Here is a 71,658-nt window from a genome sequence, read left to right as displayed (position 1 = left end):
GATGACCCCCCCCCACATCCCCCCCACCCCCCACATCCCCCCACCCCCCCCACATCCCCCCCCCCCCCCCCACATTCCCCCCCCCCCCCCCACATTCCCCCCCCCCCATCGCTTTGCTGATGATCGAGAGTAGGCCGATGGGGCGGTACTTGGCCCGGTTGGATTTAGCCTGCATTTTGTGTACGGGACATGCCTGCGTAATTTTCCACATTGCCGGGTAGATGCCAGTGTTGTAGCTGCACTGGAACAGCTTGGCCAGGGGTGAAAGTAACTCTGGACCTCAAATCGTCAGAACTACTTGCTCTCGAATCAGAGCTTAATTGAGAAAATAGCAAATAAGATATATTCGCTTGCAAGTAGTTGAAAGATTCGTCATCTGTTCAACAAGCAAACCTCATTGCAACCAATTATATTCTGGAAGGTTCTGTCACCATGGTTACTGCAAACAGAATCTGCGAATTAGCTTTGTGGCAAGCATCCATACTGTGCAACCCCACAGAGTCAATGAGCATCTACAATAATCACTGAGGTTCCACAATGATCATTGAGGAGTTATATTATGAATACCGAGGATTCATAAAAGTCACTGAGGAACTACAATCATCTCTGAGGAGCAATGATCAGCGAGGAATCACAGTAATCACTGAGAATCGTAGAAGCCCAACAGTACAGGAAGCGATCATTCAGACCATCACTTCTGCAACGACCCACTGAAAGAGCACTCCACCCAAACCCACGCGCCCGCCCTAACCTAACCTTTGGACACTTAGGGTCAATTTAGCGTGACCAATCCACCTAACCTACACATCTTCAGACTGTGGGAGGAAACCGGAGCACCCGGAGGAAACCCACGCAGACACGGGGAGAACATGCAAACTTCCCAAGACGGTCACCCGAGGTCGGGATCGAACTCGGGTCCCTGGAGCTGTGAGGCAGCAGTGCTAACCACCGTGCCGCCCTGCAGTAATCTATCACTGAGATTGGATTCATTGAAGTGCCCTAATTGCACTGGGACCCCCGGGGTTGCGGGATGTAGGTGTGTAGATTGGAGCTGGGAAGGCAAAGAAACATACAAAGATTGTTGCTTAACGTTCGCTCTCACACAGCGGCCACCAGGCACAGTCAGTAACGCACGCTGGAAAAATATATTCCTTTCCCCTCAGCACGTGAGGCAAACGTTGAAATCTCAAGTTACCAAGAAGGGTAATTAAATTGGAACCAGTGGGACCTCGGAAGACTGTTTAATCTAAAATCTAAAGCCACCTGCCCTCCCCATGGGAAGCCACAGTTTTTATTGAGAGTACCTCATTGTCCATTCTACAAGCAAGCACAAAGCGAGCTGAGGAGCACAAGCCGAATCTTTTTGTTCAGCCACTGCTCTGCAGGGTGTTAGCATGCCAATGGGAGCTGGCTCCTGTTTCACCCGGGCATTGTTTGAGTTCCACGACTGAATATCTTGCGGCTGAAAGGATCTCTCTGTTGGCCTGAAAGCAATCGGGAGCCAGAGAGGGGAGGGTGTGCCTGCCTCCCTTGCTATCGAGCAGCGGCGCCCATTGTTTCCAGAGCTACAGATGGCAGACGGACAGGGAATGAATTCAGTAATCTGTGTGTGTGTGCGAGCGAGAGAGAGAAAGAGACATAGGAAGAGAGAATGAGATTAAAGGATTGAATTTTGTGACCTTAGTATTTTTTTTTTTAAGAGGGGGAGGGAAGTGCAGCTCGACTTCCAGGTCTGTGACCTGGAGGCGGGAACGATGCATTTTCCGGAACAATCTTTCAGGTGGAAGGCGGGAAAGCATCAAGGGTTGAGGAACTTTGGTCACTTCGATAAATGGGAGACGTTGGGACTGTAGAGGGCAGTTGGCAGTTTTCATTGTGGCTGCAGTATGATTACTGCCGTATAGAATCTTAGTTAGGCCACACTTGGAGTATAGTGTTCAATTCTGGTCGCCACACTACCAGAAGGGTGTGGAGGCTTTAGAGAGGGTGCAGAAGAGATTTACCAGGATGTTGCCGGGTATGGAGGGCATTAGCTATGAGGAGCGGTTGAATAAACTCGGTTTGTTCTCACTGGAACGAAGGAGGTTGAGGGGCGACCTGATAGAGGTCTACAAAATTATGAGGGGCATAGACAGAGTGGATAGTCAGAGGCTTTTCCCCAGGGTAGAGGGGTCAATTACTAGGGGGCATATGTTTAAGGTTTTTACACAGAGGGTAGTGGGAGCCTGGAACTCGCTGCCGGAGGAGGTGAAAATTAAATGAAATGAAAATCGCTTATTGTCACAAGTAGGCTTCAAATGAAGTTACTGTGAAAAGCCCCTAGTCGCCACATTCCGGCACCTGTTCAGGGACATCTGGTGGAAGCAGGGACGATAGTGACATTTAAGGGGCATCTTGACAAATACATAGGATGGGAATAGAGGGATACGGACCCAGGAAGTGTAGAAGATTTTAGTTTAGACGGGCAGCATGGTCGACACAGGCTTAGAGGGCCGAAGGGCCTGTTCGTGTGCTGTACTTTTCTTTGTTCTTTGTTATTTCTGGACGACACGACACTCAAGAGGAAGGAATTAAACAAATGCACAAAAAGGTTGGAGCCCCCAGAAGACAGATCTTCACCCCAAGCGCTCTCTCCATCGTTCTGAGGTTGAATCCTTCGGTCCGTAGGCTCTAGGCATGGGACTTGGTTCTTAGGCTGGCGTCATACTATGGTATCTCCTTAACTTGTTAGTATCAGTTCTAACCAGGCTAGGGCAGCACGGTGGTTAGCACTGCTGCCTCACAGCGCCAGGGACCTGGGTTCGATTCCGTCCTCGGGTGACTGTGTGGAGTTTGCACTTTCTCCCCCTTGTCTGCGTGGGTTTCCTCTGGGTGCTCCGGTGTCCTCCCACAGTCTAAAGACGTGCAGGTTAAGTAGATTGGCAACGCTAAACTGTCCCTTACTTGCGTTGTAGAGCAGGTGTAAGGGAAAGGGTAGGGGAGTGGACCTAGGTAGAGTGCTTTGGAGGGTCGGTGCAGAGACTCAATGGGCTGAATGGCCTCCTTCTTGTGCACTGTAGAGACTCTATGAACTCGGTAAACTACAGAGTAGACATGCAGCACTTCGGCATGGTTCCAATCTCTCTCTTGAGTGAGCCTTTAAAACACAACTGGCTGATGTCAGTGGCACGTCGTTTAAGTCATATATTAGCATATCCCGTCAGTTAACCCTTATGCATCCATGAAAGTAGTCCCAATGAGAGACCACAGCGAGGGCAAGTCTCGGCCTAGCCAGGAGGCCTATTGCTTCCCCATTTAAACATTTGCATTGCCTCAAACTGTTACACCTCACTGACCTCCCACTGCAATTGTTTCCCAGGAGTTGATGCATCCCGGACATTGTGTGTCACATTTGCCTCCAGAACATTACATTTTTTTCAGGAAAATGGCTATTAGTTTCCTCATTAGCGGTTTCAATTGCGCTTCCGCCACCGCCCCGCGCATTCATGACCCCACCCTCAGCCTGCACGAGGCAAAAGCTGGAGGCTGAGTTCAGACAGAGCACCTGGGAGGGGGAAAGTTACCTGAACACTGTTGATAAAATTTTAAAGAAGGCATTCTGCCTCCGATGCCTGTCCTTCCGGCAGTGGCCACAGCCTCCCCTGTGGCAGCACTGAGCGTAAGAGCGCCAGCCTCTGATTGGCCAGCAGTTGTCGGTAGGCGAGACCTCTGCCCCCGGGGAGAAATGACGCAGCCAATTCATAGGGTAAGCTCCCTCAAATAGCACCATGATAATGATCAAATAAGTTTTATTATAGCAAAGGCAAAATACCGCAGATGATGGAAACCCAAAATAAAAACAGAAGGTTGCCACTCAAGTGGATAGAGCCGTGAAGAAGGCCTATAGTCTGTTAGCGTTTATTAACTGGGGGCTTGAGTTTAAGAGCTGCAACTGTACAGGACCCTGATGAGACCACATTTGGAGTATTGCGTGCAGTTCTGGTCACCTCATTATAGGAAGGATGTGGAAGCATTGGAAAGGGTGCAAAGGAGATTTACCAGGATGCTGCCTGGTTTGGAGGGTAGGTCTTATGAGGAAAGGTTGAGGGAGCTAGGGCTTTTCTCATTTGAGTGAAGGAGGATGAGAGACGACTTAATAGAGGTTTATAAGATGATGAGGGGGATAGATAGAGTGGACATTCAGAGACTATTTCCTCGGGTGGATGTAGCTGTTACAAGGGGGCATAACTATAAGGTTCGGGGTGGGAGATATAGGAGGGATGTCAGAGGTAGGTTCTTTACTCAGAGAGTGGTTCGGGTGTGGAATGGACTGCCTGCTGTGATAGTGGAGTCGGACACTTTAGGAACTTTCAAGCGGTTATTAGATACATGGAGCACACCAGAATGACAGGGAGTGGGATAGCTTGATCTTGGTTTCGGACAAAGCTAGGCACAACATCGAAGGCTGAAGGGCCTGTTCTGTGCTGTACTGTTCTATGTTCTGTGTTCTAAAAATCTGGAAAGACTCCGGTATTGTTACAGGTTGGGGTTTAGGATGTTGGTTGAGGGATAAATCCTGGCCAGGGCTACGTGGCGAACTCCCGTCCTCTTCTTTGAACTTCTGACCTCTGAGCTTTGATCTTTGAACTTATCCCATGGATCTTCAGATCGGGCCTGAGTGTAAAGTTTCATCCGAAAGGTGAGTACCTCAGACAGTGCAGCACCCCCTCGGTACCGCACTGGGGCGTGTCGGCCTGGATTTGGGGCTAAAATCCCAAGAGTGAAACGAGAACCTGCGATCTTCTGACTAAAGAGACAAAGGTATTAACAACTGGGCCGTGGCTGGTAACTAAGGCGACCAGGGAGCCAGTACAGCGTCATTAAACAAAAAAGTGGCTCTCTTTCCATTTTCTCTGAATGCTTATGATTTCAAAACAATATCTGGCATGGAGAAAAGAAATCTGTTAGACTGACGGTCAGTAAACATCCAATCATGTGATGAACACTCGACACAGGGTTACAAAGGATACACAATACATAAAGAGGCCCAACCAGTCCATGCTGGGGTTTATGCGTCACTTGAGTCTCCTCCCATCGTTCCTCATCTAAGTCTATCATCTATCAGAGGACATTGGTAGGATGTTGAATGAATACTTCACATCTGTCTTCACCCAGAAGAATGAGGAGGTAGGTGTGGAACTCACGGAGAGAGACTGTGATGCGCTTGAGCAAATTGGCACAGGGAGTGACAAGGTATTGAAGGTGTTGGCAGGCTTTAAAATGGACAGATCTCCAGGACCAGATGAATTGTGTCCCAGGATGCTGTGGGAGGCTGTGAGGAGATTGCAGGGGTTCTGACCCAAATTTTTAATTCCTCTCTGGCCACGGGGGAGGGGCCAGAGGACTGGGGAACAGCTAATGTGGTCCACTATTCTAAGAAAGGTTGTAGAGAAACAGGGAACTATAGACCAGCGAGTCTCACGTCAGTGGTGGGGAAACTATTGGAGAAAATTCTGAAGGAGAAGGCCTGGCACTGGGAAGCTCCGAGGAACAAAGGGACCTTGGGAGTGTTTGTCCATAGATCGCTGAAAGCGGATGGGCAGTTTAATAGGGTGGTGAAAAAGGGCATACGAGACACTTGCATTTATCAATCGAAGCAAAAGCAGGGAGGTCACGTTGGAGCTGTCTCGAACTTTGGTGAGGCCACAGCTGGAGCACTGTGTGCAATTCTGGCCACCACATTATAGGAAGGATGTGACTGCACTGGAGGGGGTGCAGAGGAGATTCACCCAGGATGTTGCCTGGGATGGAACATTTAAGTTATGAAGAGAGGTTGGATAGACTTGGGTTGTTTTCGCGGGAGCAGAGAAGACTGAGGGGCGACCTGATCGAGGTGAACAAGATTATGAGGGGCGTGGGCAGGGTGGAGAGGGAGCAGCTGTTCCCCTTAGGTGAAGGGTCAGTCACGAGGGGTCACAAGTTCAAGGTGAAGGGCGGGAGGTTTAGGGGGGATTTGAGGAAAAACCTTTTTACCCAGAGGGTGGTGATGGTCTGGAACGCGCTGCCTGGGCGGGGGTAGAGGCGGGTTACCTCATATCCTTTAAAAAGTACCTGGATGAGCACTTGGCACGTCAGAACATTCAAGGCTATGGCCCATGTGCTGGCAAATGAGGTTAGGTGGGTATATCAGGTGCATTTTGTGCGTCAGTACAGACTCAAAGGGCTGAAGGGCCTCTTCTGCACTTCTTCTGTGATTCTGTCATCTTGACCATTATTTCCTTTCCCATTTTCGAGCCACTTCCTGTGGGATCGGGTTCCACCTCATTACTCTTGGAATTTCCCATTGCATTACTTGGTGGGGCCACCTTCCAAAAAAGAGGGAATGTAACCATTGCCCGAGACAATCAATGGCATTCCCATTGCTGAATCCCGCACCATCAGTATCGACCCGAAACTGAACTGGACCAGCCACGTTAATACTGTGGCTACCAGAACAGATCAGAAGCTGGGACACCTGCGGCGAGGAACACCCCTCCTGACTCCCCAAAACATGTCCACCATCTACAAGGCACAAGTCTGGAGTGTGATGGAATATTCTCCACTTCCCTGGATGAGTGCAGCTCCAACAACACCCAAGAAGCTCAACACTATCCAGGGCAAAGCAGCCCCGCTTGATTGCTCCCCCTTCCACAAACGTTCAAACCCTCCACCACCGACAGCCGTGTGTACCATCTACAAGATGCACCGCAGTAAGTCACCAAGATTCCTTAGGCAGCAACTTCCAAACCCACTACCTCTGCCATCTAGGAGGACGAGGGTAGCAGATACCCGGGACCCCCACCATCTGGATGCTCCCCTCCAAATCACGCGCCATCCTGACTTGGAAAAAAATCGGCCGTTCCTTCACTGTCGCTGGGGCAAAATCCTGGAACACCCTCTCTAACAGCACATTGGGTGGACCTACACCACAGGGACTGCAGCGGTCAAGAAGGCAGCTCGCCACCACCTTCTAGAGGGAAACTAGGGATGGGCAATAAATGTTGGCCTAAACAGCGAGGCCCACAACCAGTAAGTGAATTTTTAAAGATGGATGGGCTTCTAGTTTATGCCGTTCAAGGGGAAACATTCACTCTTCTGAAAACCTTACAGTATTTTATATTATATCACCACTCAGCCTTTTCAGTTTGGTGTCCGAGCGACATGGGATGGTAAAGCACCCAAGGACTAAGGCAAACCAACTGGGAGCAGAGTGGTTGTGGTCAAGTGGTCCCTCGAAGAGACCTCCCAAGGAGACGCGTGACCCCAGAGTTAGCTAGTCAAGGTGGGTGACCTTATACTCTCGGGCAACCCAGCCCACTTTGTCAGAGAACCGGATAATTCGCCTGATTGCAAATATACACATTTAGCGAAATGAAACGTCAGCGATTCACAAGTCTGACACACACACACACTTAACAAACCCACTTGAGTTATGGAAGCTGTGTTTTATTTTGTTTCAGGAAGATACAGCTCGAAACGAATTACATTTTTAAATTGCGGTGAGCTACCGGGTGGCAATCCCGGTTTCTGTCAGGCCGAGGCCCCTTGGGCCTTGCGCAGGCCTCAAAAATGCGAACCTTAATTTCAGCACTTTCCAAAAGAAACACGCTCTGAAAATTTCCCAAAGTAATTAATCCTTTGAGGCAGAACTTTTGTCTCAACACATCCGAGACTAGCTGGGGTTCCTACGTGGCTGGAATCAATAATGATCATCAACACAAACACACAGTAATTAGTCCTTTTGTTTCGGAAGACCTCAAACAAGCACTGCAGCCACCAACTGCCAAGATTCTGAATGTTCTGACGCTTGAAGATTCCAGGAATATGACAATGAAGTGTTCTTTGTACTTTCCGAATTCTGCGTTATATCGTTCAGCAAGGAAAAGCAGATATTTTTACACTTTGCGTCTTTTTTTCCGAAGGAGATGTTCAACTGTGACTTCGAAAGAGCTGTTAAATACATTGGAGTGAGCTTTTGATGGTCTATCTGACCCTCAATGGTTTTAACCAGGGGTTTCGATATAAGCCAGCGCCCAGCGCACGGGTTACAGCAATTCGCTAATGATTTAGGCTTTGCTTTCACATCACCAAAAGTTCAATGCTGTCATAAACACACATTCGGCTCTAAAAAGCACCAGTGAACCAAAAGAGTGAGGGGATGGGTATTAGGATTTGAGGCCTTGGCCTTAGAATGAGGTTTGACGAGGTTCAAAAGTCTTTACTTGTTTTCCCTGCCACCATTTTACCTCATCTCACTCCTGCTCCTGCTCCTGTTTTGTCTGTTGCCTTTCCCCCCTTTTAATCTCTCACTCCTCTCTTATTTTCCAGTTTTCGGTACCTCCACTTACCTCCTCCTCTCGCTTTTTTTCCAATCCCCAATCCCCCCCAGTGCCTCTCTTCTCGGCTCCCCGTTCACCTGTTGACAGTTACTACTCTCGTTCCCTGTTTCTCATCCTCGCTTTCTCCCTCCCTCGCGCACTTGCATCTCTGTGCCGTATCCCGTGTCCTTCGCTACAGTCCAACAGGAAACATTTGCTCAAAACCTGTGGCCGTGTAAATTTTATAAATGTGTTCCTCAGAATGATGACAGCAATGCGGTCCCGTTAAAGTTGTTTCTTGCTCCAGCCTGTGGCCTTGTGTCATGGAGTATCTGTACTTTGCCAAGATCTCTAATCATGCATCATCCCTGCCAGGCTCACTGAGACCCCCCCAACACCCACCCATTGGCAGCTACGCTGGGATGACCCCCCCCCCACCATTGGCAGACACAGAGAACCCCCAAACCCAGCCATTGCCAGATACACTGAGACCCCCCCACACACCCACCCATTGGCAGCTACGCTGGGATGACCCCCCCCCACCATTGGCAGACACAGAGAACCCCCAAACCCAGCCATTGCCAGATACACTGAGACCCCCCCACACACCTACCCAGTACCAGACACAGAGAACTCCCCACACCCACCCATTGCCAGACACAATGACACCCCACCACACCACCCATTGCCAGACACAGTGAGACCCCCATCCCACCACCCATTGCCAGATACATTAAGACCCCCCCAAACCCACCCATTGGCAGACACAATGAGCCCCCCCCACAACACCTATTGCCAGACACAATGAGACCCCCCCCCCCATCCCACTCATTGGGCAGACCCAAAGTCACCCCCCCCCCTAAATCCGGAATAACTCACAGCAGAGATCGTGACCACCAGCAAAGTGGAGACATCTCAACTTCCTTCAGCGGGTTGCGGTCCAATCTCTTGTGACTGAGACCGTTACAGCGACACGACTGAAGTTAATTCCTTCCCCATGAGTAACTTGCTGTCAGATTATATCACACTGAAATGCTGCCGTGGAAAACACGTGAGAACGTGGAGTGATTATCTGATTATTTTGTGTCGCTGTTGACAGCAGTGACATCACCAGCAGTCATCCTGACATCTGAATAGGGTCAGCCTCAAAGAACAGAGCACAGCCCCTCACTCCCACCCCCTCACACCCACCCCCTCACACACACCCCCTCACACACACCCCCTCACACACACCCCCTCACACACACACCCTCTCTCCCAACCCCCTCACACCCACCCCCTCACACACACCCCCTCACACCCACCCCCTCACACCCACCCCCTCACACACACACCCTCTCTCCCAACCCCCTCACACACACCCCCTCACACACACCCCCTCACACCCACCCCCTCACACCCACCCCCTCACACACACACCCTCTCTCCCAACCCCCTCACACCCACCCCCTCACACCCACCCCCTCACACACACACCCTCTCTCCCAACCCCCTCGCTCCCAACCCCCTCTCTCCCAACCCCCTCTCTCCCAACCCCCTCACACCCACCCCCTCACACACACCCCCTCACACCCACCCCCTCACACCCACCCCCTCACACCCACCCCCTCACACCCACCCCCTCACACACACACCCTCACACACACACCCTCGCTCCCAACCCCCTCACACACACACCCTCTCTCCCAGCCCCTCACACCCACCCCCTCACACCCACCCCCTCACACCCACCCCCTCACACCCACCCCCTCACACCCACACCCTCACACACACACCCTCACACACACCCCCTCACACCCACCCCCTCACACCCACCCCCTCACACACACCCCCTCACACCCACCCCCTCACACACACACCCTCTCTCCCACCCCCTCACACCCACCCCCTCACACACACCCTCTCTCCCACCCCCTCACACCCACCCCCTCACACACACACCCTCTCTCCCACCCCCTCACACCCACCCCCTCACACACACCCTCACACCCACCCCCTCACACACACACCCTCTCTCCCAGCCCCTCACACCCACCCCCTCACACACACACCCTCTCTCCCACCCCCTCACACCCACCCCCTCACACACACACCCTCTCTCCCACCCCCTCACACCCACCCCCTCACACACACCCTCTCTCCCACCCCCTCACACCCACCCCCTCACACACACACCCTCTCTCCCACCCCCTCACACCCACCCCCTCACACCCACCCCCTCACACCCACCCCCTCTCTCCCACCCCCTCTCTCCCACCCCCTCACACCCACCCCCTCACACCCACCCCCTCTCTCCCACCCCCTCACACCCACCCCCTCACACCCACCCCCTCACACCCACCCCCTCACACACACCCCCTCACACACACCCCCTCACACCCACCCCCTCACACCCACCCCCTCACACACACACCCTCACACACACACCCTCGCTCCCAACCCCCTCACACACACACCCTCACACACACCCCCTCACACCCACCCCCTCACACCCACCCCCTCACACACACCCCCTCACACCCACCCCCTCACACCCACCCCCTCACACACACCCCCTCACACACACACCCTCACACACACACCCTCACACACACACCCTCGCTCCCAACCCCCTCACACCCACCCCCTCACACACACCCCCTCACACACACCCCCTCACACCCACCCCCTCACACCCACCCCCTCACACCCACCCCCTCACACACACACCCTCACACACACACCCTCGCTCCCAACCCCCTCACACACACACCCTCGCTCCCAACCCCCTCACACACACACCCTCGCTCCCAACCCCCTCACTCCCAACCCCCTCACACCCACCCCCCTCTCTCCCACCCCCTCACACACACACCCTCGCTCCCAACCCCCTCACTCCCAACCCCCTCACACCCACCCCCCTCTCTCCCACCCCTTCACACACACACCCTCGCTCCCAACCCCCTCACACACACACCCTCGCTCCCAACCCCCTCACTCCCAACCCCCTCACACCCACCCCCCTCTCTCCCACCCCCTCACACACACACCCTCGCTCCCAACCACCTCACTCCCAACCCCCTCACACCCACCCCCCTCTCTCCCACCCCTTCACACACACACCCTCGCTCCCAACCCCCTCGCTCCCAACCCCCTCGCTCCCAACCCCCTCGCTCCCAACCCCCTCGCTCCCAACCCCCTCGCTCCCAACCCCCTCGCTCCCACCCCCTCACACACACCCTCACTCCCAACCCCCTCACACACACCCTCACTCCCATTCCCTCACTCCCACACCCTCTCTCCCAGCCCCTCACACCCACCCCCTCACACCCACCCCCCTCTCTCCCAGCCCCTCGCTCCCATTCCCTCGCTCCCAGCCCCTCACACACACACCCCCTCACACACACACCCCCTCACACACACACCCTCATACACATCCTCACACACACACCCTCACACACACCCTCACACACACCCCTCCTCACACACCCTCACACACACAGCCCCTCACACACCCCCTCACACACACACCCTCGCTCCCAACCCCCTCGCTCCCAACCCCCTCACTCCCACCCCCTCACACACATCCTCACTCCCATTCCCTCTCTCCCACACCCTCTCTCCCAGCCCCTCACACCCACCCCCTCACACACACACACCCTCGCTCCCAGCCCCTCACACCCACCCCCTCACACCCAACCCCCTCTCTCCCAACCCCCTCTCTCCCAGCCCCTCGCTCCCATTCCCTCACACACACACACCCTCACACACACACCCTCACACACACACCCTCATACACATCCTCACACACACACCCTCACACACACCCTCACACACACCCCTCCTCACACACCCAGCCCCTCACACACCCAGCCCCTCACACACACACCCTCACACAGCCTCTCACACACCCTCTCACACACAGCCCCTCACACACCCTCACACACACACAGCCCCTCACACACCCTCACACACACAGCCCCTCACACACACCCTCACACACAGCCCCTCTCACACACCCTCACACACACAGCCCCTCACACCCTCACAAACACACCCACACCCTCACTCCGAACCCCCTCACTCCAAACCCCCTCACTCCAAACCCCCTCACTCCAAACCCCCTCACTCCCAACCCCCTCACTCCCAACCCCCTCACTCCCAACCCCCTCACTCCCAACCCCCTCACTCCGAACCCCCTCACTCCGAACCCCCTCACTCCGAACCCCCTCACTCCGAACCCCCTCACTCCGAACCCCCTCACTCCGAACCCCCTCACTCCGAACCCCCTCACTCCGAACCCCCTCACTCCGAACCCCCTCACTCCGAACCCCCTCACTCCGAACCCCCTCACTCCGACCCCCCTCACTCCGACCCCCCTCACTCCGACCCCCCTCACTCCGACCCCCCTCACTCCGAACCCCCTCACTCCGAACCCCCTCACTCCGACCCCCCTCACTCCGACCCCCCTCACTCCGACCCCCCTCACTCCGACCCCCCTCACTCCGACCCCCCTCACTCCGACCCCCCTCACTCCGACCCCCCTCACTCCGACCCCCCTCACTCCGACCCCCCTCACTCCGACCCCCCTCACTCCGACCCCCCTCACTCCGACCCCCCTCACTCCGACCCCCCTCACTCTGACCCCCCTCACTCCGACCCCCCTCACTCCGACCCCCCTCACTCCGACCCCCCTCACTCCGACCCCCCTCACTCCGACCCCCCTCACTCCGACCCCCCTCACTCCAACTCCCCTCACTCCAACTCCCCTCACTCCGACCCCCCTCACACCCACCCCTCGCTCCGACTCCCGCCTGGAACCCATTCCTAGTTATTTGTTATTCTCCATGTTCGGTGTCCCGACATAGCTGACTGCTGTACCAGTGCAATGGGATTTGGAAGGGTCATGGGGGGGGCGGGGGGGGGGGGGGGAATGGGGGCCATCTCATAAGCCCTAACATGATCCTACTTCCCATGGATTGGGTTAACTGCACATTGACCATTTAATGGTGGATGGACCCTCGAGAGAGCTGCGATGTCACAGAGCGATCGGCACTGGGCTCACAACACCCTTCATTGGCGTTAACTCTTGAATTTTCCACCGTTAGCTGGTTAACCCTTGATGGGGCAACCGCCCAGGACAAGACCAGGGTGGGGGGAGGGCAGCTTCCAGGGCGAGATTCGATAGGTCTAATATCTTAATGGAAGAGATTCCCAATCTTGAAGTCCACCCGACGAGAGCCACCAATCTGTTGGTGCCGACTAAAGATTGCGGAGCATCAAGGGTTGCACAACTGTTTCATTGCCGAGTTAAGGGCACTTGTTTCTGCCCCGGGTGTGAGTTGCTGGCCAGTGAGGGCTCGCATGTACTGCCCTTGCAAAACGGAGAAACCCCAAACAGCAACTGAGGGAGCAATTTTGAAAAAACATTTGTTCTTGGGATATTGGCGTCGCCGGCTGGGCCAACATTCGTTGCCCATCCCTAATTGCCCTTGAACTGAGTGGCGTGCCGGGCCATTTCAGTGGGGGACAGATTAGAGTTAAACGCATCTAATAATAATCTTTATTAGCGTCACAAGTAGGCTTACATTAACACTGCAATGAAGTTACTGTGTGGGTCTGGAGTCACATGTAGGCCAGGCCGGGTAAGGACGGCAGATTTCCTTCCCTGAAGGACATTAGTGAACCAGATGGGTTATTACAACAATCGGCAATGGTTTCAGGGTCATTGTTAGACTTTTAGTTCCATATTTTAATTGAATTCAAATTTCGGCATCTGCCGTGGTGAGCTTCGAACCCGGGACCCCAGAGCGTCACCCTGGGTCTCTGGGTTACTCGTCCAGTGACATTACCCACTATGCAGCCACCTCCCCAAAATTCAGTGGAGACACCCAGTCCATTCCCCGCCAGTTAGCAAAGTGACAGGGTTAGATTCTCATGAAACAAAACTAAGGCCCTTTTTAGCGCTGCCTGTAGGTGTGGTGGAGGTAGGTTCAATCGAGGCATTCAAGAGGACATCGGTTGGTTATTTGAATAGAAGCAATGTGCAAGGGTACAGGGAAAAGGCCGGGGAAAGGCGCTATCCCAGGAGGTGCAGAAAAACACCGGTAAAAAGGGGGAGTTGAGATTACTGGTCTGAACTGGGATTTTCCTTCCGTTTGGAGAGCCAGTGGCGTCTCGATGGACCAAATGGCCTCCTTTGGCGCCGTAACAATTCTGTGGCATACTGGGCATCTCACTTTACAACCAATGAAGCACTTTCTTTTATTTGGCGCGTGGCCAACTCCTGTCTCGTAAGAAATGTGGCAACTGATCTGTACACAGCAATGTGATAATGACCAGAGAATCTGTTTTTTTTCTGTGATGTTGATGGAGGGTTGATATTCCGCCCCCACCCTCACCCCCCGTGCTTCTTTGAAGCAGTGTCGCGGGAACCATAAACGTTCAACCGAATGGTCAGAAGAGACTTCAGTTCAGCGATCCACCCAGGAACCAGCAGCTCCGGGTGCTGAAACCTCGTCCTCGAGCCGGACTTGCACCCAGAGCCCTCCTGGCCCAGAGGCGGGAGAATGCCACACCCTGAACCACCGCCTGACTATTGGCCAGACCTGCCATGCTCCCAGCTGAAGTGAAGGGGGGGGGGGGGCGCTAGAGCAGGAGGCCTCACCAGGAGAGCCGGGTCCCAAAGGGGAGAAACATATTTTTGTTCTATTCTTTGTTGTGACGTGGGTGTCACTGGCGACCCCTAATTGCCCTCGAGCCCAGAGGCCACTTCAGGGGGCAGGTAAGCATTGCTGTGTGTCGCGGGGGGGGGGCTGGGTCACACGAAGGCCAGACAGAGTAAAGATGGCAGATTTCCTTCCCGAAACGGCATGAGCGAACCAGACGAGTTTTCAGCGACATTTCTCGATAGCTCGTGGTCACCGTCCGAGAGATCAGCTTTTTTGTAATTTCTGATCTTTTGGGACTAAAATTAAATTTCACCAGCTGCGGAGGTGGGATCCAAATCCACACCAGCAGAGAGGTAACCCGGGTCTCTGGATTGCTAGTGACAAAATACAAATTTCTTTACCCGTCAGTCTGGCCTCAATAAAAGTCGAGATGGATTTGCAGGTACAGCATTAGTTATTTTATTTGGCTTGCAAGCCTGATTCATTTCACAGAAGCATAGGACACATCCAGTCTCCTACACCCCGGAAAGCGAATGAACAAAGAGACAAAGGGATTTCTGCAAATCAATTCAAATGGTATCAAGTTTCACATACACGATTCCCATAGGTCATCCTATACCCCTCCTGACCTGGTCATACATTCTGATTGGCTCACTTCTCATCCCTTCCTCTGGCCCCCTTATTACCCAGCATCCTTTTCTCCTCCTTTGGTGGACACACCTCCTCCTTGCTTTGCCATGCGGTCTGAAATCCTTTGTCTGTGAACTCACCAGAATGAGACTGGCCTATCTCTACATTACAGTAACTAATATCTCTAAAGTAACTATTTTATATCACATTCGTCACTAGTCCAGTCACATAACTATGACACAATGCTGTCCTCGCACACTGGGAAGGATAAACGAAAGAGAGCGATTCAAACAGCAGATCTCACCATCAGGACTCGTCCCTTCAATAATTAGCGTCAGAAATGTACTCAATCTACTTTTTATCTGAAAAGTGAATCTTCTTTTTCCGAGGACGGTGAATATTAGAAGCAGTGCGAGGCGCAGGGCACACTCCCACCAGCCTATTCCCATGGTGGCAACATTAGCAATCAACAACTGACCACAAATGCTAAAGGGAAAGGGCTCTCCCGATTGCACCAGCCCTCTACAGAAGCCAAAAGCGGCCCCGAGGCCCCACGCCCCACCCTGCCCGTCCAAACTCCGGAGACCGGGGAAGGAAACTGGAAAGACCATCTCTCAGCGGTTTCCTGACGTGCGTCCGCTCCACTAGAAGACGTGGACGTGTGTAGAGGTCGGGCGATGCTCCCCTCGGTTCAACAGTCCGGCTCCGCGTTTCAGAACGAAACAAGTAGGAAGACGACCACCTCTTGGCGTGCGGCTGAAACCCTGGAACGGTTTCGGGAAAACGGGGCCCTTGTTGGCGGGGGGAGGGGGGGGTGACAGGAAGGTGGGTCGGGAATCGTAAAACGGAATAGAAAAGAACCGTCGAGGCCACGAGGGACAGTGAAGTCATTCTGAACTTTCGATACATCTTCAAATGCCTTAAATATTAAATATGCGTCTTGTTTATCCCTTTCGTTACCTCGCATTGTCGTTTTGCCTCTGCAAACGCGGGCATAAGGTCACACATCCTGTTGACCTTGGGGTGACCTCGCTGTGACCCGGGCACTCAAAGGCCCGCAGAGCGTCTCTTGCCTCACTGCAGCATGATGTCATTCAGGTTCTCCTGCAATACCGTGTCCTTGACCGCATGGAAGACAAAGCGGATATTTTCCGTGTCGATGGCGGTGGTGAAATGGTGGAAGAGGGGACGGCTGCGGTCCCTCCTCTTGCCGTTGAAGCACCTCAGGAGGTACTTCTGGACGTCCCCCAGGTGGTGCGGCCGGCCCTCGAAGTCGGGGAAGTGCTTGCCGATACTGACCGTCTTCACCTTGGCCTCCAGCAGGTCCGTCTTGTTGAGGAAGAGGATGATGGAGACCCTGGCGAAGAGCTTGTTGTTCACGATGGTCTCGAAGATGTTCATCGACTCCACCAGGCGGTTTGTCCGCCGGTCCTCCATCAGGACCTGGTCGAACTCGCTGGATGACACCATGAAGAGGATGGAGGTGATGCCCTCAAAGCACAGGAACCACTTTTGCCTCTGGGAGCGCTGCCCGCCCACATCCATCATCCTGAACGGGATGCCCTTGATGATAAAGTCATACTCTACGATACCCTTGGTTGCCCTCCGGGCCAGGAGGACATCTTGCTTGGTCGGAAGATAATTCTGGAAGGAAAAACAGACACACGTGATCAACCTGAGGGAGATTCACATCTTGCAAACAACACAGAACAAGGCCATTCAGCCCAACGGATCTCTCCTGGTGTTCCCGTTCCAAACAAGCCTCTTCCCATCACTCCTCAGCTACCTGCATACCCTTCTCCCTCACGTACGTATCCAGCTTCTCCGTAAATAAATTCATAGTATTCACCTCAGCTACGTCTTGTGGTAGTAAGCTGCACATTGTAATCTCTCCGAGTGAAAAAGTGGCTCATGTTATAAATGTGGGTTATTGCAGCGGTGTGTAATGTCTGTTTAAGAAGAGTCACGTGACATGCGTGACGTCATCGGATGCCCAGTGCCAAACCTTGTACAGCGAAGACGTCGTCAATAAACCTCTGTTAATCTTGCACCGGACTCACGCACCTCTGCAATTCTATTTCTTTTGTGCCGTTAGTCTAACGATCCAACAACATTGGGAGTTTCTCCCTGGCTCTGTCGGCAGGTTCCCCACTGCTATCTAACCACACTTGGAACATTTTTTGGGGCCCTGGGAAGTTTATCTCTGGGCTAGCCCACACTTCAAATTATTTTCACCACTGGGGAGCTGATTTCTCAGTGAGTTTGAGAGTCCCCCACATGTCCCACCCAAGAACAATATCACCCCCCAAACACATGGGCATTACCCCTCCACCCCCTTCCAGGAGAGGACACTCTGCAATGAACCCGCTGAGGGCCCCCTTTTCATGCCCCCCTTTGGGCCCCTCCCCTCTTCCAGGACCCTCACCCTTCACCCCCCCCAACCTCCAGATGCCCCTTCATACCTGCCCTTCACCCCACACACCCTTCGCACCCTGCCTAATCATTCCTTTCATGGGCATGCAGCCCCCCCCCCTCAGGCCCTGGCTCCCCAAGGTGGCAGTGCCAAGGTGCCAGATTGGCAGTGCCAAGGTGTCCGACTGCCAGGGGGAGAACCAGGGTGCACCCTTGCCCTGGACCTCCAATGGGCCTGGGAGACCCCCGGGTGCAATGCAGCCTGGTCCATTTTTATGTGGACCAGTACTAATCAGCGCCTACGTGACCTCTTCCTGGGGAGCCCGGTTAGAACACGGGAGGCCGTTAGATTGGGCTTCCATCTCGCTAATGCGATGTAGATTGCCCTTAATGTGCCTCAATTAGCTTCACACTGCGGCTAGGTGGGATCCAGATCCCATCAACCGGACCAGGCCGTTTAGATCGCAAACCGCTCGGCACCCGGTGACGACCCCGATTTGGGCCCCTCTTGCAATCTAGCCGGCCCGCACAGATCCTCACCGAGCGCAGCGTGGCTGTTAAATCGCGCCCATCGTGTTTAGTTTTAGTAAGACGATGTAGTTAATGCCAGGAGCTGAAGCAGTCAGGTGTTAAGCTTACAGCTTTGAAAGCCAGTTAAAGATTTGGCAGTGGACAGGACAGGAGCAATTCTATCAAGGCTGGCAGGTTAAAGAGTAGTTTTAACTGAGACAGGCAAGAATCTGCAGGCTGATTCCTGACCGGCTTTCCCTCTCCCCAATCAGCCATTTCAAAGGATCTCCATGAAGCAAGTATGCCTTGATCTGCGAACTGTATATAAAAATGGACTTTGCCCCGAGATGGGTTTTGCTTGAGTGGAGAAAAAAATATATCAGTCAGGAGTTATTGTTTCATTGTATGGTTAAGCATTGTTTAATAGGTAATTGTAAGCTATGTTCTGCGTGATGCTAACGTTAGTAATAAAGTTTGTTTTAATATTCCTACGCCCTATTTGCGCGTGGAATCACCCCTGGAGCGAAATATCCTTTACTCACAGTCTTACAAATTAAATAAAATATTGGGGATTCAGTCCGGTATCTTCGCAACCGTTGGGCCCTGGTCCGGGATCGTAACGCCATAATGCAGAGATCAGGGGCGAAATTCTCCGGTATCGGCGTGATGTCCGCCGACCGGCGCTAAAAACGGCGCAAATCAGTCCGGCATCGCGCCGCCCCAAAGGTGCGGAATCCTCCGCATCTTGGGGGGCCGAGCCCTAACCTTGAGGGGCTAGGCCCGCGCCGGACTGATTTCCGCACCGCCAGCTGGCGGCAAAGGCCTTTGGTGCCCCGCCAGCTGGCGCGGAAATGACATTGCCGGGCGGCGCATGCGCGGGAGCGTTAGCGGCTGCTCACGGCATCCCCGTGCATGCGCTGTGGAGGGAGTCTCTTCCGCCTCCGCCATGGTGGAGACCGTGGCGAAGGCGGGAGGAAAAGAGTGCCCCCACAGCACAGGCCTGCCCGCGGATGGGTGGGCTCCGATCGCGGGCCAGGCCACCGTGGGGGCACCCCCCGGGGCCAGATCGCCCCGCGCCCCCCCCCAGGACCCCGGAGCCCGCCCGCGCCGCCTTGTCCCGCCGGTAAGAGAGGTAGTTTAATCCACGCCGGCGGGACAGGCATTCTAGCTGCGGGACTTCGGCCCATCCGGGCCGGAGAATCGCGGCGGGGGCGGGGGGGGGGGGGGGCCGCCAACCGGCCCGGCGCGATTCCCGCCCCCGCCGAATCTCCAGTGCCGGCGAATTCGGCAACCGGCGGGGGCGGGATTCACGCCAGCCCCCGGCGATTCTCCGACCCGGCGGGTGTCAGAGAATCTCGCCCCAAAACTGTGCACAGTCACTCCAGTGTAACAGACTCAAGAGTGAACGGAGTTCTAATGGGAAGACACCATCAGCTTTGAAAATCGAGAGGGACCGGTCCGAATGTCAGAAGGTTTGGTAAGCGGAGTAGCACAGATGGAAGAAAACTGGCAAAAGGGAAAGAGAGATGAGCAGATTGTTTTTTCTCCCCCCATACACAGTGAATTAAACATAGAAAAATAGGGGCAGTAGGAGGCCATTCGGCCCTTCGAGCCTGCTCCGCTTTTCAATAAGGTCATGGCTGGTCATTCAACTCAGTAACCTGTTCCTGCTTTCCCCCCCCCCCCCCCCCCCCCCCCCACATCCTTTGATCCCTTTAGCCCCAAGAGCTCTATCTACTCCTTCTGATAGTTAATGCATTGAGTAACGTGTGAGGGAAGCAGTTCAAAGGTAACCTAAAAGAGAATTGGATCAATACATGAGGAGGAAATACTTCAAGGGCCATGAGGAAAATTTAGGGCAATAAGATTGGCACCTCACGTGAATACAGTCGCTCCCTCCACCAGTGGCAGCCGTGTGTACCATCTACAAGATGCACTGCAGCAACTCAGCGGGCGTTCCTTAGGCAGCACCTTCCAAACCATGACCACTACCATCTAGAAGGACAAGACCTGCAGATACCAGGGAACCCCAACACCTGGAGGTTCCCCTCCAAGTCACTCGCCACTCTGACTTGGAAAGGATACGGCCGTTCCTTCACTGTCGCTGGCTCAAAATCCTGGAACGCCCTCCCTAACAGCACAGTGGGCGTACCTACACAAGGACTGCAGCGGTTCGAGAAGGCGGCTCACCACCACCTTCTCAAGGGCAATTAGTGATGGGAAATAAATGCTGGGCCTGGACAGCGACACCCACATCAAATGAATGAATTAAAAATACTTGGAGAAGAGGTACAATGGTTTTCCTCAGTGTTATTTTGCTTCTGTGAATCTGAACTTGGGTACAGGAAACTCCTGAGGTGTGACAGAGATTATAGTTTTGAACTGGAACAGAGTCAGTGGAGTAAGGGGTAGTGATCAGTCCACATTACGACCCCCAGAACAACCGCAAGGGGGAAATATCACTGGTCTGCCGAATCCAGGAAAAACTGGACAGGAAAGTTCAGAGGAGTGGTAGTCATAGTAACAGGAACAAAGAGAGAGAGAGAGACAAAAAGACCGCAATGGAGACAGAGAGGCATGAGATCAGTGAAGAGTCAGCTGTACTTTAGTTGGTCATTAACATTCTTCCTCAGAGGCTCGACACCCGTGCAAGATACAGAGATCGAGACACAGCATGAGAGAGAGACAGAGACAGCGCGAGAGCGAGAGAGCGTGAAAGAGAGAGAGAGCATGAGAGAGAGAGAGCGCGAGAGAGAGAGAGCGCAATAGAGAGAGCGCGCGAAAGAGAGAGAGAGCGTGAGAGAGGGTGAGAGAAAGAGGGCGAGAGGGCAAGAGAGAGAGAGGGTGACAGAGAGATGGCGAGAGAGCATGAGAGAGAGCGCGAGAGAGAGAGCGCGAGAGAGAGCGCGAGAGAGAGCGCGAGAGAGAGCGCGAGAGAGAGCGCGAGAGAGAGAACACGAGAGAGAGAACACGAGAGAGAGCACGCGAGAGAGTGAGAGAGAGTGCGAGAGAGAGTGAGCGCAATAGAGAGAGCACATGAAAGAGAGAGAGCGCGTGAGAGAGGGTGAAAGAAAGAGGGCAAGAGGGCAAGAGAGAGAGGGGTGAGAGAGAGATGGCGAGAGAGGGCGAGAGAGCATGAGAGAGAGCGCGAGAGAGAGAGCATGAGAGAGAGCGCGAGAGAGAGCGCGAGAGAGAGCGCGAGAGAGAGCGCGAGAGAGAGCGCGAGAGAGAGAGCGCGAGAGAGAGCGCGAAAGAGAGCGCGAAAGAGAGCGCGAAAGAGAGAGAGCGCAATAGAGAGAGCGCGCGAAAGAGAGTGGGCGAGAGAGAGGGCGAGAGAGAGAGAGCACGAGAGAGAGAGCACGAGAGAGAGAGCACGAGAGAGAGAGCGCGAGAGCGCGAGAGAGAGAGCACGAGAGAGAGAGCACGAGAGAGAGAGCACGAGAGAGAGTGCGAGAGAGAGAGCACGAGAGAGCGCGCGAGAGAGAGCGTGAGAGAGAGGGCGCGAGAGAGAGAGCGCGAGAGAGAGAGCACGAGAGAGCGCGAGAGAGCGCGAGAGAGAGAGCGCAGAGAGAGCGCGAGAGAGAGAGCACGAGAGAGCGCGAGAGAGAGGGTGCGAGAGAGAGGGCGAGAGAGAGAGGGCGAGAGAGAGGGCGAGAGAGAGAGGGCGAGAGAGAGAGGGCGAGAGAGAGAGGGCGAGAGCGCGAGAGAGAGAGCACGAGAGAGCGCGAGAGAGAGGGCGCGAGAGAGAGGGCGCGAGAGAGAGGGCGAGAGAGAGAGAGGGCGAGAGAGAGAGAGGGCGAGAGAGAGAGAGGGCGAGAGAGAGAGAGGGCGAGAGAGAGAGGGCGAGAGAGAGAGGGCGAGAGAGAGAGGGCGAGAGTGAGAGGGTGAGAGAGAGGGCGAGAGAGAGAGGGCGAGAGAGAGAGGGCGAGAGAGAGAGGGCGAGAGAGAAAGGGCGAGAGAGAGCGAGAGAAAGGGCGAGAGAGAGCGCAAGAGAGAAAGAATGCAAGACACACAGAATTTACAGTGCAGAAGGAGGCCATTCGACCCATTGAGCCTGCACCGGCCCTTGGAAAGAGCACCCCACTTAAGCCCACATCTCCGCCCCATACCTGTAACCCAGCAACCCCATCCAACCCCTTTGGTCACTACGGAGCAATTTAACACGGCCAATCCACCCTAACCTGCACATCTTTGGACTGTGGGAGGAAACCGGAGCACCCGGAGGAAACCCACGCAGACACAGGGAGAACGTGCAGACTCCGCGCAGACAGCGACCCAGCCGGGAATCGAACCTGGGACCCTGGAGCTGTGAGGGGGCAGTGCTAACCACCGTGTAGTTAACAAAACTGCCTGAAACCCACATGAATCAAATGCAATAAATATTAACTGGGCAGACGGGGTTATCCACATTTAGAAGCCTTGTTTGTAGTTAATTCAGTGCATTACAGCAGGACAGGAGTTACACAGCTCCCTACCGCCGCCACCTGGTGAAGGTGGCACGGTGCAGCAGCACAGCTCTATTCAATGACTGGGATTGGCACACAGTCAAACCAGCCATCGAGCAGCTGCGAATGCAAAGAGCCTGCAAGTCAGTTTGCCAAAACACAACTGCAACCCCCACCCTGAAGGCCTCAGCACTAAAAGCCACTGGACAGGAACAAAACATAATGCAGAAGTAAAGTTGGCCATTAACTCAAGCGGCTGGATGTTCAATGGGGCGGCAAGCAATCCACAGAATCCCTACAGCGCAGAAGGAAGGCCATTCGGCCCCTCGGGTCTGCACCGACCCTCCAGAAGAGCACCCTACCTAGGACCACCCTTCCCCCCCCCCCCCACCACCACCCCCACCCAGCCCCTCCAAAATCCACGGAGACAGTCACCCGAGGCCGGAATTGAACCCAGGTCCCCGGCGTTATAAGGCAGTAGTGCAAACCGATGTGCACAGTTACGTTAATCTGTGGTGAGGTGGTATCCAGAAAAGTTCCAGGCACCTCACGTTCGGAAGGTTCTATTGGCCATGAAGGGAATGATTGCTGATTCAGCAGGTTGTAACACCCATTGGTGATTCATGGTGACACCACATAGAATTGTGGAATCCCTACAGTGTGGAAAGAGGCCATTCGGCCCGTCGACTCTGCACGAACCCTCCGAAAGAGCGCGCTAACCAGGCCCAATCCCCCACCCTATCCCCGTAACCCCACCGAGAGGTAATTTAGCGTGGCCAACCCACCTAATCTTTGGACTGTGGGAGGAAACCCATGCAGACACGGGGAGAACATGCAAACTCCACACGGACAGTCACCCAAGGTTGGAACCGAACCCGGGTTTCAGGCGCTGTGAGGCAGTTTAATGACTCAGATTCCACTGAATTATGGAGCAGCGAGGCCCCACAGTTAACCACTGTGCCACCGCGCCACCCGCATCTCGAACTAGTCTACAGTTTTGGCCTCCTTATTTAAGAAACAATATAAATGCGTTACAAGCAGTTCAGAGATGGCTGGGGTTAACTTGCAAGTAACGATTTGTGGTAAATGGAGGAATTTGATATATTGCATTATATGTATTTAGTGCAGTAAGGGTTAAAAGCCTGGGTTAGTGTGAGTGAGTGCTGCAGTCACGTGTTTAGAAATCCTGGTTTGAAAGGCAGTCGACATTTTAAAGGCAGAGGCGTAATTAAAGCATCTTAAAAGTTTGGGCTAGTGGACTTTTTATATTAAGAGGGTTCACTGGGGAGTTGATAATTAGAGAGACTGTGTTCATCCAAGTAAGATAATGTAGATAATGGGAGGAGCTGGGGGCTGAGGCAGTCAAGTGTTGAGTTTCTGGGGAAACAGTTTAGTTTGGATCTGTCTATGAACAGATTAGCATCTTCTCTCCAGACAGTGAGTTGAAGTACAGGACAGAAGCACTATCTCAGGCTGGCAGCTTAAACAGTAAGTTGAGGCAGGCAAGAATCTTCAGCTGGTGCCTCAAGAACATTGCTTTCTCAAAGTGGTTTGCCCAAGACATCTCTTTACAGCAAGTATGCCTGGGTCTGCTAACTGTATTTGAAAGTGGATTTTGACCTGAGAGGAGTGTTGCTTGAGTGGAGATAAAGATAGTGGTTCAGATTGTTTCATTGTATCGTTAAGCATTGTTTAACTGGTAAATGAAAGCTATTTGTCTTTATGATGTTAAAATTTGTAATACGGCAATGAAACTAAATGTTTTCTCTCAGGGAACATAGGAACTTAGGAATTAGGAACAAAAGTGGGCATTTCAGTTCCTCGAGCCTTTCAATCAGATCATGGCTCATCTCTTCCTGGTCTCAAATACACCTCCCTACCTGTTTCCCATATCCCTTTAACCCGTTTTTAAATCAGAAATATATCCATATCCTTCTTGAAACCATTTAATGACTCAGATTCCACTGAATTATGGAGCAGCGAGTTCCACAAATTCACCACCCTCTGCGAGAAGTAGTTCCTCCTCATCTCAGTTCTAAATCTACCGCCTCTCGACCCATATCTGTGACCTCTCGTTCTAGGCTGCCCCACAAGGGGGAACATTTGGTCTACGTTTACTTTATCATTAATGTTTTATATACCTCGATCAGATCCCCACTCATCCTTCTAAACTCCAGCGAGTATAATCCCAAACTGTTTAATCTCTCCTTACACGTCAACCCTTTCATCCCCGGTTCAATCTGGTGAATCTCCTCTAACTGCCTTCAATGCCACCACATCCTTCCTCAAATAAGGAGACCAAAACTGGACACAATACTCCAGATGTGGTCTCTCCAACACCCTATACAATTACAACAACACTTCTCTGCTTTTATACTCCAGTCCTTTTGCAATAAACTCTAACATTCCATTTGTTGTTTTAATTACATGCTGTACCTGCATACCGACTTTCTGTGATTCATGAACTAAGATACCCAGATCCCTCTGCCCAGACACATCTTGAATCTGCTTTTCATTTAGATAATAATGTGCCTTTCTATTCTTTCGGACTTTGGAACTCTGTGAGCGGTGGAGGCAGGGTCAATGTATATTTTTAAGATGTGAAGATGCCGGCGTTGGACTGGGGTGAGCACAGTAAAAAGTTTTACAACACCAGGTTAAAGTCCAACAGATTTGTTTCGATGTCACTAGCTTTCGGAGCGCTGCTCCTGTCTGCGCGACAACGCAGAATCGCCGAGCAGAAGCTTATAGCCAAGTTCCGCACACATGAGTGCGGCCTCAACCGGGACCTGGGATTCATGTCGCATTACATTCATCCCCCACCATCTGGCCTGCAAAATCCTACCAACTGTCCTGGCTTGAGACAATTCACACCTCTTTAACCTGGGGTTACCCCATCTCTGGATCTGTAAAGATTTAATCACCTGCTAATGATCGCATTCCAAGCATTGTCTGACATCTTTGAATTTGTCTATATATATGTTTCTGGAACATACCTCTTCATTCACCTGAGGAAGGAGCAGCGCTCCGAAAGCTAGTGACATCGAAACAAACCTGTTGGACTTTAACCTGGTGTTGTAAAACTTCTTACTGTATATTTTTAAGGCAGAGGTGGATAGGTTCTTGACTAATGAGGGAATCCTAGGTTATTGGGGGTCGACCGGAATGTAGGGTTGATCGCCCATGATACCAGGCCTGAAGGACTGAAATTATGAGGAGAGGTTTGCACAGCGAGAGAGAAAGAGAGGGAGAAAGAAAGAGAGAGAGAGAAAGAAAGAGAGAAAGAGAGAGAGAAAAAGAGAGAAAAAGAAAGAGAGAGAGAAAGAAAAAGAGAGAGAGAAAGAGAGAGAGAAAGAGAGAGAGAAAAAGTGAGAGAGAAAAAGAAAGAGAGAGAGAAAGAAAGAGAGAGAGAGAAAGAAAGGGAGAGGGAGAGAGAGAAGGAATGAGAGAGAGAGAGATATGGGAGCAGAAGTCGGCCAATCGGCCCATCGAGTCTGCTCCGCCATTCAATGAGATAATGACTGATCTGATGTGATAATCTTCAACTCCACTTTCCCGCCTTAGCCCCGTTACACCCTCGAATCCTTTGAACAAAAATCTGTCTGTCTCAGCCTTGAACATATTTAATGACCCAGCATCTACAACTCACTGTGGTAAAGAATCCCACAGATTCATTACCCTCTGCGAAGAAATTCCTCCTAATCTCTGTTTGAAATGGATAGCCCCTTACTCTGAGATTATGCCCTCTGGTCCTAGTCTATCCCACAAGGGGAAAGAGCCTATTGGTAACGGCGGGGGGTGGGGGCTCGGTGAAGGGCAGCACGCTGACACAGTGGTTAGCATTACTGCCTCACAGCACCAGGGACCCGGGTTCGATTCCCGGCTTGGGTCACTGTCTGTGCGGAGTCTGCACGTTCTCCCCGTGTCTGCGTGGGTTTCCTCCGGGCGCTCCGGTTGCCTCCCGCGATCCAAAGATGTGCGGGTTAGGCGGATTGGCCGTGATCAATGCACAGGGTTACGGGTGGGGGAGTGGGCTCAAGTTAGAGTGCCCTTTGCAGGGCCGGTGCTGACTCGGTGGGCCGAATGGCCTCCTTCGGCACTGTAAAGATTCTGTGGACTATGAAATGAAGCCCCAAGGTGGAAACCGCTCAAAATGGAGGCGGTCTTAAAGTGAACCCCATTGAAACTAATTCGTTATTGAGCAGAGCCAAGGGTGTGGGGGCAGGAGTGGGCCACACCAACATTCAATACGCACAAAGGCAAACGTCTCGTAAAATACGGTGCAGATCATTCTGGTTTAAAAATAGGCATCGTAAATAAAAACAGAACCCTGAACTCTGGGCCAGGCATTGTCTTTCTAAACAATCTGGACTTTGTTTTTTGCCTTCGCTCCCCTCCACAGCGCAAAACAACTTCAACGCCAAGGCCTCAACCAGCCTCACTACTCCCAGAGGCTTCATTGCAGGCTAGGCCCGAGCTCACACCATTTTCCTCCGCTAGGCTTTCCAACCCTCCAGGATTGTTCGGGAGGATGCGGGGAATTAAGGATTCACCTTTAGGATAACCCAAGAGCAAAATTTTAAAATAAAACAAAATCAAAGGGGCATCAAAGTGAACATCTATTTCTATTCAACACACGTTTACTGGTTTTCAGCAGGCTGTTGGACGGAGAGTCGAGAATCAAGCCGATTGGATTACGAAGGGTCTGCCCACTTTCCAGTTGGCATTGGGATGAGGGTGAGAGCGGGCATGTCGGGGCGACCGAGAAGGAGAGCGGAGGCGGAGTAGTTGGTGGGAGGCAGTCAGGTGACAAGGACTCCCAAGACTGCGTGCAAACACAGTTGGCAACCCTCTCCGCTGCCCGGGCGCCCCTGGGAACGAGACCCTGCCAGAGCGCCGGCCGGCTGTTCACAGCACTCCGACAGACAGCAGTGTCAACACCGAGCCCCGGAGCGGTGACGCCACCCGAGCTGGACAACGTTAACCCACATCCCTCGCTCCGCCCAGTCCTGACTAAACTGCCCGAGATAATTTTAGCCACTTCACAGTCAGCTGTCACGTCTCTCAGTCTGTTAACTGTGCAATGCTGTTTGTGCTTTGAATCACCCGTTGTGAAAGACTCCATTTCTCAGCACGGGAGTGGGAATCAGTGGCTCGGCAGCCCCAGAATCAATATTTATCCTGGCGCTGGTTGAAGACGGAATCTTAAAGTCCATCCTGCCCTCCCACAAATTTGTCTGCGCAGTGGGACTCGAAGCTGCAATCTTCGAGACGCACTGAGCCACGACTGACCCTTAGGAGGGAATGAGACAATCGGACAAATAAACCACAACAGCAAATGATGGAAGAGGCCCAACAACACCCCCACCCAATCCTGATTCCCAAATGGAAGCCCCGTCAACATGTTAAAACATTGCTGCATTAAGCTGCTGTTCAGTCAGGATTGTGATTTTAAAAAAATATATAAATTTAGAGTACCCAATTCATTTTTTCCAATTAAGGGGCAATTTAGCGTGGCCAATCCACCTCCCCTGCACATCTTTGGGTTGTGGGGGCGAAACCCACGCAGACACGGGGAGAATGTGCAAACTCCACACGGACAGTGACCCAGAGCCAGGATCGAACCTGGGACCTCGGCACCGTGAGGCAGTAATGTTAACCCACTGCGCCACCGTGCGGCCCCGTGAGAATACTTCTTGATGTTTCAGTGACTTTCCATTCACCAGAAGCTCCAAAGGAGCAACAAGCACCGACCACTCACCAGCTGGCCAATCCGGTCCAGGTTATCCAGGAAATAGCCCACTGATTCAGCCTATAAGACAACAGAGAAACAGGAGAGGTTTCAGCAATGCAGATACACACACACACACACACTATCGGACACTCGTCCATCCCAACTGTCTGCCCCTCTTCCGCAACTATGTTCACTGCCGGGTGTCCCTGGAATGGAAGCACGCGGTGTCCTCCTGTGCAATCGAGGCCAATCGTGCCCAGTGAGCACCGCAGGGGCTGGGGTGTTTTATCCACCCCCTAAATCACTTTTTTTTCATGTTTTAAGTTTCCTATATGATTCTGTTTACTTTGATGCATTGTCCCTTCCATTGGCTGCCTCTTAACTTATCCCTCAATTTGTTGATTTATGGTTACGCAAAAGCACACTATCGGACACGGAAGAAGCGCACTATCGGACATGGACGCACATGGGCAGGAGTCACACACACACGGACACACACCCGCTCTCAGTATGGCATTTCCAGAGCCCCTCCGTGCAGCTCCGTCAATGCTCCAGGAGCCTCCCTATCTGAGCAGCGAGCCAACCAGCCTGTGCTTGGGTTGCGACGTTCTCGGGACACAAACAGTTCTATAGTCAGCCAGAGACATTTAGAATTTGGACCACATGAACTGTTAAACACGGAGCCTTTAATATCTGCTTCTTGATGACTCCCTCTGCTGGTATGTGTGTGTATGGCAGCCTCAAGTTAACAAAATGCATGATGCAATTTTCAATACGCTACGTGCGGTTCTGCCAAAACTGCTTGAGTCAGTGGAACAGATGCTTTAAGGACCTTGGATTTGCCAATAACCTGCCTCCACTTCATGAATAAGTACCACGCAGTGTGAGTTCACCTCTATGGTACATATTAGCACAACCAACCTTCCAATGTTCAATAATACGGATAGTGCTACTTTGACAATATTCTGGGATTGTGAAATCTTGTTGAGCAGTCCAATCTACTTGTCCACCCCAGACACATTACAAATTCAAACTAATGATACAGACAGGGTTGAGAGAGAACAAAAATGCGTGCACCCTTTCCCTTAATGTCCATAGTCCATGGGGTATTGGAGAGGAAGACATGCCTGCGGTCACATTAAATATCAGCAGCAGGCCTTTGTGGGTTTAAATAAAATCAATTATTTACTCATGCATTCACACCGAAGGTCAGTGCGAACTCCCTCCCTCACAGCACTGGGGTTATACCAATATGTACACCACATGGACTGCAGCGGTTCAAGAAGGCAGCTCACCATCATCTCCTCAAGGAATAATTAGGGATGGGCAATAGAAATGCTGGTCTAGCCAGCGACACCCGCATCGCAGGCCACCCAAACCTTGTGAAAGGCGCCATATAGTGCCAAAGATGTGCAGGCTAGGTGGGGTTACGGGTATAGGGTGGGTGAGTGGGCTTAACTTTGGTGTTCCTTCAAGGTGTCAGTGCAGACTCAATGGGCCCAATGGCCTCCTTCTGCACTGTAGGGCTTCTATGGATAAATGCAAATCTTACTTTCCACGTGATCTTCGCCACTTCCAGTCTCCGTATGGTTGGTTTCCAACATCCAGGGCGGGATTCTCTCAGCCCAGGCCGGGCCAGAGAATCGTCGGGCCGGGCGTGAATCACCCGCCGCCGCCCCGACGCTAGTCCGCCGATTCTCCGGAGAGTGGAGAATCGGCGCCATTGGCCCCGGTCGGGGGCCGCCCTACGCAGCCCCTCCCCCGGCGATTCTCCGTCAGGGTTGGGCCAAGCGGCCATGCACAAAATCCGACTCCCGCCGGCGCCATCCCCGTGTGGTCTTACCCAGCCGGACCTCGACGTGCATGCATCCGGGTGCGGCCTGGTTGGGGGGCGGGGGGGGGGGGGGGGGGTCCGACCCCGGGGCGCCTCAGCTGTGGCCTGGCCCGCGATTGGGGCCTACTGACCGGCGGGCCGGCCTCTCGGGCCGGGGGCCTCTTTTGCTCCGCGCCGGCCCCTGTAGCCCTACGCCATGTTGCGTCGGGGCCGGCGCGGAGAAGGGAGCCACCGCGCATGCGCGCATTGGCGCCGGTCCCACTGCGCAAGCGCAGTCCCGTGGCGCCCAGCTGGAGCGGCGTGGGTCGCTCCAGTGCCGCGCTGGCCCCCTGTAGGGGTCAGAATCGCTGCTCCTGGGAGAATGTTGACGCCGTCGAGAAACGCGACGCGTTTCCGACCGTGTTAACACTTAGCCTCAGGGTCAGAGAATCCCGCCCCCAATTCCTCACAAGACAGACACATGGACCCATCAGCGGGGGGGAATTGTGGTCACAGAGAGGCGGAAACCACTCGGTATCGCTGGGCAACCAAAAGGAGGGAGAACAGCAATTCCAGCCACCACACCTCAGTCCAGTCTAAAACAGGACCAAAGGAGACCCATGCACGATACGGTGCTCAGACACGGCAGAGACTTTGAATCTTGATGCAAACCCATTGTCGATACCAACCTATAAACTCCCTCAGATTTTCGGAGCACTGAACTTTTATGTTGGAGCCCTTGTTAAGAGAGATGAAGGGAAATTAAGGACTTGTAGCACTTTTTATGACCAGCAGATGTCCCTATGAAATACTTTCTGAAGCGCATTCACTGTGATAATTCAGGAAACACGGCATGTGATCAGTGCAAATCCCACAGACATGCGATGATCAGATAGTCTGCTTTTCTGAGGGGATTTAGGCATAAATATTGGGGAGGACACTGGGGGAGCCTTCCTGCTCCCTGGGGACGGGCAGGCAGGCAGGGCCTCGGTTCGACACCTCACCTGAAAGGTGGAACGTCCGACCGGTGCAGCAACTCCCTCTGCCCTGCCCTGATCTGTCCGCCTCGATTTATTGTGCTCAAGTCCTGTCACAATGTGACTCGAATCCTCCCTCCCCCTCCCTCCTAACACCCCCCCCCCCCCTTTCCTTCCCTCCAGCGACAGCGCTGCCGAATGGCTAGTTCGTGATGCGGAGCGAGACCAGCCGCGCGGGTTCGATTCCCCGTACCGGCTGAGGTTATTCATGAAGGCCCCGCCTTCTCGACCTCGCCCGAGGTGCGCTGACACCTTTTAACTTTACTGCGGCAGGAAAAACGTCCCCACGATGGACACGGCAGCCCGGCCCTCACCAGACTGTCACAGCACGGAGTTTCCAGCAGGGGGTCACCAGATCGCCCCCAGGCTTGGGTTGCCACTGGGCCCGATGCCTCGGCTGGCGAGAGAAGCACTGCACCAGCCAAAACATAAATGAACAAGGAAACGTCTCCAGATATCCATTCGTACAGAGTCTGAGGGGCTGTCATATTCTGAGCTACTTCAACACAAGAAGCCTTTATCCCTCCTGACCAATGTTTATCCCACATCCTGTGGTGATTTGCATCACTGTAAATACACAAGGCGTTAATGTAGGTGCACTACAACTAAGTAAACACTAGAGGGAGCACCAGAGACATTCAACCAATAGGTCAGTAAGATAGGACACGACCAATGGGCAGTCAAGACACACCCAGAGGTGACACTACCACAAGGGGGCTACCCATATAAAAGGGCAGGGCACGCATGCTCTTCCTCTTTCCATAGGCGACACTCAGAGAGACAGGGGCAGATCAGGGAAGCATCGCACCCACCGCATGGATTAGAGCAGACTGGTTAGTTAGACCGAGTTACTATAGCAAGATCAGCAGGAGAGTCAAACTCAATTCAGAGAATTGTTAACTGTTCAATAAACGTGTTAAATCTATCTCCAAGTCTGAACCTTCCTTTGTCAGAGTGTACGTCAGGGAAGCAGCTTAGGCTACATGCAGAAGCAGAACACAACACATCCCACAGCAGCGGAATGTAAAACCATCAAACGGTAAAACACAGGAGGCGGCCATTTGGCCCGTTGGCCTTTTGAAAGCCAACTTTCGATTTTCAACATCGTTCTCTAGCTGCATCTTAGACAGTAATTCCACGGTGTGATGGCCACTACCCCCCCCCCCCCCCCAAACCCCCCCTCAGAGGTCACATTGTTTTCTTGTTTTCAGCTGGCACAGACTCGATGGGCAGAGTGGCTTGCGGCAAGTGTCCCTACGAGGTGCGTGGGGCCTGCAACCAACCAGCCATTCCCTGGTGCTGGGAAGTGAGCTTTTATTGCTAATGAGAGGAGAACAGGAACAGGAAAAGGCCGGTCTAATTGCTTCCCCATTGGCGAGATAAAATCGACGGCTGATTGGAGTCTCCTTTGCCAAGTTAGCGTTTTACCTAAAGAATTCTGTAAACGGAATATATTTCTGCCAGAAACTAAAATGATTTTTCAGTCCCCACCCCCCCCCAAAAAAGAAATTACCTCAGAACGTTCTGCTTGAAGTGAAGACTGGGACCCCCTGTGACCGTACCGAGGCCCCGTTGCCCTTGGTAGCACTCCTAAACAGTCAACGGAGGGTGGAATATAGTCCCATAGTTTCTTGCTACGGGACAAGCAAAGCCATTCTGGGCCGGGCTGACAGAACTGTGCGTGGAAGAGGTTTGGGCGACTGTGTGGAGTTTTTACATTCTCCTGTATCTGCATGGGTTTCTTCCGGGTGCTCTCACAGTCCGAAGACGTGCAGGTTCCGTGGATTGGCGATGCTAAATTGCCCCTTAGTGTCCAAAGATGTGAAGTTTAGGTGAGATTACAGGGATAGGGCGGGGGAGTTGGCCTGAGTAGAGGGGTCTTTCAGAGGGTCAGCACAGATTCGATAGGCCGAACGTCCTCCTGCACTGTCGGAATTTTATGTCTCTATTCCCACTTCCCTTGCCGGTTGCTTTCAGTTTTTTTTTCATTCCTTCACGGAATATGGGTGTCACTAACTGGGGGCGAGATTCTCCGACCCCCCGCCGGGTCGGAGAATCGCCGGGGGCTGGCGTGAATCCCGCCCCCGCCGGTTGCCGAATTCTCCGGCACCGGAGATTCGGCGGGGGTGGGAATCGCGCCCCCCCCCCCCCCCACGCTGCTAGAATGCCTGTCCCGCCGGCGTGGATTAAACTACCTCTCTTACCGGCGGGACAAGGCGGCGCGGGTGGGCTCCGGGGTCCTGGGGGGGGCGCGGGGGCGATCTGGCCCCGGAGGGTGCCCCCACGGTGGCCTGGCCCGCGATCGGGGCCCACCGATCCGCGGGCGGGCCTGTGCCGTGGGGGCACTCTATTCCTTCCGCCTTCGCCACGGTCTCCACCATGTGGAGGCAGAAGAGACTCCCTCCATTGCGCATGCGCGGGGATGCCGTGAGCGGTCGCTAACGCTCCCGCGCATGCGCCGCCCAGCAATGTCATTTCCGCGCCAGCTGGCGGGGCGCCAAAGGCCTTTTCCGCCAGCTGGCGGAGCGGAAATCAGTCCGGCGCGGGCCTAGCCCCTCAATGTGAGGGCTCGGCCGGTCAAGGGGCAGAGGATTCCGCACCTTTGGGGCGGCGCGATGCCGGACTGATTTGCGTCGTTTTTGGCGCCGGTCGGCGGACATCGCGCCGATACCGGAGAATTTCGCCCTGGATTCCCATCCCTATAGTGGGCAGCTCGGTAGCAGAGTGGTTAGCACAATTGCTTCACAGCTCCAGGATCCCAGGTTCGATTCCCGGCTTGGGTCACTGTCTGTGCGGAGTCTGCACATCCTCCCTGTGTGTGCGTGGGTTTCCTCCGGGTGCTCCGGTTTCCTCCCACAGTCCAAAGATGTGCAGGTTAGGTGGCTTGGCCATGATAAATTGCCCTTAGTGTCCAAAATTGCCCTTAATGTTGGGTGGGGTTACTGGGTTATGGGGATAGGGTGGAGGTGTTGACCTTGGGTAGGGTGCTCTTTCCAAGAGCTGGTGCAGATTTGATGGGCCGAATGGCCTCCTTCGGCACTGTAAATTCTATGATAATCTATGAAAAGTAAACACAGTTAAATGTCCAACTGGACGAGCCAATTGTTTTACTTCTTCTTCGCTCAGATTGCAATCAGGACTTTCCTCTGTGCCTCCAGAGGCCTTCCAGTATTTCAACCTCTCTGTGACCCACAAGCACGGAATGGAGCCAAGAAAATGGGAAACTGCCGTGAACCTGACTGAATGTTTTGAAGAGGCGGCAAAGTGGTTGGCGGGGAAATGGCTCCACTTGTTTATACAGACTTCCAGGCTCATAAAATATGTTTCTGTCAGCGTTGGAGCTCATGGGGCTGAGGGCAGCTGATTCGGAGACTGGCTGAGCAGCAAGAGGGTAGAGGTCATGGACAGGTATGCGGACTGGCAGGGTGGGGCAGTTGAAGACCCACAATGAAGTGTGTTGAGGCCCTAACCATTCAGGATATTTTTCAATGACTCCGCAAGACTCCTGACGCAACTCCTTCCAAACCCATGACCACTACCATCTGGAAGGACAAGAGCAGCCGATATCTGGGAACACCACCACCTGGAAGATGGCACAGTGGTTAGCACTGCTGCCTCACTGCTCCAGGGACCTGGGTCCAATTCTGGCCTCGGGCGACTGTCTGTGTGGAGTTTGCACTTTCTCCCCGTGTCTGCGTGGGTTTCCTCCGGGTGCTCCAGTTTCCAACCACAGTCCAAAGATGTGCAGGTTTGGTGGATTGGCCATGATAAATTGCTCCTTAGTGTCCAAACGTTCAGGTGGTGTTGCTGGGTTATGGGGATAGAGTGGAAACGTGAGTTTAAGCAGGGTGCTCTTTCCAAGGGCCGGTGCAGATTCCATGGGCCAAAGGGCTTCCTTCCGCACTGTAAATTCTGTGATACGACATGTCCTTCAAGTCACTCGCCACCCTAACTGGGAAATGTATCGTTGTTCCTTCACTGGAGGTGGGTCAAAATCCTGGAACTCCCTAACAGCACGGTGGGTGTACCTACACCACAGAGGCTGCAGCGGTTCAAGGCGGCCGCTCACCGCTAACTTCTCAAGGGGCAATTAGGGATGTCAATACATGCTGACCTGGATGGTGAAATCCTTAGAATGAGTAAAAATAAAATTCAGGACAGGTCTGGAGAGCCACATATCCAAGTGTTCGCCAATAACCCAAAGATAGACAGCATTGCAAACAGCAAACCTGGAAGCATAAAACTATAAAGAGATATTAACAGATTTAATGAAGGGGAAAATCTGCAGCAAACTGTTTTCGATGTAAACTGCGTCCAGGTCAGGGTGGCAGGGAATTCCATGAGAACTCACGTCCCTCCTCCCTCATCCATCTCAAAAGCCGCACCGGGTGGGTATTAAATTCAGGGCCAGGTTTCAAACGATCGCAACAATTTATACCGCAGGAGAAAAGGGAGCTGGCTGGTTGGCACGCCGGACTCTGATTGGCCAAGGCTTTGGCACGGAAAAAGCAACAGGGAATTGGAGGCTTCTCAAGATCCGGAGTAATTAAAAAAAAAAAAGTGGGGCTTTGACTTGTTACTTTTGTTTGCAGAGGACATTCGGTAATCGATGAAGTCAAGCTCATCGCGTGGCTCATTTACCCATGCTCGAAGTGACATACATTCATACAAACGGACCCGTTCTCCGCAAACAATTGGAAGATATCCAAGCCATGAATGCTAAAGAAACCTATTGGAAGTTGTCTTCCTGAGAGTCAAGAATCATCCAATTAGAAGAGCCAGTTTGATTCCCAACTGACAGGAAAGAACATAAGAACATAACTAGGAGTAGGAGTAGGCCATCTGGCCCCTCGAGCCTGCTCCGCCATTCAATGAGATCATGGCTGATCTTTTGTGGACTCAACTCCACTTTCCTGCCCGAACACCATAACCCTTAATCCCTTTATTCTTCAAAAAACTATCTATCTTTATCTTAAAAACATTTAATGAAGGAGCCTCTACTGCTTCACTGGGCAAGGGATTCCATAGATTCACAACCCTTTGGGTGAAGAAGTTCCTCCTAAACTCAGTCCTAAATCTACTTCCCCTTATTTTGAGGCTATGCCCCCTAGTTCTGCTTTCACCCGCCAGTGGAAACAACCTGCCCGCATCTATCCTATCTATTCCCTTCATAATCTTATATGTTTCTATAAGATCCCCCCTCATTCTTCTAAATTCCAATGAGTACAGTCCCAGTCTACTCAACCTCTCCTCATAATCCAACCCCTTCAGCTCTGGGATTAACCTAGTGAATCTCCTCTGCACACCCTCCAGTGCCAGTACGTCCTTTCTCAAGTAAGGAGACCAAAACTGAACACAATACTCCAGGTGTGGCCTCACTAACACCTTATACAATTGCAGCAGAACCTCCCTAGTCTTAAACTCCATCCCTCTAGCAATGAAGGACAAAATTCCATTTGCCTTCTTAGTCACCTGTTGCACCTGTAAACCAACTTTTTGCGACTCATGCACTAGCACACCCAGGTCTCTCTGCACAGCAGCATGTTTTAATATTTTATCATTTAAATAATAATCCCTTTTGCTGTTATTCCTACCAAAATGGATAACCTCACATTTGTCAACATTGTATTCCATCTGCCAGACCCTAGCCCATTCACTTAGCCTATCCAAATCCCTCTGCAGACTTCCAGTATCCTCTGCACTTTTTGCTTTACCACTTATCTTAGTGTCGTCTGCAAACTTGGACACATTGCCCTTGGTCCCCAACTCTAAATCATCTATGTAAATTGTGAACAATTGTGGGCCCAACACTGATCCCTGAGGGACACCACTAGCTACTGATTGCCAACCAGAGAAACACCCATTAATCCCACTCTTTGCTTTCTATTAATTAACCAAAGGTGGGGCATTGAACTGATTGACATGTCGGGAAACCAATGGCAGTCAAGAGACAGGAGGCCGCGATGGCGAAATACATCCAACCAAGCTAGGCCAAGCGAGAAAATCTCCTGCATGTTTGTGCTCAGGGAAGTGGGCAAAAAGTCACAGAGAAAATAAAAGTCCCCAAATGGTGAAGTGGGAAAATCTGGTCTTTTCTTTTGAAATGAGAAAATGCTCCATGTCACTTGGAGGACTTGCACCAACCCCCGCAACCCCCCCCCCCCCCCCCCCCCCCCCGCCCCAACCTGTTAGCGTCCAGTTTGTCTCTTAGAAGTTTCCGGACCACCCACACACAAATGGGATTCTTTGGTTGGGTGAATGTGTGCCAAACCATTCACTCACAGTAGGCCTCAGGAGTTGAAGAGACCTCCTAACAATTCTGATTGGGGGGTGGGGGGGGGGGAGTCAGGGAGAAATATCCTTTTTCTACATTCTGTCCCTTCTCTCTCTCTCTCTCTTTCGAGTCTTGAATGGCTGCACCGTAGAAAGCATCCTATCGGGCTGCATCACAGCCTGGTATGGTAACTGCTCGGCCCAAGACCGCAAGAAACTTCAGAGAGTCTTGAACACCGCCCAGTCCATCAGACGAACCTGCCTCCCATCCATTGACTCCGTCTACGCCTCCCGCTGCCTGGGGAAAGCGGGCAGCATAATCAAAAACCCCTCCCACCCGGCCTACTCACTCTTCCAACTTCTTCCATCGGGCAGGAGATACAAAAAATCTGAGAACACGCACGAACAGATTCAAAAACAGCTTCTTCCCCGCTGATACCAGACTCCTAAACGACCCTCTTATGGACTGACCTGATTAATACTACACTCCTGGATGCTTCACCCGATGCCGGTGTCTATGTATTTATATTGTGTTGCCCTATTATGTATTTTCTTCTTATTCTATTTTCATGTACTAAATAATCTGTTTGAGCTGCTCACAGAAAAATACTTTTCACTGTACCTCGGTACACATGACAATAAACAAATCCAAATCCATCTTTATCTTTCTTTCAAAGACAGTAAAAAAGCAATTAAGATTTAAGACTTATCTGGATAGGCACATGAACAGACGGGTATAGAAGGATACAGGCCGTTGATCTAGATAGGACACATGATCGGCGCAGGCTTGGAGGGCCGAAGGGCCTGTTCCTGTGCTGTATTGTTCTTCTTTGTTCTAGTCGTCATCGAGGACTTTTCGCAACCACAGGACCTCTCGATGTGCTTTACTCAGGAGGCCAATGGGAGGTTTAATTGATGCCTATAAAATTATTGGGAGTCCAGATAGGGGCGGCTAGGAAGAACCAATTTCCATTGGATCAATTAGGCACGGGGCAGAGATGTTTTTTAAAAATTGGTAAAACGGTTAGTGGAGAGTTGACGAGTAACTTTTGTAACCAGAGGATTGTGGGGGCCCGGAACTCACCACCTGAAGGAGTGGATTCTCCCACCGTATTTAACAAAAATCACCGTTGTTTAGAGATCTACAGACCAAGATCTTAGGCCGGACGGGCCAAACTGCCTCCTCCTGTGACTCAAGTCTCTCCAAGGGCTGCATTATACTGGGTGCCGAATCCCCAGCTACTATCCCACCCGCCCCCTCCGACTGAGAAGTCGGTCAGCAGCTCCCGTTACAAAATGACAGCTGTCCAGCAGCCATTTTATGCCCGACGGGACGTTAATCGTCTCAGGGCAGGACGACCGTGCCCCCATCGGATTGGCCGGCAGCTCTGAAGCCCCAGCAGCGCCGTGCTCAGGTGTCGACCACTGCTAGGGCTACAGGCAGCGCCCAAAGATGCAGTTGTGTAGGCCGGACTGGAGGCAAGACCAGGGTATAGGCAGAGAGCTGACTGACAGATCCTGGTTGTGGGTGTGGGGAGCGGGGGGGGGGGGGGGGGGTTCATTGGGAAGGGGGGTGAGATGTTGAGGGCTGGGTTTGAGAGGCCAGGTGAGGAGGATTAAGGGGGGGGGTGACCTTGGAGGATGTGGTACCTTCAACGGGCACAGGATCACCCACAGCCAATCACTCTTCTCCTTCCTTTGGCCAATGCCAGCTCACCCAATAAAAGCTGCCAAGCTACGCTTGTTGTTCACCTCCCTCTACGGGTAAAATAGGGGCAGGGATGGGGTGAAACACATATAAGTGGCCACTAACTGACCACTTAAGAGCCTCAATAAGGGTGGGCCAGCCGCTCGGTGGCTCCAGTAAAATGGGAGGCCGTCAGGGGCGGCAGGGGAGGTGGCAGGAAGGTCACGTGCTTCAAAGAACAAAAGAACAAAGAACAATACAGCACAGGAATCTTCGGCCCTCCAAGCCTTTCCCGGTCATGATACCACCCGTAGCCAAAAACTCAGCACTTCCTAGTGCCGTATCCCCTCTACCCACATCGTACCCATGCATTTGTCGAGATGCCTTTTGAACGCCGTTAATGTATCTGCCTCCACAACCTCCTCTCGCAGCGCGTTCCAGGCACTCACCACCCTCTGTGTAAAAAACCTGCCTCGCACATCTATTCTAAACTTTGACCCATGGATCTTAAATCTATGCCCACTGGTGACTGACCCCTCCACCCTGGGAAAGAGTGCCTGCCCATCCGCTCTATCCATGCCCCTCATAATCTTGTAGGCCTCGATCAGGTCACCCCCTCAACCTCCGTCTTTCTAATGGAAACAGTCCGAGTCTCTCCAGCATCTCCGCATAGCTAACACCCTCCAGGCCAGGCAACATCCTTTACGAGCTCGACCCTCCCCACCCCCCTCGAAAACGCTGGAGGAGGCTGTAAAATCTAGCCCCATAATCCTTACAGATTTGTTACCTTCACAATGTAGGCAGCATTATATTTCGGGAATCCAGCCTGATTTGCATAAATATTTTGCAAGCTTTTTGAGTATGCAAAACGGAGCCAGCAAAGTGTATGACTACAGGAATAGAGGAGCATTGTGGGGTTCATTGGCGCCTTTTGAATTGCTGGATCATTCTTCAATATTTTTCTTTGTGTAGGAAGAGGCAAAAAAAAAAATAGCGTTTGGACTAAAATACACCCGAGAGTTTCTCTTTCCTTACATCCTATTTGCTACGGTGTCGAGTTGCTGCTGCTTCTGTCGAATCGGCAAATACGTAAACAGATCGGCGACCGCTGGGCCCTGGTTCCCGTACGGTTCTATTGTGATGTCAATGCCAACATAGACCACTGGGAACCCCTTTCCCGAATGAGGCGGAGGGTGGAGGTTCCCTACTTTGCGGCATCCCTTTTCCGACTAGTTTCTCTTCATGGCTTCCTTTCTGAGGAAATTTGAGAGGCTTTTTAAGATTTCTAGGCCCCAATATCAACAGGTGGTTGCCACGTCCACCACTTGACAAACCCGACATCCAAGGTCTTGAAAGTTGTCGGCTCAGAATTTTGTTTGTAATAAATATGAGATATTTATTTTTATTACATTTCATATTTGTGGCAGTAGTGTTATTAAAAGTCCCGATTTAAAATACGTACAGGAAGTACATCTGCCAAAGCTGTAATTAAAGTGTCGTAAAAGAGTGAGGTGATCATTCATTCCAACCACTTACTTGGGTACAGATAAATGCCTAATGGAACAATGTTCATATTTTGGATGGTTCCCTGGAGTGTAGCTAATTTATGAGGGATTGTATTTAGTCCTAGCTAAGCAGGTCATGGAACTCTGTGGGATACAGACGATGTAATTAATGGGAGGAGCCAGGCCTGTCTGTAGTTTTGCAGTCTGTTAGCAGATTTTAAGTTCATAGAATTTACAGTGCAGAAGGAGGCCATTCAGCCCATCAAGTCTGCATCGGCCCTTGGAAAGAGCACCCTACTTAAGCCCATGCCTCCACCCTATCCCTGTAACCCAGAACCCCCACCTAACCTTTTTGACACCAAGGGGCAATTTAGCATGGCCAATCCACCTAACCAGCGCATCTTTGGACTGTGGTAGGAAACCGGAGCACCCGGAGGAAACCCATGCAGACACGGGGAAAAAGTGCAGACTCTACACAGACAGTCACCCGAGGCCGGACTTGATCCCGGGACCCTGGAGCTGTGAGGCAGCAGTGCTAACCACTTTGCCACCATGCCGCCCGACAGCAGTTGAACAGCAGTTTGCCATATGATTTAAGTCTGACAGGACAGACCTGTACTGGGTCTACTCTTGAAAGGGACTCTCTCTAAAAGTATCTAATAATAATAATAATCGCTTTATTGTCACAAGTAGGGTTCAATGAAGTTACTGTGAAAAGCCCCTAGTCGCCATGTTCTGGCGCCTGTTCGGTATGGGAATTGAACTGCGCTGCTGGCCCTGTTCTGCGGTACAAGTCAGCTGTTTAGCCCACTGTGCTAAACCACATCTACACAGAAGACGGCAAGTAAACCTGTTATGTTAACTTTATTTACAAGTGGCCTTTGAACTGTATTGAGTTGCTTAATTGAAATTAGTCGCAGGTATAGATAGTAAGTTCAAGTAGTTTCCTTTTACTTAACTGATAATTGTAAAGCTACTTCTTTGATGTTAGTGTGGTTAATTTTGTGTTTAAATTAAAATATGTTTTGATATAATAAAAGATACCTATTGGTCAGTCACCAGTTCCTCACACTTTTACAGATTTAAAAAAAATTGTTTGGTCTTCTCCACCGATATGCAAACAAAAGTTGGGGTCTAGTCCGATATCCTAACAAAGCATTCACCAAGATGTATTTCGAATGCCCCTACAATTATTCTCCTGATTGCCACCCTCCAGCCTGTTTGTTCTCCAATTGGCCGGCCAGGATGTGGGTTGATGGATATGTACAGCAGCCAATGATGTAAGGGGGCGGGGAGGAGAGGGGTGGGTGGTGGCGGGAGCTATCAGTGGTAAGAGGTCACATGATGCAACCTCCGGGAATGCATCCAACCAGAGGGAGGCGATGGCATAGTGGTATTGTCGCTGAACTAGTAATCCAGAGAACCGGGTAATGCTCGGGGGTCCAGGGTTCGAATCCCACCACAGCAGATGGTGAAAATTGAATTCAGAGAATAATACAGCACAGGAACAGGCCGTTCGGCCCTCTAAGCCTGTACCGATCATGATACCAACCTTGGCCAAAACCCTAAAGAACAAAGATTCAATAAAAATTTGGAATTAAAAGTCGAACGATGACCATGAAACCATTGTCGATTGTCCTAAAAACCTATCTGGTTCACTAATGTCCTTTAGGGAAGGAAATCTGCCACCCTCACCTGGTATGGCCTACATGTGACTCCAGACCCCACACAGAGACGTGGTTGACTATTAACTTATGAAATTGCCCAGTGAGCGACTCAGTTCAACGGCAATTAGGGATGGGCAACAAATGCTGGCCCAGCCCAGCGAGGCCCACATCCCAAGAACGAATAAAAAAAAGTTGGCAACTAGGCCGAAGTAGGAGGGAGGCGCTCGTTTGGCTTTTGATGAGATTCAGGCTTATCTAGCCTTTTGAAATGATCCAGTTCAGAATTTGGAGGAAGAGCTGTTGGGAGTCACGCTCGTTCTTCCCTCTCATTTGTCTGCAATGTAGCAGCTGCAGTGACAGCTGTAAACAGGGAAAGATTTACTGATAACTCCAGACGTTGCCATGGGGACAGGGAGACTGGAACCTTACACTTAAAGGGCAAGTGTGTTCACGGTGGAGAAAAAGAAAGGACTCGGCAAAGTCCTTGGAGATGGAGGGAAAGCATCATTTTCCTTCTATGCCATTGACTCCTGTGCGAATGATATAAATACTGTTGTGGATGCCCGTGGGGGCACTTGGGGCCTCTTCACTGAAAGTGGAGATTGTGTCGCTTTAAGTGGCGGAGGAAGGTTGTGCACACAAAAAACATCTTTCACAGTATCTGACTGCTCCAGTGCGAGCAGTCTATCTGACGGCCAACGGTTGCTGGCCTCCTCTTCCAGTCACGTGACCCCGCCGTTCCCAAAATAGATTCCAGGCCGTTCCCTGCAGGACGCCAAGGCTGTGGCAGCTCTCACGATAGTGGGGGTTTGAGCTGCTGGGGGTTTCTGCCTCTCCGTCCACTCTCCTCTTCCTCGCGCAGAGAGAAGTGATGCGGGGCCTGGTGCAGCGAGTCAAACAGAGCCGGGTGCGCCCCCTACCCTCCCCCACCCCCACCATCACCTTCGTAACCTGGGCCCCCCTCCTCACTGTCACCCCGTCCTCCCCGTTCGCCCCCTCCTAACCTGCCTCCCCCTCCCCCCAGTCACCCCGCCCGCCCCCAGATTCCCACTCCCAAGACGGGAATGGCAAAACAGAGTGTGACATTGGAAAGATACTGAGCGGGATTCTCCAGGTCGGCCAGCCGGGGTTTCTTGGGCGGCGGGCCCTGGCCGGCAACGGGACTCCGGATTTTCCGTTCCCACCACCGACCAATGGGATTTCCCATTGTGGACACCCCACGCTGCCGGGAAACCCGTGGGCGTGGGTGCGCTGCCGGCGCGACGGAGAATCCCGCCCACTGACCTCTAACCCAAATGGGCCGGTGAGCTGCCCGGCACCCTCCTGCATTCATCCAATTAGGGTTTGAAGCACAAAGGAAATCGTCAGCGATGCCCGAGAGAATTCAGGAACTCACTCCACAGCGCCACCTTCTGGCCAGAGCCGGAAACTGCACTGTTACCGACTGCTGTTTACATACAGGATTTCCGTTCTCAACATTCACATGGTTAACTTCACGTAAGGTTAACGAACAGGAGTTCAAACTCGACTATTTTTCTTTATTCGTTATTGGAATGTGACATTCGCTGGCCGAGCCCAGCATTTGCTGCCCATCCCTAACTGCCCCTTGAGAAGGTGGTGGTGAGCCGCCTTGTTCAACCGCTGCAATACGTGTGGTGTAGGTCCATCCACAGTGCTGTTAGGGAGGCAGTTCCAGGATTTTGACCCAGCGTCAGAGAAGGAACGGCGATAATTTTCCAAGTCAGGGTGGTGAGTGGCTGGAAGGGGTTCCCCATGTATCTGCTGCCCGTGTCCTTCCAAATGGTAACCCGCAGGACGTTGATGGTGGTGATTCAGTGACGGTAATGCCGTTGGAGGTCAAGGGAAGATTGGCAAGATTCTCTTTTGTTGGAGTAGGTCATAACCTGGCAAGGTTGCGGCCCGAACGTCACTTGCCAGCCAAGCTGAATGTTGCCCAGGTCTTGCTGCATATGGACATGGACTGCTTAATTTTCTCTGGAGTTGAGAATGGAACTGAACACTGGGCAAACATTCGGCAACATCTCCATGTCTGATCTCATGATTGGCGGGGGGGGGGGGGGGGGGGAAGATCTTTGATGGGAATGGTTAAACCTAGGACACCGGAGGGACCACCCTGAAGTAAAACTGTGGGACTGAGATGATTGGTCTCCAACAACCATAACCATCTTCTTTTGTAAGAAGTCTTACAACACCAGGTTAAAGTCCAAAAGGTTTGTTTTGAATCACTAGCTTTCGGAGGGTAGCACCTTCATCAGGTGAATGAAGAGGTGGGTTCCACAACCACATATATAGACAAAGTCAATGTAACCTGTGATTTTCCCTCTCTCCAGTCGCTCCATCTGGACCTGTAAAGACTTAATTACCTGCAAAGAAAGTACCATCTTGCATCATTGACTTTGTCTATATATGATGTGGAGATGCCGGCGTTGGACTGGGGTGAGCACAGTAACCAATCTAGCAGCTAAAACTGAGCACCCATTGTCACATTGGGTTGCCAACTGAGATTAAGTATATCCCTGGAGGTTTCATCACATGACTCGCCCCACGTTCCAGCCATTAGCCGGCCAACACATCCACCCTCGTGACGCACGGCCTTCCTCAGCCAATCAGAAAGACTCTTTACCCAATTGGATGATGCTCAACCAAACAGCTTCCCCTCTCACCGCCCCGCCCCCATTTTCAATATCCGTAGAGAGAAATGGTCAATGGAAATGTAAAAGAAATGTTTTTATATCCCAATGATTTTTCTCGAGGACCGCGCGCACAGCAGTGTCCTGGAAAGTGATCTTCAATTCCTGAAGACTCCAGGGTAATCCTGGAGGGTTGGCAACCCCAATGCATCGCCGTGGGTCATCAACAGCAACGGATTTGTCGGCGACCACAACCCGTACCCTCACGGCCCGGCATGTCTCTCAATGCTGCCCCTCTCAGCAACCAGGGGTTCAATGCAGGTTCAACGAAGAGTGTCACAAAACGTCAGCTTTTTGAAGGTACAACACAGGACTGCAGGCATATTGCACAAGGGAGACAGCATGCTATAGACAGAGCAAAGCAACCCACAACCAATGGATCTGTAACTGTGTGTGTAAATTTTTGTGACTCATTTACGAGATGTGGGTTTATCAGAGAATTTACAGTGCAGAAGGAGGCCATTCAGCCCATCGAGTCTGCACCGGCTATTGGAAAGAGCACCCTACCCAAGGTCAACACCTCCACCCTATCCCCATAACCCAGTAACCCCACCCAACACTAAGGGCAATTTTGGACACTAAGGGCAATTTATCATGGCCAATCCACCTAACCTGCACATCTTTGGACTGTGGGAGGAAACCGGACCACCTGGAGGAAACCCACGCACACACGGTGAGGATGTGCAGACTCCGCACAGACAGTGACCCAAGCCAGAATCGAACCTGGGACCCTGGAGCTGTGAAGCAATTGTGCTATCCACAATGCTACCGTGCTGCCCCGTGGTTGGCTAGACCAGCATTTGTTGCCCATCCATAATTGCCCCTTGAGAAGCCGGTGGTGAGCTGCCTTCTTGAACCCGCTGCAGTCCAGGGGGGCACGGGAGGGCAGTGGTTAGCACAGGTGCTTCACAGCTCCAGGGTCCCAGGTTCGATTCCCGGTTCGGGTGACTGTCTGTGTGAAGTTTGCACGTTCTCCCCGTGCATGCGTGGGCTTCCTCCGGGCCGTCCGGTTTCCTCCCACAGTCCAAAGATGTGCAGGTTAGATGGATTGGCCATGATAAATTGCCCTTAGTGCCCAAAAAGCTTGGGTTGGGTTACTGGAATAGGGTGGGGGTGTGGGCTTGGGTAGGGTGCTCTTTCCAAGGGCCGGTGCAGACTCGATGGGCCGAACAGCCTCCTTCTGCACTGTAAATTCTATGTGGTGTAAGTACACCCACTGTGCTCTGCGAAGGAGTTTCAGGATTTTGACCCAGCTACAGTGAAGGAACGGCCGATATATTTCCAAGTCTGGATGATGAGCGACTTAATAATAATAATCTTTATTAGTGTCACAAGTAGGCTTACATTAACACTGCAATGAGGTTACTGTGCAAATCCCCTAGTCGCCACACTCCGGCGCCTGTTCGGGTACACGGAGGGAGAATTCAGAATGTCCAATTCACCTAACAAGCACGTCTTTCGGGATTTGTGGGAGGAAACCGGAGCACCCGGAGGAAACCCACGCAGACACGGGGAGAACGCACAGACTCCACACAGATAGTGACCCAAGCTGGGAATCGAGCCTCGGACCCATGGCGAAGTGAAGCAACAGTGCTAACCACTGTGCTACCGTCCCGCCACTTGGTGGGGAAGCTCCAGTTGGTGGTATTCCCACATGACTGCTGCTCTTGTCCTTCTAGATGGTAATGATCATGGGTTTGGGAGGTGCTGTCTCAGGAACCTTGGTGAGTTACTGCAGTGCATCTTGTAGCTGGTACACACGGCTGCTACCGTGTGCCGGTGATGGAGGGAGTGAATGTTTGTGGAAGGGATAGCAATCAAGCGGGCAGCTTCGCCTTCAGTAGTGTCGAGCTTCTCGAGAGTTGTTGGAGCTGCAGTCTTCCAGGTTAAGGGGAGACAATTCCATTACATTCCTGACTTATGCCTTGTAGATCATTGGCAGGCTTTGCGAAGTCAGGAGGCGAGTTTCTCGCCGCAGGATTCCTAGTCTCTGACCTGTTCTGATAGCCACAATATTTATACGGCTCGTTCAGTTCAGTTCATGTCAGCCCGAGCCTGGATATTGTCCGGGTCTTGCTGCATTTGGACAGGGACTGCTTCAGTATCTGAGGAGTCGCAAATGATGCTGAACATTGTGCAGTCATCCGCAAACTTCTGACGCTATGATGCAGCTGAAGATAATTGGGCCTAGGATACTACCTTGAGGAACTCCTGCAGTGATGTACTGGAGTTAAGATGATTGACCTCCAACCATCACAACCGGCTGCCTTTGTGCCAGGTATGACTCCAACCAGTGGAGAATTTCCCCCCAATTCACATTGACACCAGTTTTGCTCAGACTAGGAGTGTGCGTTGTGTGTATTTTTTGTGTGTGTATATGCGCGCACGCATGGAGGCATGTGTGTATGCGTGTTAGTGTGTGTATGTGTAATGAGCATGTGTGTGGTGGTGGTGAGAGAGAGACTGTGCATGTGAGGATGTGAGGGGGAATGTGCGGGTGTGTGAGTGAGTGAGAGAGCGAGACTGTGTGTGTGAACGAGCGAGAGCAAGAGAGAGCGCGAGGGAGAGCGAAAGAGAGTGAGAGAGATCGAAAGACAGCGAAAGAGAGAGTAAAAAGAGTGAGAGCGGAAGAGAGTGAGAGAGAGCGGAAGAGAGCGAAAGAGAGTGTGAGAGAGCGAAAGAGAGAGAGAGCGAGAAAGACGAGAGAGAGCAAAAGAGAGAGTGAGAGAGAGCGAGAGAGAGAGAGCGTGAGAGACAGCGCGAGAGAGAGGGCGAGAGAGAGGGCGAGAGAGAGGGCGAGAGAGAGGGCGAGAGAGAGGGCGAGAGAGAGGGCGAGACTGGGTCTGAGGATGTGAGGCGGAATGTGTGTGGGTGTGTGAGAGAGAGCGAGACTGTGTGTGTGTGTGTGTGTGTGTATGTGTCTGTGTACACAAATCTGCTCCAAATTGTTTGTCTCCTTTTACTGAATTTGATATGAGTCATTTCCAGTCTGTCAACACCTCTCCCTCCTGGTGTTGAAGTGTTAACCGCCTGTCTGTATCCGAGGACACTGAAAGACAACACAGTACACTCGAGAGTCACAGCAAACTGCGGAACTGGCATGCGGGAACAGCTCACGGAGCCGTGTTAACATTCACAGCTTGGCTCCAACCTGACACAGTGCTGACCTCACATCTGCTTGTCCATCAACAGCCAGAGAGGTACTGGCAGGACCCGAGCCACAGCCAGGAACTGTGCTGCTTCAGGCTGTAAACACCACAAAGTAAACTCTTAACTGTGACTCTCCAATCCCGAAAAGGCGAGAAAGGAATCATTTAAAATGTGTTGCGAGTGCCGCAGAGTGTCAGGAAAAATCAGGACACAATATTAACAAATCACACCAGTGATCCTCGGGGACAATAATGATCCCATGACGGATTACACATACTCAGATCAAATTCAAGGAACATGACGACCGATCTAATGAAATAGAACGTTTATGTTAAACAGAAGTCAAGTCACTTTGTAATATTTTTTTTAAAGGGCGATGCACATTGTCCCGGGTACTGAGGTGGGAAGGGGCAGGATGTCGAGATCGGGAAGGGGACAGTCTCAGTTACTGAGGGATCAGGGATCACAGTCCTGGTTACTGAGGGCTCTGGAGATACAGAGCCTGGAGGGCAGCAAGGTATCACAGAGGTTAGCACTGTGGCTTCACAGCACCAGGGTCTCAGGTTCGATTCCCGCTTGGGTCACTGTCTGTGAGGAGTCTGCACGTTCTCCCCGTGTCTGTGTGGGTTTCCTCCCACAAGTCCCGAAAGACGTGCTATTAGGTAATTTGCACATTCTCAATTCTCCCTCCGTGTACCCGAACAGGCACCGGAATGTGGCGATTCGGGGATTTTCACAGTAACCTCATTGCAGTGTTAATGCAAGCCTACTTGTGAAAATAAAGATTACTATTAGGCAGCACGGTGACGCAGTGGTTAGCACTGTTGCCTCACGGCGCCGAGGTCCCAGGTTCGATCCCGGCCCTGGGACACAGTCCATGTGGAGTTTGCACATTCTCCCCGTGTCTGTGTGGGTTTCGCCCCCACAACCCCAAAGATGTGCAGGGCGGGTGGATTGGCCACGCTAAATTGCCGCATAATTGGAAAAAAATGAATTGGGCACTCTAAATTTATTATTTTTGAATTATTATTATTATTGATCAGCCCCTTTGGAAGGAGGAGGATTGAAAGAATTTGCCTTAAATCTTTGGCGTGATGGATGACTAAAAGGAGGCCTCCAAAGATTCAGCTCTGGTGCCAAACTATTCAGCCGGAATGCGAAAAGACAAACTCACTTTATCTTTCGCACCTTCCGATCAGAATGCCTGGCTACATCGTTCCAAGGTTTTTTTTTGTACAAACATGGCAAAAAATATCAATACTAATCCGGGGGACGGAAGAGTTCCTGTTTATCTAAACCAGGCAGTCGAGACGGTGCCCTCCCCTCCCCCTCCCCACCAGCCCCTGCCAGAACTGGATTCGGAAGGACAGGATCCAAGGAGACAGCGGCCGCAGCCAATTCTTTATCCCTCCCAGTCCTCCATTCTGGATACTTTGCTGATTCAGTGTCAGCCGTGTGGCTCAGTGCGTGGCGGCCTGAGCCGGAGGTTTGCGGGTTCAGGCCCCACCTCGGACACTCGGGTCTAGGCCGGGTCCTCCCGGTGCAGCGCCAAGGGGGTGCTGCCCTGTGGGCGGGGCTGCCTTTTGGAGGAGACCTTAAACTGAGCTCCCCCCCCCCCCCCCCCCCCCCACCCCCCCACCCACCGATGGTCCTCCGGAATGGTGCATGAACGCTCCCGTGAAATTATTCGAATGCAGAGCAGGGAATTGCCGCTGGAAATCCACCCTAAAGTATGAGTGAACTGGAAACATTGCTGTTTCTGGGAGCTTGCTTTGCACAAAGTGGCTGTCGCATTTCCTACATTATAACAGTGATGACACTTCAGAAGTACTTTGGGGGTGACCCAAGGTGAAGGAGGGCTGGATATAAAGGCAGAGTGCCCCTTGCTTATCTTCTCCATTCCCCCGTCACAAGGAAGCTGACTGGAACCCACGCATAAATGTGCCAACCTAACCTGCGCCTCGGATTTTGGTTGTCCGTCAGCCACACGCTCCTGGTCTTTGGCCACCCAGTGTGGAGTGTGAAGGACGGGGAAGGAGGGGCACCTATTCGAGGACCTCACCGTGGATTTGCTCCTGGGCTTGGCCAAGGTGGCCAGTAACAGGCAGCGGGTCATGGAGGTGGGGTTGTTTGGTCTGTCCGCCAGTCGAGGCTGTCTTCAGCCTGTGGGCACTGCGATGGCTGGAGGGCATTATTTGAATTTAATTTACCAAGTTTCCTTTCAGGTTTAGTTACTAAGCCCCTTTAAGCGTCTGTTAAGTTGTTCAGAAGTTTATTTACTTTATTTTTTTTAAACACTTGTTTACTCTCTTTATTCTTTCCTGGGGGGGGGGGTCGCTGGCAAGGCCAACGTTTGTTGCTCATCCCCAATTGCTCCCTGAACTGAGTGTCCACGCTTGCAGGAGGATTTTAAGAATCAACCGCATCGTTGTGTGGATCTGGAGTCACATGTAGGCCAGGCCGGGTAAGGAGGGCAGATTTCCTTCCCTAAAGGGGCATTAGTGAACCAGATCGGATTTTAATAACAATGGACAATGGTTTGGTGGTCATCATTTAGACTTTAAATTCCAGATTTTAAAAAATTGAATTCTAATTCCACCATCTGCCGTTGTGGGATTCGGAACCGACCAGGTTCCCAGAGCATTACCCTGGATCTACTATTAGTCCCATGACAATACCACAATGCCACTGCCTCCCCTCAATAATAATAATCTTTATTGTCACAGGTAGGCTTACATTAACACTGCAATGAAGTTACTGTGAAAATCCCCTCGTCGCCACACTCCGGCGCCTGTTCGGGTACACAGAGGGAGAATTCAGAATGTCCAATTCACCTCACAAGCACGTCTTTCGGGACTTGTGGGAGGAAACCGGAGCACCCAGAGGGAACCCACGCAGACACGGGGAGAACGTGCAGACTCCGCACAGCCAGTGACCCAAGCCGGGAATCGAACCCGGGACCCTGGAGCTGTGAAGCAGCGGTGCTAGCCTCTGTGCTACTGTGTCCCACATGTCCCAGAGCTTGGAAGAATCAAAGTGATCTCATTGAAATGTATTAAATTCTTTTGAGGGTTTGGCAACGTTGATGAAGGGAGGCGGTTTGGAGAGTTCGCACCATGGGCCATGGTGTCAGGCGGGGAGGTTGGAGATGTAGGGCCGTCACTTCGGAATTCTGGATGCCTGGGGCCGGCGTACGGATCACACCAGAGGGCGGGGCTGGTTTAGCATAGTGGGCTAAACAGCTGGCTTGTAATGCAGAACAAGGCCAGCAGCGCGGGTTCAATTCCCGTACCGGCCTCCCCGAATAGGCGCCGGAATGTGGCGACTGGGGCTTTTCACAGTAACTTCATTGAAGCCTACTTGTGACAATAAGCAATTATTATTATTATTATATTTAAGATGACTGATTGATTTCCAGGCTCAAAGAGAATCTAGTGGATATAGGTGAACTAGGAAGAGAAGCCACACGGCTCCTCGAGCCTGATCCGCCATTCAATAAGAGGCTGAATGGTTTGATTGTACCCAAAGAAATCTTTACCCCCTTTGTTTATCAAGAATCTAACTACCCCTGCCTTAAAGATATTCAAAGGCTCCGCTTCCACTGCGTTAAGGACGAGCATCCCAAAGATGCACAATCTTGAGAGAGAAAAGATTTCTCCTCATCTTGTGAGTTAATTGTGCGACCCCTTACTTTTAAACAGTGATCCCGAGTGCTAGATTATCCCACAAGAGGAAACATCCTCTCCACATCCACCCTGTCAATACCCCTCAGGATCTACTATCTTTCAATCAAGTCGCTTCTCGCTCTTCTAAGCTCCAGCGGATATAAGCCCAGTCTGTCCGATCTTTCCTCATCAGACAACCCACCCAATCCTGGTATTAGTGTAGCAAACCTTCCCTGAATTGCTTCCAATACATTTACATCCATCCTTATTGGATTGGATTGGATTTGTTTATTGTCACGTGTACCGAGGTACAGTGAAAAGTATTTTTCTGCGAGCAGCTCAACAGATCATTAAGTACATGGGAAAAAAAGGGAATAAAAGAAAATACATAATAGGGCAACACAACATATACAATGTAACTACATAAGCACTGGCATCGGATGAAGCATACAGGGTGTAGTGTTAATGAGGTCAGTCCATAAGAGGGTCATTTAGGAGTCTGGTGACAGTGGGGAAGAAGGTGTTTTTGAGTCTGTTCGTGCGTGTTCTCAGACTTCTGTATCTCCTGCCCGATGGAAGAAGTTGGAAGAGTGAGTAAGCCGGGTGGGAGGGATCTTTGATTATACTGCCCGCTTTCCCCAGGCAGCGGGAGGTGTAGATGGAGTCAATGGATGGGAGGCAGGTTTGTGTGATGGACTGGGCGGTGTTCACGACTCTCTGAAGTTTCTTGCGGTCCTGGGCCGAGCAGTTGCCATACCAGGCTGTGATGCAGCCGGATAGGATGCTTTCCATGGTGCATCTGTAAAAGTTGGTAAGAGTCAATGTGGACATGCCAAATTTCCTTAGTTTCCTGAGGAAGTATAGGCGCTTTTGTGCTTTCTTGGTGGTAGCGTCGACATGGGTGGACCAGGACAGATTTTTGGAGATGTGCACCCCGAGGAATTTGAAACTGCTAACCATCTCCACCTCGGCCCCGTTGATGCTGACAGGGGTGTGTACAGTACTTTGCTTCCTGAAGTCAATGACCAGCTCTTTAGTTTTGCTGGCATTGAGGGAGAGATTGTTGTCGCTACACCACTCCACTCGGTTAACTAAGGAGACCAATACTATACACAATACTCTACATGGAGTCTCACCAGTATCCTGTATAACTGAGGCAAAACTTCCCAACTCTTGTATTCAATTCTCCTCGCTGTAAATGATAACAATCTATTCGCTTTCCGACTTACTTGCTGTACCTGCACACTAGCCTTCTGTGATTCAGGCATTAGGACAGCCAGCTGATCACAAATCCAGGCAAGTGGAGAGTATTCCATCACACTCCTGACTGGTGTCTCGTAGATCGTGGACGGGCTTTTGAGGGGGGAGGGGGTCAGGAGGTGAGTCACTCTCCACTGGATTCCTAGCCTCTGGCCTTCCCCTTTAGCCACAGTATTAATATGGCTCGTCCAGTTCAGTTTCTGGTCAATGGTAGCCCCCACGATCAATATCGTGGGGGATTCAGCGATGGTAAAGCCATTGAATGTCAAGGGGCGATGGTTAGATTCTCTCTTGTTGGAGATGGCCATTGCCTGGCACTTGTGTGGCGCGACTGTAACTTACCGCTTGCCAACCCGAGCCTGGATATTGTCCAGGTCTTGCTGCATTTGCACGTGGACTTCTTCAGTGTGAGGAGTCACAATTGGCGCTGGACATTGCGCAGTCATCGGCAATATGGTGCTCCCAACATTCCATTTTTGGGGATTTTGACCTATTCTTCTCCACCCCAGGGTGTGCTAACCTATTCTAATCATTCTAGTCTTAAGGGACAACCTTCCCATCTCGGCACCCTCCCTTCACTACACTGTCTGTATGGCAAGCATTCAGTCGAAGGATTTGACCTACTTTCACGTCCGATTCGATTTGTTTTTTGTCCTTGACCTCCTCCCCCCCCCCCCCCCCCCCCCCCCCCCCCCCAATCTCTCTCGCAAGAATGAGTCAGTCGGGTCTGTTCTTTAACAAAGGCCCCTCCAGCCTTTGGAAGTATCTATGCAAAAGGTCATGGTCACCATGACAACTTGTCCAGCACTTTACCCTGATTGTGTGCAGGGGATGTGTGTGTGTTAAAATTCATGGTTCTCATTCACCATTGCTACTAATTGTCAGGGCAGAAAGTTGCAACAATTTCAACATTTAATGAGAGGCAATTTCAGAGCAGACTGGCGGCTTCAGTTAGCAAGCCAAGAAATAGGCCGAGGAGGCAGTGCACGGATTAAATAAACAGTCTATAAAGAGAGTGGGCGGGAAGTTACAGACAAACAGGAAAAGGGAGCAGGGAGTCAGGATGTAAACTGGAGTAAAAGACTCAACAAAGTAAGTGACTGAGAATCTGACGGAACTAAAGACAACCAGATTGAGGAAAAGGTCCAAGCTGAGGGCAAAAGTCAGAGAGGGGACACAAAGCGACAGCAATAAACCTGGTGGCAGTGCAGAGGAGGGCCGAGTTATGAGGGAGAGTTCGGCTGGTCAGCCTTGAGAGAAGGTTAAAGGTCGGGAGGGCGGCAAGATGGCGTAGCGGGTAGCCTACAACGCTGAGGACCCGGGTTTGATCCCGGATCACGTGTCTGCATGGGTTTCGTCCCCACAACCCAAAAATGAGCAGGGTAGGTGGATTTACAGTGCAGAAGGAGGCCATTCGGCCCATCGAGTCTGCACCGACCAACTTAAGCCCTCACTTCCACTCTATCCCCGGAACCCAATAACCCCTCCTAAACTTTTTGGTCACCAAGGGGCAATTTAGCATGGCCAGTCCACCTAACCAGCACATTTTTGGACTGTGGGAGGAAACCGGAGCACCCGGAGGAAACCCACGCACACACGGGGAGAACGTACAGAGTCCGCACAGATAGTGACCCAACGGGGAACCGAACCTGGGACCCTGGCACTGTGAAGACACAGTGCTAGCCACTTGCGCTACCGTGCTGCCCCTAAATTGGCCACACTAAATTGCCCCTTAATTGAAAAAAAACATAATTGGGTACTCTAAATTGCGATGGCGCATATTTGGGAAGCGCAAGAAGCCGGAATTTGAGATACGCGGAGACCTCAGAGGGCTGGTCAGGGCTTGGGGGTGGGGGGGTGGGGAGGACCAGGTGGGGGGCAGGATGTGGCTCATTCCACATTCAAAGGTGGAGACAGATCGAGTAAGGGTACCGGCAGCCATGGAACTGGGATCCTGGCAAACGATGATCAGGGCGGAGGCGAGAGAGGGGAGAAAAATCAGGACCTGGACTGACTTTACGGTATGACATTCAGAGGAATGCAAATAGCAGAGAAAGGCAATTCGAGTTTCTTTATGATAGCAGAACATAGCCTTCCTCCGTCCATTGTGTCTGCACCAACCCTCTGAAAGACACCCTACCTCGGTCCACTCCCCTGCCCTAGCCCCGTAACCCCACCATCCACCTAACTTGCACATCTTTGGACTGTGGGAGGAAACCAGAGCAGCCAAACGAAAACCACGCAGACACGGGGAGAACATGCAAACTCCACACAGTCACCCAAGGCCAGGATCAAACCCGGGTCCCTGGCGCTGTGAGGCAGCAGTGCTAACCTCTGTGCCACCATTTAACCCCGTGTGGTGTTGACTTACACATTCTGTCCTCTCTCCAATAAAGATGATTCCCTATTGGATTTATTGATGCCTATTTTATCTCATTCTGGACTTGTGCACATGAGGGAATATTTTCTCTATTTCTACCCCCTCCGAACCCACTTCATAATCGTAAAGATCTCTATCGGAAACTGGCCAAAAGGAAACTTACGACCGATATCACCAGGTTTTTTCCCCCACACACTCACCATCCTGATTTGGAAATATATCGGCCGTTCCTTCACTGCCCCTGGGTCGCGATCCTGGAACTCCCTCCCTAACAGCACAGTGGGTGCGCCTACACCACATCGACTGCAGCGGCTCAAGAAGGCAGCTTGCCACCATCTCCTCGAGGGAAATTAGGGATGGGCAATTAACGCTGGCCCCTTTAGCATTGCTCACATCCCATAAAAGAATAATAGTTTTATGAAAAATGCCAATAAAAAAGTTTTTTTTAAAAAAAAGAATAATAATTTTTAAAATTCCACTTTGCATTGTAGAAGTAGTCTTGGGGCCACTACAATCTATGATCATCATTTGGCAGCACAAAATTGGGTATCGCTGAAAAAATAGACAAGTTGTCAAAGCTTTTCATTTTGCACTCATCAGGGCAATTTGCAAAATTATCAAATTTTAATTGGAACAGCAATTTATAATTCATGAAATGAGGATGTTGACTGGTTGGCAAGTGGACTCTGATTTGGTTATGATGTTGCCATGGGAAATGCACCAGTTAATGAATGACTCATTAGTTTGTTGACAACCGTCATCAGTTGACTGGCGCATTCTTCATGGCAACGCCTCTGCCAATCGGAATCTACTTGCCAACCGGTCAGCACTCTCTTCTCATGCAGTGTGATTTGTTGTTCTTTGTATGTTTGGTTATTCTTGTCCTGATGAGTGCAAAGTGAAAAGCTTTGACAACACGTGTCTTTTTTCAGCAATAATCTCCAAAGTACAATGCACGAGGTTTTTTTTTTTACACGTGAGATGCAGGAGCTGTAGAAATGGCGAGGATTGGAAGTTCAATTTTACCTACTGTACAGAAAACAGCAGAAACACTGCATGTCGTTCATGAACGGTACAATGTCTGTATGCAGTTCCGTCTCGGGTCTGATCCTTCAAGATGAACGTCATATTAGACATGTTTACTGTCAGTTACTCTCTCCTCCCCCATGTATACCCAGTGTTTGCTGGAATCCCAGTTCCATGGGAGCTGGCAACCGTACTCGGTCTCATCCTTCAGGCAAGCGCTCAGACAGCGAGCGTCAACAGCTTCTCAAACGCAGAAAGAGCCACTCTCTGTCTCCGCCCGATGCCCATACCTTCCGAATCCAGCCAGAGCCACTGGCTAGCGATCGGGGGATGGGAGGCCATAACCTCCTCCAGCCCTACAATCCTCCGAAATCTCCGCATTCCTCCAATTCGGGCACCTCGTGGATTCCCATCGCCCTATCACTGGCAACCATGCCTGCATCTGCCAAGCTTTGGAGTTCCCTCCCTGAGCCTTTCATAGGAACAGGAGTGGGCCTTTCAGCTCCTTGAGCCTGCTCCACTGTTCAATGAGGTCATGGCTGACCTATGACCTAACTCCATAAACCTGCCTTTGGCCCATATCCGTTCATAACTTTGCTTGACAAAAGACTTTCGATCTCAGATTTAAAGTAACAACTGATCCAGCATAATTTGCTGTTTGTGGGAGAGAGTTTCAAACCTCTACCACCCTTTGAGTGAAGAAGTTCTTCTTAACATCTCTCCTGAACAGTCCAGCCCTAATCTTTAGACTATGCCCCCTAGTTTTAGAATCTCCAACCAGTGGAATGAGTTTATCTTTATCTATCCTGTCTTTTCCAGTAAATATCTTGGAAGACTTCGACCAGGTCACCCCGTAACCTGGTAAATTCTCGAGAAAACAGGCCTAATATCTTTAATCTCTCCCCATAACTTTACCCTTGTAGTCCAGGTATCATTCTAGTGAACCTACTTTGCATTTCTTCCGAGGCCAAAATATCCTTCCTAAGGTGTGGTGCCAAGATCTGCTCCAAATGGGGTCCAGACAGGGTTTTGTAGAACTGCAACATAACTTCTGTGTCCTTACACTCACAGTCCTCTAGATATAAAGGCCAGCATTCCATTAGCCTTTCTGATTACTTTCTGAAATTGTTCCACTTTTAATTTGCTCCATAAAGCCGACCTCTTGGACCAAGCTTTCAATTACCTGTCCTAACATCGGCTGGGTATCAGATTTTACCCGATAAAGGGGATAGACAGTAGGTAGTATAGTTGTAAAGTTGCTGGACCAGTAGTCCAACGGCCAGGCTAACGCTCTGGAAAGCTTTGAATCAATTAATTCATACATCATAATGAATAATGATCATGAAGCTACCAGATTGTTGGTTAAAACCAACTGGAACACTAAAGGCCTTCAGGGCGGAAAATCTGGCACCTTCACGGCATATACGCCCTCCAAAATGGCCGACAAAACCACTCCTTTGCAGGCAGCTCACCGAGATCTGCACAAGAACAGGCAGCAAATGCTTGCTTTGCTGGACTTGCTCAGGTCACCAATTAAAACAAGATAACACTCCTGGGAAACAACTTTTTTTTTTAAAGCTGCATGAAAGTCGCTATGTAAATGCAAGGCGGGATGTTGTTGGCCATCAGCTAATGATCGGGAATGAAACAACAAACGGGTTTTTCCTCCTCCCTGGCTCAGGGGCACGGAGGCCGACTGGAGCAACCACCATCCATAGATATTTTTTATTTATTTATTGGAATCCATAGAATCCTTACAGTGCAGAAGGAGGCCATTCGGCCCACTGCGCCTGAACCGACCCTCTGAAAGAGAACCTTACCTTGGCCCACACCCCCGCCCTATCCCCATAACCCCACCTAACCTGCACGTCTTTGGACTGTGGGAGGAAACCGGAGCACCCGGAGGAAACCCACGCAGACACGGGGAGAATGTGCAAACTCCACACAGACAGGCATCCATCCCCCAATCCTTCCAGTTTCCACGGTATTGGTCTCCTTACTTTGGGAAGGAGGTAAATGTGTTGGAAGCAGCTCAGAGCACATTGCTCGGCGTATGGCGTTATCATAAATGTAAGAACTGCAAGGGTTAATGAAATGTCTAGATCAGCCACGAGATGGAGCTACAGTTACAAATATTTAAGACATTGATGCTAAGGGAGAGAGAAGTGAAGGAGTTAGCTAGAGTCAGACTGAAGGAAAAATAGTGTGAGTAAGAGCAGATCATAGTTTATTATAGTCTAGAGATTAGTTGTAGGTGAGCGTAGATTATATGTTAATTATCAACTGTGTATTATTTAGGAGTACATGTCGACTCCAAATTTCTACAGCTCCTGCATCTCACGTGTAAATTTATAGCTCTGTTCAAGTTAAAGCTATTTTGTGGTCTTTGTGAACACTACGCCAACCATCCTGCATTTAACAACACAAAGAACACCACACGGCGAATAGCTGTAATGGGCGTATCATCTTTAAGGGAAGGCTGGCCAGGCCCGAATTGTAAATGCTGGAGTTTAGAAGAATAAAAGGTGACTTGATTGACACCTTGAAGAAACTGAAGGGTGTTGACAGGATGGATGTGAAGAGGAAGTTGTCATAATATCCACTCATGTATATAATGAGATGCAGACAGGCAGTGATTGACACACAGGATGACCAGTAAGCACACAACACAGTGCAGCCAATCACCAGACAGGACACTACCACTATAAAGCCAGAGGGCACTGGGTTTCCCGCTCTCTTGGGACCCAGCCACTGAGACAGACAGAGTCCACGAGCTAGCACAGTGCAAACACCATGCGGTAGCTAGTAAGCCTGGTCAGGCTAGTACAAGGTCTCCAATCAGTTCAGTATAGTGTCGACCCACAGCTGAATATGTATATCAGTTCTATCGTTGAATAAAACAGAGTTGGATCTTCTCCAGTGTTAGACGTCTGTTTCTAGCTTCCCTGCATCGAGTGCAGTCCATATCGAACCTACCTGCCTAACACACCAGAAGTCACCTCACATGTGGGGGATTCTGGAACTTGGGGGTTGCTTGTTTAAAAATGAGGGGTTGCCCGTTGAAGACGGAGGCGAATTTGTTTTCTCTCAAGAGGGTTGAGTGTCTCTGGAACTCTCTTCCTCAAAAGGCAGTGAAAGCAGAGTCTCTGAATATTTTTAAGGCTGAGGTGGATAGATTCTGGGACAAGCAAGTGGGTGAAAGGTTGTCGGTGGGGCAGGAGTTTACAACAAACTCCAAGATGGCGCCGGAGGGTGGAGACTCACTGCGAGCTCTCCCAAACAGATCCTCTTTTTCCATCTCTTACAATCGTACTAATCTTTTAAAATTTAATTCTAACACTCATATTATCACTAACCTTTCGCTTTTATCTTCCCTTTACAGGTTTGAAGACCCTCTGAGGCCCATGGAGTGGACCTTGTGACTACACTCCTGTATGCTTCACCTGATGCCGGTGTCTATGTAGTTACATTGTGTACCTTGTGTTGCCCTATTATGTATTTATTTTGTTTTATTTTCATGTACTAAATGATCTGTTTGAGCTGCTCGCAGAAAAATACTTTTCACTGTCCCTCGGTACACGTGGCAATAAACCAAACCAAACCAGTCTGTCGACAACGGAGATGCCGAGACCTTTCAACGTGATCTTGACCAATAGGAACAGTTTTCTTTGCAATTGGTTGCCTTCTCTCTTTGCTAGCACGGAAGGTGGCCATTCGGCCCATCGGGGTTGCACTGACACCCCGCAAAAGAGCATCCCACCTAGGCCCAATCCCCCACCCTACCCCCATAACCCCACGTAATCATTGGACACTAAGGGGCAATTTAGCGTGGCCAATCCACCTAACCTGCACATCTTTGGACGGTGGGAGGAAACCGGAGCGCCCGGAGGAAACCCACGCGCACACGGGGAGAACGTGCAGACTCCACACAGGCAGTGACCCAGCGGGGAATCGAACCTGGGACCCTGGCGTTGTGAGGCGGCTGTGCCGTTCTTTGTCCACATTCTCGGTGGATAGCTCAATGTGGAATGCTTTAAAAATCCCCAGCGGCAGGGCCACAGGACCACCTGGCAGAGAAAGAGGCTGTTGGGCCCATCATGGCCGTTGCCAGCTCTTTCCACGAACACCATTTTACTCTTTCCCCGCAAGCCCTCTTCATCCACTGGGACTGACAACTGAAATCTGCTTCCCCCACCTTTTGCGGCAGCGGGTTACAGACCCTAACGTTGCGGTGTAAAAGGAAAAATTCTCATTTCCCCTCTGCTTCTTCTGCTAATTAACCTCAGGACCGTCCGGCTGGTCATCGACCGTCCTGCCAGTGAAAAGAGTTTCTGTTTAATGCCTCTCGCCAAGTTGTTCCGGATTTTGTTCCCTCTTAGCCTTCAATACTCCAAGGAGAACAATCTCGTTTCCTCTAAGATTTTATTAAAATAATGAGATAGATGAGCCTCGAACTAAAGGCCACTGGTTAAAAATAAGGGGCGGGATTCTCCCATTCGACGGCAGAGTGCCCACGCCATCAGAAACGCCGTCGTGTTTTACGACAGCGTGAACGGGCCGCTGGGAGTACCGATTCTGGCCCCTTCGGGGGGCCAGCACGGCGCTGGAGCGGTTCACGCCGCTCCAGCCTCCCGTCCCGGCGCGAATTGTGCACCGCGGGATCAGCGCATGCGCAGTTTCTCCAGCGTCAACGTGAGTATGCGCAGTGGCGCCCACGCGCGTGGGCGGTGGCCTCCCTCAACGCGCCGGCCCCGACGCAACATGGCGCGGGAGTTCAGGGGCCGCGCGTAAGAAAATAGGCCCGGGGAATGAGAGACCGACCCGCCGATCGGTGGGCCCCGATCGCGGGCCAGGCCCCATCGGAGGCCCCCCCCCCCCCCCACCGACGCTGCGCACAGAGGTCCCGCGGGCTGCAACCGGGTGTGGACAGCGCAGGTGGGACTTTGCCTTTTTAGAGCGGCCGCTCAGCCCATCCGGGCCGGAGAATCGGCCACTTGGCCATGGACAGCGGCCCGCAACCGGCGCCAAACACGCCGGCGCCAATGCTCCGCTCCGCGGAGAGTCGCGTGCCGGCATCGGGGCGGCCTGGCCCGGTTGCGGGGACCCCATTTAAAAAGGTGACGATGAAGCGAAATCCTTTCTCTCAGAGTCGACGAGTCTTTGGCAATTTCTTTGACTATTTTTATGGCAGAGGTGGATGGGGTAAGCATGGGGGTGAAAGGTTATGGGAGTAGCCAGGATGTAGACTTACGCTTACTCTCAGATCAGCAATGGTCTTATTAAGTGGCAGATCAGGCTTGAGTATGGCATAACTCCATCTTCGTACGATTATGTGTTGGACTGTATCTTTAAAGTTAAAGATTTAATGGAGCAATGAAGGCCATCTTATGATCTGCTACACGTTCTGCCCGACTGCAAGCCTGGCCGGTGTGGATTGGGTATCATTAGAGACTGGGGGCCCAGATCATGTGCTATTGAAATACACGTGTCAGGTTTAGCATCTGAAAGCAAAGGTAAACACAGATGTTCTTGTTATTGCTGACTTTCAGAGAGAAGCTTCAGAGAGTATTCTGAAAAGGAACATAGAGAGACAGAGAGAGAGAGGGGGAGGTTGAGAGAGGGGTAGAGAGAGAGGGGGGTAGAGAGAGAGGGGGGTAGAGAGAGAGGGGGGTAGAGAGAGAGGGGTAGAGAGAGAGAGAGGGGTAGAGAGAGAGAGGGGTAGAGAGAGGGGTAGAGAGAGAGGGGTAGAGAGAGAGAGGGGTAGAGAGAGAGAGGGGTAGAGAGAGAGAGGGGTAGAGAGAGAGAGGGGTAGAGAGAGAGGGGGGTAGAGAGAGAGGGGGGTAGAGAGAGAGGGGGGTAGAGAGAGAGGGGGGTAGAGAGAGAGGGGGGTAGAGAGAGAGGGGGTAGAGAGAGAGGGGGGTAGAGAGAGAGGGGGGTAGAGAGAGAGGGGTAGAGAGAGAGAGGTAGAGAGAGAGGGGTAGAGAGAGGGGTAGAGAGAGTGGGGTAGAGAGGGGCGTAAAGAAAGAGAGGGGTAGAGAGAGCGAGAGGGGTAGAGAGAGAGAGGGGGGTAGAGAGAGAGAGGAGGGTAGAGAGAGGGGTAGAGAGAGAGAGGGGTAGAGCGAGAGAGGTAGAGAGAGAGAGGTAGAGAGAGAGGGGTAGAGAGAGTGGGGTAGAGAGAGAGGGTAGAGAGAGGGGTAGAGAGAGAGGGGTAGAGAAAGAGAGAGGGGTAGGGAGAGAGGTGGGTAGAGAGAGAGGCAGGGAGAGAGAGAGTGAGGCAGGGATAGAGAGAGAGCCAGGGAGAGAGGGAGACAGGGGAGAGAGGGAGAGAGGCAGGGAGAGTCAGAGATGGGGAGAGAGAGAGAGAGATACAGACAGACAGAGACAGGCAGAGAGAGAGAGAGATAGAGAGAGACAGACAGAGTCAGACAGACAGACATGGAGAGACAGACCGAGAGAGACAGACAAAGAGAGACAGACCGAGAGAGACAGACCGAGAGAGACAGACAGGGAGAGAGAAAGAGATAGATACAGAGAGACAGACAGAGAGAGGCAGAGGGAGAGAGGCAGAGGGAGAGAGAGGCAGAGGGAGAGAGGCAGAGGGAGAGAGGCAGAGGGAGAGAGAGGCAGAGGGAGAGAGAGGTAGAGGGAGAGAGAGGCAGAGGGAGAGAGAGGCAGAGGGGGAGAGAGAGGCAGAGGGGGAGAGAGAGGCAGAGGGGGAGAGAGAGGCAGAGGGGGAGAGAGAGGCAGAGGGAGAGAGAGAGGCAGAGGGAGAGAGAGGCAGAGGGGGAGAGAGGCAGAGGGGGAGAGAGGCAGAGGGAGAGAGGCAGAGGGAGAGAGGCAGAGGGAGAGAGGCAGAGGGAGACAGAAGGAGTGAGACAAAGTGAGTGAGAAAGAGGGAGAGAGATAGAGGCAGAGAGGCAGGCAGAGAGAGAGGTAGACGGGGAGAGAGGGAGCGAGAGAGAGAGGCAGACGGGGGAGAGGCAGGGGGAGAGACAGAGGCAGAGGGAGGCAGAGGCAGAGGGAGGGAGGCAGAGAGATGCAGAGGCAGAGGGAGGCAGAGGGAGGGAGGCAGTGGGAGGGAGGCAGAGGGAGAGGGAGGCAGAGGGGGAGAGAGGCAGAGGGAGAGAGGCAGAGGGAGAGAGGCAGAGGGAGAGAGGCAGAGGGAGACAGAAGGAGTGAGACAAAGTGAGTGAGAAAGAGGGAGAGAGATAGAGGCAGAGAGGCAGGCAGAGAGAGAGAGAGGTAGACAGGGAGAGAGGGAGCGAGAGAGAGAGGCAGACGGGGGAAGAGGCAGGGGGAGAGACAGAGGCAGAGGGAGGCAGAGGCAGAGGGAGGGAGGCAGAGAGAGGCAGAGGCAGAGGGAGGCAGAGGGAGGGAGGCAGTGGGAGGGAGGCAGAGGGAGAGGGAGGCAGAGGGAGAGGGAGGCAGAGGGAGGGAGGCAGAGAGAGGCAGAGGCAGAGGGAGGCAGAGGCAGAGGGAGGCAGAGGCAGAGGGAGGGAGAGGCAGAGGGAGGGAGAGGCAGAGGGAGGGAGAGGCAGAGGGAGGGAGAGGCAGAGGGAGGGAGACAGAGGGAGGGAGACAGAGGGAGGGAGACAGAGGGAGGGAGACAGAGGGAGGGAGACAGAGGGAGGGAGGCAGGGGGAGGGAGGCAGGGGGAGGGAGGCAGGGGGAGGGAGGCAGGGGGAGGGAGGCAGGGGGAGGGAGGCAGGGGGAGGGAGGCAGGGGGAGGGAGGCAGGGGGAGGGGGACAGAGAGAGGGAGACAGAGGGAGGGAGACAGAGGGAGGGAGACAGAGGGAGGGAGACAGAGGGAGGGAGACAGAGGGAGGGAGACAGAGGGAGGGAGACAGAGGGAGGGAGACAGAGGGAGGGAGGCAGAGGGAGGGAGGCAGAGGGAGGGAGGCAGAGGGAGGGAGGCAGTGGGAGGGAGGCAGTGGGAGGGAGGCAGTGGGAGGGAGGCAGAGCGAGGGAGGCAGAGCGAGGGAGGCAGAGGGAGGGAGGCAGTGGGAGGGAGGCAGAGGGAGGGAGGCAGGGGGAGGGAGGCAGAGGGAGGGAGGCAGACCGAGTGAGAGACAGACAGAGAGTGAGAGACAGACAGAGAGTGAGAGACAGACAGAGTGAGAGACAGACAGAGAGTGAGAGACAGACAGAGAGTGAGAGACAGACAGACAGAGAGTGAGAGACAGAGAGTGAGGGACAGACAGAGGAGTGAGAGACAGACAGAAAGCGAGACAGACAGAGAGTGAGGAACAGACAGAGAGTGAGAGAGTGACAAAGCGAGACAGACAGAGAGTGAGAGAGTGACAAAGCGAGACAGACAGAGAGTGAGAGACAGACAAGAGTGAGAGAGTGACAAAGCGAGACAGACAGAGAGTGAGAGACAGACAGAGAGTGAGAGAGTGAGAGAGTGACAAAGCAAGACAGACAGAGAGTGAGAGACAGACAGAGAGTGAGAGACAGACAGACAGACAGAGAGTGAGAGACAGACAGAGAGTGAGAGACAGACAGACAGAGAGTGAGAGACAGGCAGAGATTGAGAGGCAGACAGAGAGTGAGAGGCAGACAGAGAGTGAGAGGCAGAGAGTGAGAGACAGACAGAGAGTGAGAGACAGAGACAGGTGAGGGAGACAGAGAGAGACATAATGACAGAAATGAGGACTCCAATAAGGACTCCAATTCTTTGGGGAGTGTGCTGCATAAAGCATAAGGTTATCGGTTATGTTAAAGCGTCAATAAGGATCCTCTTTTCTGAGAGTATTATTTGCCTACTAAGCAATGTTTTGTCGATGTTAATTTTTGTTTGCTATTACAGTAAAAGTTTTAAAACCTGAAACCTTCTCATGCGATATCTTTGTCACTGGGAATTCAAATCTGTTTTTAAAATGTTATCAGTCTCTACAGGGGTTGTAACAACTTGCATAAAGTTCCCTACCCCCAGTGCAATCTTCTACAATGTTCTGGCTGAGGGTGATGTGAAGGGGCAATGCTTTGACTTTTGGAGGGGATCCGTAACTGTGACCCAGCAGATACTGATTACATACTGATACAGTACTGTGCTGCCACCCCAGCACATCACTGCAGGAACTCCCCAGGGTGGTGTCCTGGGCCTAACTGATCCATCAATGGTTCTCCGTCTATCATAAAGGATCGAAAGTGGCAATATTTGCAGATGACTACACAATGTTCAGTGACATTCGCGACTCTTCAGATACTGAAGCAGTCTATACCTCGCATGCAGCGTAACGCTGACAATCAGGCTTGGGCTGGTAGGTGGCAAGGGACATTCAGGTCACACAAGTGCCAGGCAATTCTAATAAAATTACTATCTCAACAAGATAAAATCTAACCGTCTCCCTTTAGCATCCAATGGCACTACCTTGCTAAATTCCCCACCATCAGTATTGTAAATGTTACTCATGACCAGAAACTTAATAGGACCGGCCAAAAAATATACTGACTCCCCAAAACATGTCCACCATCTACAAGGCACAAGTCAGGAGTGTGATGGAACACTCTCCACGCGCCTGGATGAGTGCAGCTCCAACAACACTCAAGAAGCTCGACACCACCCAGGACAAAGCAGCCCCGCTGGATTGGCACCCCATCCACCACCTTAAAACATGAATTTCCTTCACCATTGACACCCAGTGGGAGTACCGACCCTGCTGGAACTCAGCAAGGCTCCTTCGACAGCAGCTTCCAAACTCGCTACCTCGACCATCTAGAATACAAGGGTAGCAGATACCTGGGAACCCCACCACCTGGAGGTTCCCCTCCAAGTCACTCACCACCCTGACTTGGAAATATATCGGCCGTTCCTTCACTGCCGCTGGGTCAAAATCCTGGAACTCCCTCCCTAACAGCACTGTGGGTGTACCTACACAGAATTGTTACCGTGGGGAACAAGGCCATTCGGCCCACCGAGTCTGTATCAGCTCGTCAAACGATCATCGTCATAGTGCCATTCCCCTGCACTTTTATAGAATTATAGAATTCCTACAGAGCAGGAGGCCATTCGGCCCATCGAGTCTACACCGACACTCTGAAACAGCATTCTACCTAGACCCACTCACCCGCCCTCTCCCTGTAATGCCATAACCTATCTAACCTTTGGACACCAAGGGGCAATTTATCATGGCCAATCTACCTAACCTGCACATCTTTGGACTGTGGGAGGAAACTGGAGCACCCGGAGGAAACCCACGCAGGCACGGGGAGAACGTGCAGACTCCACACAGTCACCCAAGGCCAGAATTAAACCAGGGCACCTGGCGCTGTGAGGCAGCTGTGCTAACCACTATGCCACCATGCTGCCCCTAGAAACTTTGTTCCTATTCAAGTAACATCGAATGCCATCCCGAATGCCTCGAAGGGGCTTGCCTCCACCACACTTCCGGACGGGGTGTTCCAGACCCCGACCACTCACTGGGTGAAAAATAATTTTCTCACACCGCATGGACTGCAGCAGGTTCAAGAAGGCAGCTCACCACCACCTTCCCAAGGGATAATTAGGGATGGGGACGGAGCCAGCGACGCCCACATCCCATGACGGCACAGTAGCTAGCACTGTTGCTTCACAGCAACCAGGTCCCAGGTTCGATTCGGGCCTCTGGTGACTGTGCGGAGTCTGCACATTCTCCCCGTGGCTGCGTGGGTTTCCTCCGGGTGCTCCGGTTTCCTCCCACGGTCCAAAGATGTGACGGTTTGGTGGATTGGCCATGATAAATTGCCCCTTAAAGACCAAAAAGGTTAGGTGGGGTTACTGGGATAGGGTGAAGGTGCGGGCTTAAGTAGGGTCCAAGGGCTGGTGCAGACTCAATGGACCGAATGGCCCCCTTGTGCATTGCAAATTCTATGAATGAATTGTAGGAAAATAAAGAGTTAACACCCATTTCAAGGAAAAATGAATTGGGTGGAGTGCCATTTAGGGTGCTCAAGCAGTTGTATGCATCAAAATTGGCAAACTTCTGGAGACGGGCATTGCTCCCGCACCCAACATTTAAGTTACTCACCAGCTGGAACTCATTCCTTCTCCTGTAGGCCTCCTTGATGCTCTGGTCCTGCCACAGAGCTCGAATGGCTGGGTAAACCCTTTGAAAATATCCTCCTGCAGCTCCTGCACAACTGCCTTCAAAGGCCATCAGAAAGAGGCCATGCTTCCCATTCTCCCAGTTGCCCCAGGCTAGTCGCAGCTTCTCCCGGGCGTCCACCAACACCCGCATCCCCGTCATGATGTTCCCGTAAATGGTGTCCCGGAATTCCTCCAGGGTCTTTCGGTCGAAATCCTGCCCGTGGATGATCCGCATCTGCTTCAGGAAAGTGCTCTTGCCACTCTCGCCGGCCCCCAGCAGCAAGATCTTCACCATCCGCCTTAGGTAGGGTCTCTCCCTGGCCAGCATCTGATCGATCCCTTTGCTCCTTCTCCTCATCTCCACCTCGTCCTCCGATCCGAAGCAATTCGGGAAGCAACCGTTCGCCCAGGCATCTTCCAACCCAGCCATAACTCCTCCACGCAGCTTCCAGGGAGAGAGAAACGATTTACAAAAGTTGAACAATAAACAGGGAGCGAGAAAGTTTTGAGAAAAGTTTAGCTGGGAGAGGGAGAGCATAAAAGTTTGAGAAAAGTTTTACAAAGTTGAAAAGACTGTGAGGGAGAGGAAAAAAGTTTTACAAAGTTGAAAAGACTGCGAGGGAGAGGAAAAAAAGTTTGAGAAAAGTTGGGAAAAACTGGGAGGGAGAGGAAAAAAGTTTGAGAAAAGTTTTAAAGACTGGGAGGGAGAGAAAAAAAAGTGCGAGCAGTTTTACACAGTTGAAAAGACTGGGAGGGAGAGAGAAAAAAGTTTGGGTGAAGTTTTGCAAAGTTGAAAAAATTGGAAGGAGTAAAATAAGTTTGGGAAAAGTTTTACAAAATTGTAAAAACAGGGAGAGAAAAAAGTTTTTTTTTAAAAACAGGGAGAGAGTAACAGTTTGAGAAGTTTTACAAAGTTAAAAAAACAGGGAGAGAGTAACAGTTTGAGAAGTTTTACAAAGTTAAAAAAACAGGGAGAGGAAAACGTTTGAGAAAAGTTTTACAAAGTTTAAAAAAAAGTTTGAGAAAAGTTTTACAAAGTTGAACTAAAACAGGGAGAGAAAAATTGTTTCTAGTGCTCCACATACAGGGTATTTCAAGTGAACTAAAATGTCTCAGTTTGCCATTCTGTCCAATTCAGTACACCAAGCTCATTTCTTTTTTTTTTCTTCAAGTGGATTTTTTGTTTGTGTCTTGTCGCCTTGCTCTCTAATGTCCAGCTGAGTCAATGGTCGTGGAATGACATTTGGGGAGGGAGAGAGAGAGAGCTGAAACAGCTGCCAATCGAGTGTCTGCTGAAGTCTCTCCTCCCAACCTCCAGTAAGGAGTGAGAGAGAGAGAGAAATCCCAGAAATGAATTTTACCACAATGGCAGCCCTCGGCTCAAAGAGGGCTCTGCACCAGCATACGATGCATCTTTGCAATCTGTCCCCCTCGACACACTTTCTGCATCTTTTTGAGAATCCAGGAGAGAGCAGGAAGGTGGAAAAAGCAGCATAAAGTGACGTCTCTGTCGAAGTCTGTGTGTGTGTGTGTGTGTGTGAAGTGAGAGGTTTAAACAAAAGCTTTGGGTTTGCTGTGGGTTCATGGGCAGTGTCTGTATCTCACTGCCCCAGGGTTAGGGAGTCACAACAATTGAGGGTGTCACACCACTGCAAATTGTCAGATTGCCAGAACTTCAGTCGGATTTTTGGTGGTGGGGTCAGAGTTCACTCAGTTGCTGTGGCAACCTGCACTTTTACGTGCATGTTGAAGCCTGGAGCCATGGATAGTGATAGGAGAGGTTCCAACACACCATTGACCAGGATCTTTTACTTGCCCGTCCAATTCTCCACCCCGCCCTTCGCCGATTGGCGCGGTGGGTGGCACCGGACGATTTAGGATGTGGAAGGAAACCGGAGTACCCGGAGGAAACCCGAGTGGGAATCAAACCCGAAGCTTCCGGCTCAGAGCCAGGGACTGTGGCCACAAGACCTCCACAAGACATTGCCGTGTAGTGGCAGTGATGGGCAACCGAGGCTGGTGAGTGGGCCGCATGAGTGACCCTCCTTCATCTCAGGGGCCGCAAAATTGAAATCGGGGCTTGTTCACTAACCCTGACCCCATGAATAAGATGAAATATATTTAATACACGCAGGATATTTGATAACGAGTTATAGAAAATGCTTAATCATTCATATCTTCATCGAATAGTGGCACAGCGGTCAGCACTGCTGCCTCACAGAGCCAGGGACCCAGGTCCAATTCCGGCCTTGAGTGGCTGTGTGGAGTTTGCATGCTCTCCCCAGGTCTGCGTGGGTTTCCTCCGGTTTCCTCCCACAGTCCAAAGAGGTGCAGGTAAGGTGGATTGGTCATGTGAAAATTGCCCACTAGTGTCCAAAGGTGGGGTTACAGGGTTAGGACAGGGGTTGGGCTGATGTAGGGTGCTCTTTCAGAGGGTCAGTCTGGACTCAATGGGCCAAATGGCCTCCATCTGCACTGTAGGGATTCTATAGATTCTGTGGAACTGTCATCAACACAGTAGCGCAGTGGGTAGCACTGTTGCTTCACAGCTCCAGGGTCCCAGGTTCGATTCCCGGCTTGGGTCACTGTGTGGAGTCTGCACGTTCGCCCCGTGTCTGCGTGGGTTTCCTCCGGGTGCTCCGGTTTCCTCCCACAAGTCCCGAAAGACGCGCTGTTAGGTGAATTGGACATTCTGAATTCTCGCTCTGTGTACCCGAACATGTGTGCCGGAATGTGGCGACTCTGGAATTCTCACAGTAACTTCATTGCAGTGTAAATGTAAGCCTACTTGTGACACTAAAGATTATTATTATTGACTTCAAATGGTAAAAATAACATAAATATTTACACTTAGGACATGGCTTCTCAGTCAATGTTGTGAGCAATCAGCACACTCCTCGCTTCACTCGCCCTCGCTTTACATAGAATTTTCAGTGCAGAAGGAGGCCATTCGGCCCATCAAGTCTGCACCGGCTCTTGGAAAGAGCACCCTACCCTAGCCCACACTTCCACCCTATCCGCATAACCCAGTAACCCTACCCAATACTAAGGGCAATTTTGGACACAAAGGGCAATTTAGCATGGTCAATCCACCTAACCTGCACATCTTTGGACTGTGGGAGGAAACCGGAGCACCCGCAGGAAACCCACGCAGACACGGGGAGAACATGCAGACTCCGCACAGACAGTGACCCAAACCGGGAGTCGAACCTGGGACTCTGGAGCTGTGAAGCAATTGTGCGAACCACTGTGCTACCATGCTGCTAGAATCGCTTCAGCCGTCCCGGCAGGAGAAAAGCTACACGGATGGAAATCAGCGGAATGTAGCGATCCTGCGCGTGGGCAACGGTCAACAAAATGTCTCGTGGGCCGCACTCAGCATCCAGATAGGCCGCACGTGGCCCCCGAGCAGCAGGCTGCCACACCACTTGTGTAATGGGTTGAGATGGGATATCTGCTCCACTTTGAGTGCATTTCGGGACATTTGTCTCTTCGAGGGACCCAGGGCCCTGCAATTCTGCAGAGACCAAACGAGGCTCACGTTTCTTTCTTCACCGATTTTATTCAAGCCTATGCGGGGGCATTATATCCATACAGGCTGGAGCATAAGGTTCTCGATCAAATACAATCCATTATTCTTTGTCTGTTGTACAGATAATAGTTCATTTGCATTTACCAATCACGAATTAACATGATTT

General features: G+C 51.7%; 1 protein-coding gene across 3 annotated transcripts; it reads right to left on the bottom strand.

The window, feature by feature from the left end:
* Nucleotides 1-13,113: 13,113 nt before the first annotated feature.
* LOC140403919 (guanine nucleotide-binding protein subunit alpha-12-like) lies at nucleotides 13,114-69,389 on the bottom strand. Of its 3 annotated transcripts, XM_072492165.1 has the most exons (4): nucleotides 69,046-69,378; nucleotides 67,902-68,405; nucleotides 28,745-28,795; nucleotides 13,114-17,260 (listed from the first exon to the last, which is right to left on the bottom strand). In XM_072492165.1, exons 2-4 carry the CDS (start codon nucleotides 68,388-68,390, stop codon nucleotides 16,691-16,693), a joined length of 1,110 nt encoding a protein of 369 aa, XP_072348266.1. In that variant the 5' UTR covers nucleotides 68,391-68,405; nucleotides 69,046-69,378; the 3' UTR covers nucleotides 13,114-16,690. The 3 variants fall into 3 exon arrangements, with proteins under 3 accessions (XP_072348266.1, XP_072348264.1, XP_072348265.1); XM_072492163.1 differs by having other exon boundaries at nucleotides 67,902-69,379; XM_072492164.1 differs by lacking the exon at nucleotides 28,745-28,795 and having other exon boundaries at nucleotides 67,902-69,389.
* Between the last annotated feature and the right edge of the window lie 2,269 nt (nucleotides 69,390-71,658).

Source organism: Scyliorhinus torazame, chromosome 29, assembly GCF_047496885.1.
Source record: "Scyliorhinus torazame isolate Kashiwa2021f chromosome 29, sScyTor2.1, whole genome shotgun sequence".
Lineage (NCBI taxonomy): Eukaryota > Metazoa > Chordata > Chondrichthyes > Carcharhiniformes > Scyliorhinidae > Scyliorhinus > Scyliorhinus torazame.
Note: the sequence above shows the minus strand (reverse complement) of the source record. Positions and strands in the feature narration are given on the sequence as shown.

Excerpts from the sequence above, each read along its gene's own strand:
- LOC140403919 (XM_072492163.1), bottom strand. The coding sequence starts at position 68,498 with ATGCTCTCCCTCTCCCAGCTAAACTTTTCTCAAAACTTTCTCGCTCCC. Across the intron at positions 28,796-67,901 it reads GAAGGAATGAGTTCCAGCTG|GCTGAATCAGTGGGCTATTT; the intron begins GTGAGTAACTTA and ends GTTGTCTTATAG. Across the intron at positions 17,261-28,744 it reads TGGACCGGATTGGCCAGCTG|AATTATCTTCCGACCAAGCA; the intron begins GTGAGTGGTCGG and ends TTTTCCTTCCAG.